The following is a 72,089-nucleotide window of genomic DNA, read 5'->3' as shown; positions in this document are numbered from 1 at the left end:
GAAAAAAACACAAAAAGAATTGTCCTAAAGCCAAATTGGATATAATTCCACACCAAACATAAAAAAGAGGGTGGACAAAAGTATTGGCACTGTTCGAAAAATCATGTGATGCTTCTCTAATTTGTGTAATTAACAGCACCTGTAACTTACCTGTGGCACCTAACAGGTGTTGGCAATAAGTAAATCACACTTGCAGCCAGTTGACATGGATTAAAGTTGACTCAACCTCTGTCCTGTGTCCTTGTGTGTACCACATTGAGCATGGAGAAAAGAAAGAAGACCAAAGAACTGAGGACTTGAGAAACCAAATTGTGAGGAAGCATGAGCAATCTCAAGGCTACAAGTCCATCTCCAAAGACCTGAATGTTCCTGTGTCTACCGTGCGCAGTGTCATCAAGAAGTTTAAAGCTAACCTCCCTAGATGTGGACGGAAAAGAAAAATTGACAAGAGATTTCAACACAAGATTGTGCAGATGTTGGATAAAGAACCTCGACTAACATCCAAACAAGTTCAAGCTGCCCTGCAGTCCGAGGGTACAACAGTGTCAACCCGTACTATCCATCGGCATCTGAATGAAAAGGGACTGTATGGTAGGACACCCAGGAAGACCCCACTTCTTACCCCGAGACATAAAAAAGCCAGGCTGGAGTTTGCCAAAACGTACCTGAAAAAGCCTAAAATGTTTTGGAAGAATGTTCTCTGGTCAGATGAGACAAAAGTAGAGCTTTTTGGGCAAAACCATCAACATAGAGTTTACAGGAGAAAAAAAGAGGCATTCAAAGAAAAGAACATGGTCCCTACAGTCAAACATGGCGGAGGTTCCCTGATGTTTTGGGGTTGCTTTGCTCCCTCTGGCACTGGACTGCTTGACCGTGTGCATGGCATTATGAAGTCTAAAGACTACCAACAAATTTTGCAGCATAATGTAGGGCCCAGTGTGAGAAAGATGGGTCTCCGTCAGAGGTCATGGGTCTTCCTGCTGGACAATGACCCAAAACACACTTCAAAAAGCACTAGAAAATGGTTTGAGAGAAAGCACTGGAGACTTCTAAGGTGGCCAGCAATGAGTCCAGACCAGAATCCCATAGAACACCTGTGGAGAGATCTAAAAATGGCAGTTTGGAGAAGGCACCCTTCAAATATCAGGGACCTGGAGCAGTTCGCCAAAGAAGAATGGTCTAAAATTCCAGCAGAGCATTTTAAGAAACTCAATGATGGTTACCGGAAGCGGTTGGTCTCAGTTATTTTGGCTAAAGGTTGTGCAACCAAGTATTAGGCTGAGGGTGCCAATACTTTTGTCTGGCCCATTTTTGAAGTTTTGTGTGAAATGATCAATGTTTTGCTTTTTGCTTCATTCTCTTTTGTGTTTTTTTTCAAATTAAATGAAGATAATAATACCAAAGAATTTGTGTTTGCAATCATTTTCAGGAAGAAACTGAGTATTATCTGACAGAATTGCAGGGGTGTCAATACTTTTGGCCACAACTGTATATCAATAGGGAATTAATAGGGGAGTGAGGTACAGTCCTCGTTGAGTGGGGGGCCAACCTCCACAGTCAGGCAGAAATAAATCAGGCCTAGTGCAGGGATATAGGTTTTTGGTCTCTCTTTAATATTGGTATTTTACCCTTTTTTGCACTGGGTAGGTGTGTTTTTTAAATATTTATAATAAAAGCTTGTTCTTAAAGGGAATTTATGTACACTGCTATTCCTGACTACCATACCTGCGGGTGCTGCCTCAAGTGGTTGTAATACTACTAGGCAAACCCAGGTCAGTCCATAACATTGGCAGTAGTGTTGAGCATTCCGATACCGCAAGTATCGGGTATCGGCCGATACTTGCTGTATCGGAATTCCGATACCGACTTCCGATATTTTTTCAATATCGGAATTCGGCATCGGAATCGGAAGTTCAAAGTTGATTGACAGCCTGACGTCATCATGATGCGCGGTGTGTGCGCATCATGATGCGCCGTCATTTCGGGCCTTCCGGGGGTCTCTACCGGCCTGCCGGGGGGCTGTGTGGACTGCCCGGGGTCTGTGCCGGCCTGCCGGTGGTCTGTGCACCCTGTGGGGGTCTGTACCGGCCTGCCGGGGGGCTGTGCCGGCCTGCCGGTGGTCTGTGCACCCTGTGGGGGTCTGTACCGGCCTGCCGGTGGTCTGTGCACCCTGTGGGGGTCTGTACCGGCCTGCCGGGGGGCTGTGCCGGCCTGCCGGGGGGCTGTGCTGATGTCCGGGGGTCTGTGCAAGCATCGTCCGATGGGACTACAAGTCCCATCTGGCGATGCCTGCTACCATGACAGTGATTGACACATTAGCCAATGATGGGACAGTAGTAGTCCCATCATCCGGCTAATGTGTTAAATGTTAAAAAAAAAAAAATACTACATACATACTACATGCATGCTACATACATACTACATGCATGCTACATACATACTGCATGCTACATACATACTACATGCATGCTACATACATACTACATGCTACATACATACTACATATATACTACATGCATGCTACATACATACTACATGCTACATACATACTACATGCTACATACATACTACATGCTACATACATACTACATATATACTACATACATGCTACATACATACTGCATGCTACATACATACTACATACATACTACATACATACTACATGCATGCTACATACATACTACATGCATGCTACATACATACTACATACATACTACATGCATGCTACATGCATGCTACATGCATGCTACATGCATGCTACATACATACTACATGCTACATACATACCACATACATGCTACATACATACTACATATACTACATGCATGCTACATACATACTACATACATACTACATGCTACATACATACCACATATATACTACATACATACAATACATTCATACAATACATACATAGACATACAGTACATATAACATAGAGTAACATACTTACCAATACTTGTCACATTGTTCCCCGAAGCCATTGTCTTTTCCGGAATAAATATTAACATAACAAACCACAAAAATACTCACCCACGATCCGAAGCAGTCCACGAGTGTGTCCCACGACGATCTTGGGTAGAGAACTGCAGCATCAGATGATGCTGCCGTTCTCTACGGGCTGCAGGAATCCAATGACGGAAGGTAGGTATCCTTCCGCACTGTATTCCTCCGCCACTTAAAAAAAAAAAAGTCCCTAGTCTCACTTTATGCCATTGCTGCGTGGGAAATTCCCACACAGCAATGGCATAAAGTGAGACTAGGGACTTTTTTTTTTTTTTTTAAGTGGCGGAGGAATACAGTGCGGAAGGATACCTACCTTCCGTCATTGGATTCCTGCAGCCCGTAGAGAACTGCAGCATCAGCTGATGCTGCAGTTCTCTACCCAAGATCGTCGTGGGACACACTCGTGGACTGCTTCGGATCGTGGGTGAGTATTTTTGTGGTTTGTTATGTTAATATTTATTCCGGAAAAGACAATGGCTTCGGGGAACAATGTGACAAGTATTGGTAAGTATGTTACTCTGTTATATGTACTGTATGTCTATGTATGTATTGTATGAATGTATTGTATGTAGTATGTATGTAGTATATATGTGGTATGTATGTAGCATGTAGTATATATGTAGTATATATGTAGTATGTATGTAGCATGTATGTAGTATGTATGTGGTATGTATGTAGCATGTAGTATGTATGTAGCATGCATGTAGTATGTAGCATGCATGTAGTATGTATGTAGTATGTATGTAGTATGTATGTAGCATGCATGTAGCATGCATGTAGTATGTATGTAGCATGCATGTAGCATGTATGTAGTATGTATGTAGTATGTATGTAGCATGCAGTATGTATGTAGCATGCATGTAGCATGCAGTATGTATGTAGCATGTATGTAGCATGTATGTAGTATGTATGTAGTATATATGTAGTATGTATGTAGCATGTAGTATGTATGTAGCATGCATGTAGTATATATGTAGTATGTATGTAGCATGTAGTATGTATGTAGCATGTAGTATGTATGTAGTATGTATGTTGCATGTAGTATGTATGTAGCATGCATGTAGTATGTATGTAGTATTTTTTTTTTTTTTTTTTAACATTTAACACATTAGCCGGATGATGGGACTACTACTGTCCCATCATTGGCTAATGTGTCAATCACTGTCATGGTAGCAGGCATCGCCCGATGGGACTTGTAGTCCCATCGGACGATGCCTGCACAGACCCCCGAAGCCTGCACAGACCACCGGCAGGCCGGCACAGCCCCCCGGCAGGCTGGCACAGCCCCCCGGAGCCTGCACAGACCACCGGCAGGCCGGCACAGCCCCCCGGCAGGCCGGCACAGCCCACCGGAGCCTGCACAGACCACCGGCAGGCCGGCACAGCCCCCCGGCAGGCCGGCACAGACCACCGGAGCCTGCACAGACCCCCTGGCAGGCCGGCACAGCCCCCCGAAAGGCCCGTACAGACCCCAGAGAGGCTGTACAAGGCAAAAACAGGGTTTTTCTTATTCCGATACCGGAAGTCCCATAGACTTGAATGGGACTTCCGGTATCGGAATCGGCGATACCGATACTTTTTTTAAAGATCGGCCGATCCATTCCGATCCGATACTTTGAAGTATCGGACGGTATCGCTCAACTCTAATTGGCAGACATAGATTTTTTCAGGGAATGGGTGATGTTGTCTGCGAAATGCTGGTTTAGCACAGGCACAGCTTTCTTAGAGAAGTAATGGCAACTGGGCAACTACTACTGTGGGACTGTGATGGTCATGAACTTTTGGAAATCGTCTGTATCCACCAGGGGGAAAGGTTGCATTTACATGGCAAAAAAGATTGAAGATGGTGGAGTTCAAGCTCTTAGCTTTGGTATGTGTAGGAGGAAACATTCTTTTACATGACCACAACTGCTGGATCGAGGGCTGGCTGCTGTGCTGACTGTTATGAATGAGTCACCGGAGGAGGAAAAAACAAAAATACAAGCTAAGTCCAGAAAACCGGAGAGGTTGGTAGCTAGCGGATTGCAGACCCCTGATTCTATTCACAACAACTAACAGTAGCCGTGGGGTGTTCCTACGGTGGTCCTAGACACCTCGTTCACAGCCAGAGAACTAAATAAACCTAAAGAAAGAAAGGAGAAATCTAAACTGCCCCAGAGCAGACCCCAAAGCAATAGACAGCCCCCAACATGTATTGACGGTGAAAACAGATGAAAACACAAACACAGACAGAAAGACAGGCTGAGCAAACGATGGGGCCTTCACTAACTAGATAGGACAGGAAAGAAAAGCAACTGTCTGCAATCACGCAAAAACCCTGCCAAAAATAATGTCCAACACGTCTGATAGAAAAGGCCCTGAAGTCACTAGACTTCAAAATCACTATATCAGCACTCAGTTATATTCTGAAAACAGATCAAAGAGATCAACTGATCAGAGACAAAAATGGAGTTCAGCCAGTCCCAACCAGGGCTGGCTGAACACAAACACTAAGTAAACCAGACAAAATCTCATGGAACAATAGCAGAGCAAAAACTTAGCTTTAGTAGACAGGACTAAACTGGAGGCCAGAGCTCAGAGCAGAGAGGATCACCAGCAACCCAGCAGGGCGTCGGCGGCCTTATATCCACTCAGAGATTCCGGATGTCCAATCACACTCCACCTGTTCAGATGACAGGTTTTTCCCATCCAAATCAATTTCACTACCTCCTTTCACCAGCAGAGGGAGTTCATCGGACATCAAAGGTGAAGGAGAAAATGAGCTCGTAACAGCTGACGGTGGAGTAGGGTGAAAAGGATAAACTGCTGAACTTTGAGGGAGGAGCAGGCGGAGATGTTATCTTGGATTGAGAAAGATGTGTTGTGCTAGGTGAAACAAAAACAGCAGGCATCTCCACTTCCGAAACAGCTGATGGGCGCTCACTCACCCCGACTGTAGAGGGTAAAGAAGTGAAGGTTCTGTGGTGAGAGTCCTATGTGAGAACACTTGCCATGGTTACGGAGAAGGAAGAAACTGCATATTTGGTTGATGGGACAGCCAGAGGTTGGCGTGGCACACTAGTCCACATTTTAGCGCAGTGTGATTCCCAGACTAAAGCATGTTGATCGTGCATGTGAAGGTTCATGCAGGTAGTAGTCAAATGATTGCAATTTTTGCCTGTACTGAGTCATTTTTGGGAAAGTTGGCAGATAACATGAATAGGGTAATCCTTTGCGGTCTCAAAAAAAAAGGCCTAGGCTAGGCAACCCTTGTCGCTCCTTTGATCTGCAGACCCTCAGTTGTGGCTGAGGATGCAGTGTTTGGATTCTGCTCAGACCCTACTTTATCCTAAAACAAATGTTGGGCATTGGTGCAGATGCTTTCCTCCTCTGGATTCTGTGAATCTTTGGAGCAGACTCTGATGCTTATGGCATAGAATGTGTGAACAGCTCTGCAGACTGGCCCATCTGTAGTTCCCCACAGTCAGAGGGCATTTAGAAAGTTGTGACGTAGGGGGGAAACAAGGGTGATTGGTGTGCCAACACTGAGGATTGTAGTGTGTGTGATATAAAGGTGGAGCAAGAGGAGAGGTCACTTGATGCAGTGCTTGCTATCCACTGGAACACATGTTCTTTCTGACACTCATCTACAAGGCATACTTTTGTGCAGCAGTCAAAGGGAGTCAAGTAGATCATCCAGCAACAGATGTTATCAGTTGTCTTTGGATAGGACGAGACAGTGTTTCTTCAGTAGAGATTTCAGTAACATCACCACTTTAACCGATGTACATGTCAAACACCAAGCCTATTCCTCCTTCCACCGCAACCTCACTTTTTCTCCACTTATGTTTTTACTCTTCCCCTCTTTCAAACAGCTGTTTCACAACCTTAGGCCCAGATCAGTCAGTCACCTGTCACTAAATGAACAACCAGTATTTCTTTTCTGAGATAGTGTGCCTGAACAATTAGTCCTGACGATTTTGATTAGCAAATGGGGACTCCTGAGTCCTGCAACACAGTATTAGCCCAAACGATTTGAGTAGGAAACGTGGACTATGGACTGCACAACACTATTAGCCCTTACAATTTTAATTGGCAAAGGATGCCTCTTGGCTGCATCCCAATATTAGCCCTATTTTCATTAGTAAATGGGGCCACCTGAGTCCTGACTGAAACACAGTATTAGCCCTAACGATTTTGAGTAGGGAATGTGGGCTCTGGCCTGCACAACACTATTAGCCCTAACTAATTTGATTAGCAAATGGAGACTCCTGGCTGAACCCCAAGATTAGGCCTAACAATTTTGATTAGCAAATGGGGCCTTCTGAGTCCTGACTGCAACATAGTATTATCCCAAACAATTTTGAGTAGGAAATGAGGACACCAGCCTGCACACTATTAGCCCTATCGATCTGGATTAGCAAAAGGGGCCTTCTGACTGATGCCCAACATTAGACCAAATGATTTTGATTAGAAAATGGGGCCTCCTGAGTCCTGACTGCAACAGTTTTAGCCCAAATGATTTTGAGTAGGAAATGTGGACTACGGCCTGCACAACACTATTAGCACAAACTAGTTAGATGCTGGAAGGTCAATTTCACACAGGACAGGATCCTATCTAACTAAATGACAAGTACACTTGCAGCAGCAGGTGCGGCCTTTCTGCGCTGTTACACAGAGAAAATGGCATCAGCAAAACAACATGTCAGGTTTTTATATGGGTATGTACATGCGACTTCGGCAGCCAATCACAGAAGCCCTTGTGTCATGATGTTGTGGATGGTTTCTGCACCCAAATTGGCTGTCGAAATGTACACACATTAAGTTCTAAAAAAAAAATTACACTGCCGCTCTTCTGAGCTATACACACCCCCTCTCCTCATAAAACACATCCCCCAGCTCATCATACAGATCCACTAACCTAGCCAAAGTCTTATGATAGCCAAAACATTAGTGGAAATGCAATCATTTACTGATCTGTGACCAAATTTTGCCGACTTTTCGGAGAACCAAATATGAATTTGAATGTGCTACGTTCGTGCCAAATTTGAGATTGGCAAATGGTTTCCATACAAATTCACTCATCTCTAGTTCCTACTAATTGTGTCTCTTTGTGTTGCAAAACCGTATTAACCCGAGCTAGGGACTATACTGTTCTTTTTTTCATGCAACTTTTACCCCGCATTTACTACAAGTCTGCAATCTGAATAATTTTGTGTCAAAGATCCATCTCTAGTAATCAAGTAACCATAAATTTTCATCTAACTCCCAAAAAGCATCCAAATGAATTAAAGGGTTGTCCATACATGGCATCCCCACTGATCAGCTGTTTCCAGTGCCAGAGGTGGCCAGATGTTATAATTTGAATAGGGGTGGACATGCAGTACCGAGCTGCAGCCACTGTACAGTTAACGGAGCTGTTCTGTGTACCTCCACAACTGATCACAAACTTCTGATCTGATTTTGATGGCCTATCCCAAGGATACTTCATCAATATAATAGTAGTGGACAAGACATCTTTTTCATAGAAGAGAGATCCACAGTCTCATTGCTCTTACCGTGAAGAGACTTTGTCTAGGCTGGTGTAAACATTTTCATTCCATAGTGGATGCAACCCTTATTGGCATCTCCTTGTATTCCAGTGGTTCCTAAGAACAGTAATGGTTATTTATTCTATAAAACTCTTCTAGCACAACAACATAACTTCTTTGAGAATTTTGTACAGTACTGTTACGGAGAGTGTGCAGTCTCCTTAGAGTTTCAAGGGTATAACACGTTATTTCCTATAGAAAATCATAGGTGTAAATTGCAAGATCAGTGAGAGTCAGACAGATGGGACCCTCAATGAATGCCAGAACAAGGGATCCCATTTCACTTGGGGTTGGTACTGTGTGGCGGCCATTGTTGCTGTTCCTGTGGTGTCATCTGGAGCCATGGGGCTTTATTTTGCAGCATTAGTGCCCACAAAGAGGTTTGCCATGACATGGCAGTGAGCTGATCATAGGTAAGAACTTGTTTAAGGTTTTGTATATTTTTACTTGGCTCCAACAGATCAATATATAAGTTTTGGATGTCCAGCTTTTTTTTTTTTTTTTTTTTTTTTTTTTACAGCTATGGCATATTGCAAACTGTCTTCTCACTTTTTTTTGGTTTCAGTATTCCTCCCATTTGCAATGTTTTTCATCTAGCAGGAGCCTGCAAGAGGGATTCAGCCTATTTTGCACTCAGATTTTAAGTCTGACATCATGTGGAAGGTGAGTTTTTTAGATACATTTACTGTTGGTGCTTTGTGGTGACCATTTTTGATATGATGCTGTGTCTGTGGGGTGCTGCTACCTGGATCTGTTGGGGCTTTGCCATGCAACCTGGGTGTTATTAGGAAACTGGGTTGCTTTCTCTGCTCGTGCAGTATCACTTCTGCTGTTGCCACTTGGTGCTGCACTTTTACGGTCAGGGATCCACTAAGAGGTTCGCCATGATGTGGCAGTGGCCTTCATACATTACGACGGAGAACCTCGGTATACAATTTTTGCTTGGCTGCAATAAAGCACTGTATAAGTTTTGGATGTGTGGTCCATTTCTTTTTTTCTACAGTTATAGCAGACGGCAAAGATGGTTTATTGCCCTCAGGGCCTTCCTCATCACTTTATACAGGGTGAATCCAAGAGAGAAAAGACCTCAGCCTTAATGAATTAACTCCTTTGCATTTGTGGAATGCATCATTGAAACAACTGAAGCTGAAATGATGGCTGAATTGCACAGGTTCATTTTTCATACATATGTGGTTGATAAATTACTTTTATATTATAGCACAATTTATTCCATAGTGCTTTACATATGAAAAAGGATATACATAACAAAAAAACAAGTACAATAATCTTGAAAAAAACAAGTCACCGACTGGTACGAGAGGAGAAAGGACCCTGTTCGTGAGGGCTCACAATCTACAAGGAATGGGGTGAGGATATAGTAGGTGAAGGGAGAGCTTGTCATGCAGCGGTATGGTGGAGTGAGGATTACCGCAGGTTGTAGGCTTTTCGGAAGAGGTAGGTCTTCAGTTTCCTTTTTTAAGGTTTTCACGGTAGGCGAGAGTCTGATATGTTGGGGTAGAGAGTTCCAAAGTAGGGGGAATACATTGGAAAAATCCTGCAAGTGATATTGAGAAGAAGAGATAAGGGGGTAGTAGAGAAGAAAACCTTGTGAGGATTGGAGGTTGTGTGCAGGTATGTACCCGGAGACTAGGTCACAGATGTATGGAGGAGATAGTTTGTGGATGGCTTTGTATGCCAAGGTTAGGGTTTTGAACTGGAGTCACTGGGCAAAGGGGAGCCAGTGAAGGGATTGATGGAGAGGAGCCCAGGGAAAAACAGGGGCATAGGTGGATTAGTCGAGTAGTGGACTTTAGGATAGATTGGAGGAGTGCGAGAGTGTTAGAGGGGGACTACAAACCAGGAGGTTGCTGTAGTCAATGGGGGAGATGAGGGCATGCACTAGTGTTTTTTTCAGATTTTTGGTTGAGGAATGTGCAGATCCGGGAGATATTTTTGAGTTGGAGTCAGCAGGAAGTGGAAAGGACTTGGATGTGTGGTTTGAAGGAATTATCAGAGCCAAGGTTTACCCCTGAGGCAGCAAGCTTGTGGGACTGGGAAGAATGGGCAGCCATTAACTTTGATATATAGGTCTGTTGGGGGGGTTGAGTGAGTCGATGAAAAGATGACTAATTCTGTTTTATTCATTTAATTTTACAATTCTAGAGAGAAGAAAGATGAAATAACAGACAGACCTTGTGGGATTCTGGTTAGTAAGTAGGTGATATTGGGTCCAGAGATGTAGATCTGTGTCAAATGCATAGAGATGATACTGAAAACCATGGGACTCTATGAGCTGTCCAAGGCCAAAGGTGTAGATGGAGAAGAGCAGGGGTCCTATAATGAACCTTGGGGACACCGACAGATAGGGGCGAGGTGAGGAGGTGGTGTGTCAGTGGGAGACACTGAATGTCCGGTCTGTTAGGTATGAGGAGATCCAAGATAGGGCCAAGTCTGTGATGCCAAGAGATGAGAGAATCTGCAGTAAGAAGGAATGGTCCACTATGTCAAAGGCAGATAACAAGCCCAGGAGGAGGACAGAGTAGTGTCGCTTGGATTTGGCAGTTGGTTGAAATGGTGCGGTCGGAAGCCATATTGCAAGTGGTTGAACAGGGAGCTGGAGAAGAGGTGGAAGGACAGTTCAGTTCAAAATGGACATGTTGTTCCAGTAGTTTTGAGACATAAGGTGTGTTATGTGGCAATAGCTAGACAGACAGGATGATTCAATGGAGGGCTTTTTGAGGATGGGTGTGATTGAGGTATGTTTGAAGCATGAAGAGAAGACACCAGTTGTTAGTGATGGGTTGAAGAGATGGGTTAAGGTGGGGATGAAGACTGTGGTGAGGTTTGGAATGAGGTGGGACAGGATTGGGTCAAGTTCTCAGGTGGTGAGATGTGATCTGAAAAGTAAAAAGGAAAAGCTGGTTTTGGAGGATGGCTGAGTAATAACGAGGGGCTGTGGAGGCTGTAGGACACAGCTTTCTCTGATGTTATCGCTCTTCTGCTTGAAGAATGAGGCAAAGTCTTCAGCTAAGAGAGGCGAGGCGGCGAGGGGGACGACGGAGAGAATTTAAAGTGTTTAATAGCTATTTAGGGTTGTCAGACAGTAAAGATATGAGAGATGAGAAGTATGTTTGTTTTGCTGCAGTGAGTGTGGACTTGAAAGTAATGTGGAACTGTTTGGATGCAATGGAGTGCTCATTGGAGTGGGATCTTTTCCATCTCCGCTCAGCATTCCTGGATGCCCGGCTCAGTTCTTCAGTCAGACTGGCGTGCTTCTTGAGTGTGAAAGCTTTGTTATCTGTGAGGGGGGGGAACGAATCAAGAGCTGCAGCTGTTGTGGTGTTATATAAAGCGGCTGCAGCATCAGCATTGTGTAAGGAACTTATGTCTGTAAGAGGAAGAAGGGATTCAGAGAGAGTGTAGGTCGTGTTTGAGATGTCTTTGAGGGCGTGCAAGTTTGTGGAGTGGGGATTATGCACCTAGAGAGAATGTGAGTACCGTATATACTCGTGTATAAGCCAAGATTTTCAGCCCCTTTTTTGGGGCTGAAAGTGTCCCCCCCCCCCCCCCCCCGGCTTATACGCGTCATATAGCCAGGGAGTAGGTGGGGGAGCGGGGGTGTCAGATAATACCGACCCCCCCCCGGCGCATCTCTGCAGCCCCCCTGCTTGTCCCACGGTACCGCTCATTAAAGTCATGAATATGCACATATTTATGACTTTAATGAACAGTACCACGTGACTGCTGAGGGAAGGAATGGAGACCGTGGGAGAACGGGGCTGCAGAGAAGCGCCAGGGGGAGGTAAGTATATGCTATATTCACCTGTCTCGCCGGTTCCAACGATGCTCGCCGCTGTCTTCCCGCCGGGTCCCTCTGGCGGTGACGTTCAGGCAGCAGAGGGCGCGATGATATAGTCAGCGCGCGCCCTCTGCTGCCTGACGTCACTGACAGAGGGACTCGGCGGGCAGACAGCGACGAGCAGCGTTGGAACCGGCGAGACAGGTGAATATCTCAGGTGCCGGGTCCTGAGCCAGCAGTGACACCTGTCCCCCATAGCGCGCCGGTGTCTCCGTCTGCTCAGCACACTGGCACCTGAGGTATGTTTTTTTTTTTTTTTTTTTTTAATACCTGCAGTAGCGGCAGCCACAATATATGGGGGCATAAACTATGGGGCATCTTATGGGGGCATATTCAATGGAGCATCTTATGGGGGCATTATATGGGGGTATATTCAATGGAGCATCTTATGGGGGCATATTCAATGGAGCATCTTATGGGGGTAGCATATGGGGGCATATTCTATGGAGCATCTTATGGGGGCATAGTCAATTGAGCATCTTATGGGGAGGCATATTCAATGGAGCATCTTATGGGGAGGCATATTCAATGGAGCATCTTATGGGGGCTGCATATATGGCACACTCAATGGAGCATCTTATGGGGGCAGCATATAGGGGCATATTCTATGGAGCATCTTATGGGGGCAGCATAATGGGCATAATCTATGGAGCATCTTTTGGGGGCAGCACATGGGCCATAATCTATGGAGCATCTTATGGGGCAGCATATGGGGCATAATCTATGGAACATCTTATGGGGCCATAACCTTTATGGAGCATATTATTCTATGGAGCCATTAACCTTTGTGCAGCATATGTGGCGTATTTTGTATGGAGCATCTTATGGGGCCATCATGAACTGTATGGAGCATTATATGGGTCTCCTGATTCAATATGGCTATTCAGAAACATTTAACCTAATGATGTCTCTATTAATTTTACTTTTATTGGTATCTATTTTTTTGGAGTCCCCTGAATCAGAATTATAGACGGAGTATAATTATCAGGTGGTGGCTGCAGGGTCCCAGGAGCAGCACAGACCCGCAGAGTCACAGGGAGGCAACGTCCAGCTCCAAGCGGCAGACAAGGGCCCTTATAGCCCAGGGAGTGACCCTCAGGACCCCACAGGGACAACAACCAGAGAGGGATCCAAGTCCCTATAGTTATAGCGCTGGCAGGGAAGGCAATATAGTAAAGAGGGGGGACACGGGGCCCAATCTTTCAGGGCACACACCGCTTGTCCCTCACAATTAGTCAGATTGTCTGCTCACCGTCCTGCTGCTCCTTCAGCGCTGCAGCGAGGGAGTCCGGCGCCGCGTCTCTCACAGGCAGAGCGCGCCTCCAAGATGGCCGCCGCCCCGTGCAGGACCCGCCGGCCGTCCAAGTCTTCACAGCAGCAGGCACCCAAGAATCTAGCCCCGCTCTCCCGCGGGAGGTCCAGTAGCGGCCCCGCGTCCAGAGGGGTCAGAAGACAAGCAAATATGTTGCCGAAGCAGGGGTCTGCTGGCCGGATACTCTCAGGATGGCAGGAGCTCCCACAAAGCACGTCCTCACTCCGTCGCTACATAGCCATGCCCCCCCGTTGGTATTTTATTTTAGAAATTTACCAGTAGCTGCTGCATTTTCCACCCTAGGCTTATACGCGAGTCAATACTTTTTCCCAGTTTTTTGTGGCAAAATTATGGGGGTCGGCTTATACACGAGTACTGTATATACAGTAGGTTGTGGTCAGAAAGACAGAGATGAGTTAAGGCCCCGTCACACACAGCAATCTCGCTAGCGAGATTGCTGATTTTGTGACACGCCAGCGAGATTGCTGTGTGACGGGGATCAGCGACCGGCCCCCCTGCCGGTTATCGCTGATCGTGCATCGGCCAGGGGCGTTTTTCGATCGCTGCGTGTGGCGAGAGACCAGAGACGCTGGTTTCTAATATAAACATCAGGTATCCAGGAGCATATGCTCCATAATACGCAGCTCCTAGATACCCAATGTTTACCTTGGAAACCAGCGTGTACACCGGTTTACAAGGCAAACAGCGGGTATCCAGGAGCTGCGGCTCCTGGTTACCTGTTTACATTAGAAACCAGCGTCGCTGGTCCTGTCTCTGTGACAGCTCACCAGCAATCAGCCTAACGATGTCCCAGCGATCCCATCATGTCGGATCGCTGGGACATCGTTATGTGTAAAGGGGGCTTTAGAGATGTTAGCTAGGGAACAGAGGCAAGTGAAGATGAGGTCCAGTGTGTTGCCATCTCCGTATGTGGCTGCAGAAGACCATTGAGCAAGGCCAAATTAGGAAGTGAGAGATAGAAATTTAGAAACAGCTGAATAGGATGCAAAGTTTTCTCCTTATGAAGTCTCCATAGGGGTCAATTATTCAGTTGCTGGACACACAATGTTAATGCACAATGACAGCCCAGCTAACCTGTCAGTTGGTTCCATTCCCAGTTTAGCCACCACACCTTCTACACACAGCCACAATGAATATTTAAAGGGGTATCCTATCCCAATATGTAGTAGGGGATAATAATATTAGTAAATAGCTCAAATTACAAAATGTATAGTTGTTTTTCCATGTCTCTTTCTCATGTGCAGGGTCATTGCAATGCCGGAAGACTCAGCCGAGACCTCATCCATCCTTTCTTCAATACTGTGCAGTCATCGTTTCAGAAAAGCACCCCCAAAGTATGATGTTTCCCCCCATCATGCTTCACGATTGGGACAGTGTGCTTAGGGTTGCACTGATCCTTCTTCCTCCGATATCCCAAAACATTCTCCCATGCCTCCTCTGGATCATCCAGATGGTCATTAGCAAACTTCAAAAATGGGCCTAGACATGTGCTAGTGTGAGCAGGGGGACCTTGTGTGCCCTGCAGGATTTTAATCCATGACAGCATAGTGTGTTACTAACAGTAATGTTTAAGACTGTGGTCCCAACTTTCTTCAGGTCATTGACCAGGGCCCCCCGTGAGTGCCACCCCCCCGCTTGTGCAGGGCACCAGTACTTGCGATAATTATCTCTCTACATTCCGCCATTGAGGCGCTTCCCAATCTCCTGACTGACATTTCAGGTCAGAGGTTTTCGATGCCGTGGACTAGTGAGCTCCCTGTGCCTGAACAGTCACAGTGCAGAGAGCCAGAAGACGCCGGCACTGAGGAGTCAGAAGCAGAGCAGTGGCCAGCGATGGGAGGTGAATATTTCATGTTTGGAGCAGTATATTGGGCCCATCATATACTGGAGCATCATGTGGGGCCCATTATATATGGATATTACAACATCAAGGTGAAATAAATCACTAATATCAATGCATAGAAGAAGTGAATATTCACCAATCACCTTTTGAGGTGTAATTGGTTAATAGACAATACACATAAAATATATAATTTTATTCAGTAACAAGATAAAATACAGGTAAAGGCCCCATCACACACAGCGAGATCGATCTTGCTGTGTGTGACACGCATCAGCGACCCCCCCCCCCTCTCCGGGTATCGCTGATTGTGCAGGAATGTCCTGGGCCATCTTTTGATTGTTGGTCTCCCGCTGGCAAGCACGCATCGCTGCGTGTGGTAGCGGGACACCAACGATCAGCGAGCTCCCAGCGCTGTAAGTAGATGCTGGTATCCAAGGTAAATATTGGTTGACTAAGCACGCGTCATTTAGTTACCCACTGTGTACCTTGGATATCTGCGTGCTCACGCTGGTATCCAAGGTACACAGCGGGTAACTAAGTGATGCGCGCTTAGTTACCCGATATTTACCTTGCATAACAGCATCCTCGCTGGTCCTGATCCCTGGTGAAATCTGCCTGTTTGACAGCTCACCAGCGATCATGTAGGAGCAATCATGTAGGGAGGCACCAGCGATCCTGACAAGGTCGTATCGTTGTCGGGATCGCTGGTGCATCGTTTAGTGTGATGAGGCCCTAAGAAATAACACATTTGGGGGGGTCCTATACAGGGAACTCACTGCAAAACGTACAAGTATTGGGTACAATGACTATACAACATTTATACTTCCACAAAGCAGCCTAATGGTCAAGCCAATAAAAAAAACAAAAAAAAAAACCACAAAGTGCAAAGAGCATATTGCTGTAGTATAATGATTTCACAAAAGGTGCAAATTAAATGGACCATTATACCCACTACTTATGTTTTGCAGTGAATTCCCTGTATAGGACACCCCATTTACCTGTATTTTAACCTATTACTGAAAAAATTATATATTTTGATGTACATTTGTGTCTATTCACCTTTTTTGAGTAGGTACAATGATATATGGAGCATTATATACTGGAGCATTAAAGCCCACCATATACTGCATGGCACCCATTCTGTATTGAGCAATATATGAGGCCCATCATATACTGTATGGAGCAATATATGGGGCTCATTATACTGTATGGAAGACTACATTGTCAGGTTTCTGAGCTATTGATATCATGTAAGGTAAAAAGTGAAATCTTTGGCATTGTACGATACCTACATTTCTCTGCCATATGTGTGCATCATGAATTGTGGTATGTGTTAAGGGGCCCACTGAGACTCTTTCGCCCACGGAAACCGGAGGCCCAGCTAGGTGCTCCAGCTGGCTCTCTGGTACAAACAGAGCAGAGCACAGAGGGAGAGACAGTCACCCCTGCCTGCCCTGAGCCTTTTCTGAGCAGAAAACTTACTTGAACTCTTACTGTAGCACCCCCTCTGATGTCTGGTATGACATTTCTATCAATCCCATTTGTTTTGATTAAACTGTAAAACACTTTTTTGCACAGTGAAAATATCCAGTGTCAAATTAATTGTGGGAGCTTAACCATAAGGTGCACAGTCCAGGACAGCTGCCACATTCCTGAAATACACAATGCAGAAAGCATAGGGTGAGGCCAGCACTCCTCCAGTATTAAAGTAAAGTGCACGTTTATGCAACAATATTTATGTCTGCATATTGGACATGGCGTACATGCTCCTACTACTAATTGAATACTATTGAAGTGCTGGCCTTGTCCCATGTTTTCTGCAGTATACCATAACAATTGTTGTAATGTATAATACTATAGACTTCTGAAATAGTATCCATAAATACATGTATATTTCATTTTTAATCTAAGGCCTCCAGTGTTTCTGCAATGCTAAATATAGCCATCAGGCTGCATTCACAAGGTGGACATATTGCAGATTTAAACCACTGCAGCACTGTGCAGATGCGGTCTCCCCAGTTTCCTTGCAAAAAACACAACACTTAATCTTGTAGGGAAGCCAATGTTTCACCTGCAAAACTGCAGGGCTATAAGGCTGTGTGCACACGCTGCGGATTTCGCTGCGTTTCCGCAGCAGTTTTGGCCGCTGCGGACACGCAGCAGTTTTAGCTGCGGTGTACAGTACCATTCATTTGAATGGGAAAAAAAAAACGCTGTGCCGACGCTGCGGAAAAAACCGCGCGGATTTGCTGCGGTTTTGAATCCGCAGAAAGAATTGCATGTCAATTCTTACTGTGGAAACCGCTGCGGGTTCCTATCTCCACCATTGTGGAGATAGTGAATCCGCAGGACCAAACCGCAGGCAAAACCGCAGATAATCCGCAGGTCTTTGGACCTGCGGATTATATGCGGTTTTTGCAAAATCCGTGCGGATTAATCCGCAGCGGATTCCGCAGAGTGTGCACGTACCCTTAAGATCATCCGCATGGTCTTGCATGTGAAACAGAAGTTTCCTTGAAAGATTAAAGGGAATCTGTCATGTAAAGAAAAACCTCACTATTAACCTGCAGCTATGGCATTAATCCAAAGGATAATAGCGTTCTGAAGCTGCCTGGCACCCGAACCGAGAGCCCAAATGGAAGGTGAAACTTAACCTATTCCTCCCGGCAGTCTCCAGCTTTCAGGCATAGAGTTGGGCCAGTGCGGCTTCAGTCACAGCTCAGTGTATAGTGAGCAGCGACTGTAACGACACACTGACAGCTGCAACTTAAGCAGTGTTTCACAATTTGGATAACCATTTAAAAAAACCTCACCAACTGACTGTAAATATAGTGTTAAATTTATTGTAAAAATACAAATATCCAAAAGATTAGCTTAGTGAACACATTCCCCTACAGCTTCACAATTATTTTTAAATGTATCTCTAAGGCTACATTCCAATGATAAGCTTTTGTTGAGTTTCTGTTTTGCAGATTTCCTGCACCCATTAAGTAAAATAGGTTACTTATTTTTTTGTTTTAAATATGCAACGTCAAAAATTCACTAAACACTCATCATGGGAATGTAGCCTAGGGGGAAAATTCATGAAGACCTCACGTTTTATTCTCTAATCTTGATCCAGGGTCCACTGAAGTATGATGCCCAGCCGTTGCAATGCAGAACTGGCTTCTTTGAAGCCAAAACGTAAAACTGGTTACAGTCCAAATGTCGGGCTGTAACTTAGATGGGAACTCAAGCAAACTGCAGACTGGTCAAGTCCGCATCCATGTTTGATGGTTCAGTTAGACAGCATTCTGTTGTTCTTTCTTGCCAATCAAGGACTTGTGAATATGAGGAATGACACCTACAAGGAAAGCAATTACATAGAGGGTTAAGAATCGCAACAGCAATGAGCTTTCTGAACTACATGTGTCACTTTATTTACTTAGCATCTCTTGACCATGTGACCCAGCCCAAAACATCTCATAGATCCCAACAATAGTGTTGGAGCAATTTTCTACATACAGTTGAAAAAAAGTTTACAATCAAAAGAACGTATCTGCACAAAAGTGGCATCATTGACAAAGTCAGCTCGGCACGCAAAAAATAAGCCCTTGGCCAACCCCAGATCATGGATAATGGAGACGCTACGGGTCTCGGAAAATTGCGCAATTTCTTTTTCTTAGGAAATTTGGAATTATTTTCACCACTTAGATAAAAGAGAACCTAGACATATTTGAGGTCTATGAACTAAATGACCTGGAGAATCATAACGGCAGGTTACTTTTAGCATTTAGTGAACCTAGCAAAAACAAGCTAAACAAAAAAAAAAAAAAAAGTGGGATTGTACTTTTTCCCCCAATTTTACTGCACTTGGATCTTTCCCCCCATTTTCGAGTACAAGACATGGTAAAACCGATGGTGTCGTTCAAAAGTACAACTCGTGTCGCAAAAAAAAAAAAACACCCCTCACATGGCCATAGCAAAAGAAAAAAAAAAAAGTTATGGCTCTGGAAAGAAGGGGAGCAAAAACCAAAATGGAAAAAGCTCCTGTCATGAAAGCGTTAAGCGAGACCACCCCACTTAAGCAGTGCGAGGCCAACTTGCACGCTGGCCATGACAGAGCTGTGACAGGCTGAGGGCAGCAGAGTCATGAGGGGAAACATGAGGGATAAGAAGGGTAGGATGTGGAGAAGTGGTCTGTGCTCCCCTCATGCTCATGGCCACTGCCTCCTCCCTTGGAGCTCCCGCCGCTCCCTCCACGCCCCCCCATGCAGTGATTTCCTGCGCCCAGCTCCTGCACTGTCCTAGTCTGCCTCCGACCATGACAGGGCTTTGACAGGCTGAGGGCAGTGGAGTCATGTGGGGACACGTGTGAGTACGTTCAGTGAAAGGACACGGAGAAGTAGTCTGCGTTCCCCTCCGCGGCTGCTACCTCCCTCAGAGCTCCAGCCGCCCGAGCACCAAATCCTCTTTCAACTGTCATCAGAAATCCCCTCTGTCAGTCCCAGCCCCTTCCAACCCACCGCCGCTCTCCATTGGCTATGTGGAGTGGGCAAAATATTTAATATATATATACCGTATTTTCCGCTTTGTAAGACGCACTTTTTTTCCCCAAAATTTGGGGGGAAAACAGGGGTGCGTCTTACAAAGCGGACATGCCTTACCTAGGCTGTGATCGGGGGCGTCCGGCGGTTGCTGGCCGCTGCTGCGGGTGTGTCCGGTGCCGCGTTGTGTGCCCGTCGATGCCCGGGGCTCTGCCAACATTGTGCGACAGGCCAGAGCCCCGGCATTTCCTCGGTTCCCTGTGTGCCGGTAAAAAGATGGCCGCCGGCGCGTGCGCAGATGAGATCTCGGGACCCAGTTCTCGAGAGATGAGATTTGAAATCTCATCTCTCGAGAGCTGGGTCCCGAGATCCCATCTGCGCACGCGCCGGCGGCTATTTTCCCTGGGTTCCCTGTGTGCGCGCGGTGGTGCCTGCAAAAAAATGGCCGCCGCACGTGCGCAGATGAGATCTCGGGACCCAGTTCTCGAGAGAGGAGATTTGAAATCTCATCTCTCGAGAGCTGGGTCCCGAGATCCCATCTGCGCACGCGCCGGCGGCCATTTTTTTTTTTTACCGGCACTTCAGCGCACGTATACAGGGAACTGAGGAAATGCTGGGGCTCTGGTCTGTCGAACAATGTCGGCAGAGCCCCGGGCATCGATGGGCACACAACGCCGCACCGGAGGCACCCGCAGCACCGGCCTCCAACCGCCGGACAAGTGGAGAAACCTGACACCAGCACAAGACTCTGCAGCAGCAACGGCACACATCGGAGCCCCCCTCATCCCTGAATGCGGCCTGCAGCATCACTCCACGCCTGCCTCCTCCAGCAGCGAGCCTGGGACCCCGCTACACCGCAGCCACCAACCCTGGTAAGCAATAAGATGCAAGGATTATAAGAGGCACCACCATTTTATTAAAAAATATTTTTTTCTTATTTTTCTCCTCAAAAATTGTGGTGCGTCTTATAATCCGGAGCGTCTTATAAAGCGAAAAATACGGTATATATATATATATATATATATATATATATATATATATATATATATATATATATATACACACACACACACCTTATACCTCGATCAGTTACGTCAGGAGGGATGGGCCCAAACACCAGCAAACTAATGTGAGATGTTTGTGGCAGGATATCCCAAATGTTTGACCCAAGTTATTCAGTTTAAGGGCAATGGTACAAAATACTAATGAAATGTATGTAAACTTTTGACTTTGCAGCAAGTAATAAAAATGCCTTAATATTTTCATGATTCAGGCATTTGGCAAATATTATGGTTATCCTAACTGACGTAAAATGGGAAAGTTTATTCTGATTTCATGTCAGATTTTGAGAAAAACCATGCATATGCGTCTTTATATAGGGTATATGTAATTTGCATTCAAACCAAGGACAACATCTGTAAGGAGTTTGTATGTGCTCTCGTGTTGTGTAAAGCGCTGTGGAATTAATGACGCTATGTAAATGAGTAAAAAAAATAAATAAGGAACCAAAACTTCAGAAATCACAACTGCCAGTCAAACAGTGCTACATAATTTTCTTTTTTTTTTTAATACATTTCCACAATAAATTAACATTTTCAGAGCTAATCCCTCATAGTAATAATCTGCTGTAGACCTGCAAGGAACCATAAAGCGTACTTACCACCACCAGCAATAGTAGCCTTAATGAGGGCATCCAGTTCTTCATCCCCTCTTATGGCGAGCTGCAAGTGACGTGGTGTAATACGCTTCACTTTGAGATCTTTTGAAGCGTTTCCTGCCAATTCAAGTACCTTAAAGTGAAGAACAAAAAAAAGTCAAAACACGCATCTGTAAGGCCGGGGTCACATTGTGTTTTGGCAGTCCGTTAGACTGACTGTTAGGCTAGTTTCACATTTGCGCTTTATAGCGCAGCGACGGCCTGCGCACGGCTCCCGCTAAGCCCCGCCACCTGCCGGCTCCCCCCTTCCAGCGCACATGGGCGCTTGCGATCTGCGCACCCTATCTTTAGCATGGATTATAGCAGGATTTTGCCATGCGCGCCGAAATGCAACATGCTGCGTTCGGCGCACCTTCAAAAGTGCGCAGCGCACGGCAAAATCCTGCTAGTGCACGATCTGCGCACCCTATGCTAAAGATAGGGTGTGCAGATCGCAAGCGCCTGTGTGCGCTAGAAGGCGGCGATGACCGGAAGGGGCAGGCTGGGAGCTGGGCTTAGCGGAGGCCGTGCGCAGGCCGTCGCTGCGCTATAAAGTGCAAATGTGAAACTAGCCTTACACCGCAGCATAACAGTCCATTAACACTGCCATTGACCCCCCCCCCCCATTATCGGGCGCATCACGACACATGCTGTAAAGCAGCATGCGTTCGCGATGTGCCGTCATTCAGTGACGGCACCTCGGACGCAGGCTGCAGCGTCTGAGGCTCCATCACCGCTAGCGCAGATGAATAATCTGCGCTAGCGGGTATAGCATAATGCAACCGCGTTATGCTATACTGTTTAACCAGCCCGTCAACGCTATGCGTTGAATGGGTTGGTTAAATGCAGTGTGAACCTAGCCTAAGACTCAACAAAATCGGCATGCTTGCAAGACAATTTTATTTATTTATTGTACTTCTGCTTACGCCACAGTTCACCCTGATGTATGAAGTAAATAGTACGTTTCCTTAGGCTGTGTGCACACGCTGCGGATTCATCCACGCGGATTTTGTAAAATCCGCAGGTGAAACCGCAGTTCAAAAGACCTGCGGTTTCACCTGCGGATTGCTCTGCGGTTTTCCATCTCCTCAAATGGAGGAGATGGCAAACCGCAGGAGAATCCGCAGAAAGAATTGACATTTCCCCGTGCATGCTTGGGTGATCTGAGTATTTGGATGTGCTCGGAGATTTAGTTTCTGTAGCCATAGCTGCACGATTTGCAGCTGCTAGACAGCCTGAATACATGTGGGCATTGCCTGTTTGTTAGGAAATCCCCACATGTATTCAGGCTGTCTAGCAGCCGCAAATCATGCAGCTACAGAAACAATCTGAGCACATCCAAATACTCGGAGATCACCCGAGCATGCTCGGGAAATTTCGAGTAACGAGTATAATCGCTGATCACATTGTAATGAGGATAAAAATTACTCTTTCTGCTGATTGTACGGGTCAGACCCCGGCAATCCAATAAGTGATGACTTGTGTTCACTTGAGAACCCCCTTAACCAAAATTAAATTTGTGTCGTGTGTACTCATGCCATCAATAACTAGTCTCAGATGCATACATCAACATTTCTACCATATTGCTCATCTGAAATAAAGATTGTGAAGTGAACTAGTCATCCTTGACCAGTTATCAGCCACTAACCAACCAGCTCAAAACAGTCATGTTTTTGTTCTATCTTCCTTAAATTAGTTTTAAAGCAAACATTTCACCCAATTAGGAATCTGTAATGAAGAGCATTTAAAGGGGTTTTCCCAAAAACAAAGTATTTTTTAATAGATCTTGGAATAATAATAATTTCCACAATTGGAGGTGTTAAAAAAATATTTCTGTGCAGAGATAATCTTGTAAATGTGCCCCTGCTATGTACCGTGCAATGGCATGGTCTGATCATACCACAGCTCCAGGGCAGGGGAGGAAGCAAGAGGAGTATTACAGACATTACAGCAGGGGATCACAGCCAATTCTTTTTGCGAGTAAAACATCTTCCTGCCTGTTTTTAAGCAATGTTTTACCTAAAACAAAGAATCAATTGTGATCCAATGTTTTCCTCTCTGTATCCTCTTTTTCATTTCTTCCCTTGCCCAGGAGCTGTGGTATGACCAGACCATGTCCCTGTATGGTCAGACACTGCCATTACACAGTACGGGCACATTTATAAGATTATCTCAGCACAGGAACATTTTTTGTAAACACATACAATTGTGTGGGCAGCACGGTGGCTCAGTGGTTTGCACTGTAGCCTTGCAGCGCTGGAGTCCTGGGTTCAAATCCCACCAAGGACAACATCTGTTGTCCGTTCTTCCCGTGGGTTTCCTCCCACATTCCAAAGACATACTGATAGGGAATTTAGATTGTGAGCCCCATCGGGGACAGTGATGATGTGTGCAAACTGTAAAGCGCTGCGGAATATGTTAGCGCTATAAAAAAGAAAAAAAAAAAAGATTATTATAATTGTGGAATTTAATATGATGCAAAGATCTACTGATTAAAATGTTTATTAAAAATTAACTTTGTTAATAGGGAAACCCCTTAAAGGACTTTCCCTCCTTTCTATTCCACTTAAGGCTTACCTCAGCAGTAAGATACTCCAGGATTGCTGCTGTGTAAACTGCAGCCGTTCCACCAACACGGCCATGATTGGTAGTTCTGTTTTTCAGAAGACGATGGATACGACCCACTGGAAACTGAAGATCACAAGTAGAATCAGATGTTCAGGCAAGACTAAGCAACTGTAGAAATCCTAAGAGTAAGTATTCCTTGAGTCATCTTGCATTTTTTTGTGTACAATATCCTGACAGACTGATATTTGGGTTCCCAACAGAAAACTTAAGATTATGTGGGATTTATTTGGATAGTATTTTGTAAAGGATTTAGCTCTTAAATAAAAAGCTAATTTTTTTGCTTAAGTCAGCTATGCAACAAATTGTGACTTTGGATTTATGCAGTTCAGCACTTTTCGGAAGTGTGACCGCGGGGCCAACATCAGATTGATACACTTGCTAAAATTAGCAACAAAAACTGATATCAATTACAGCAAAATCTATGCCACTTCAGTGATCTTCAGTTTAAGATTGGGGTATATGGCAGTTACTGTAAAGTTATCCTATACTAACAGTGAGATTTTGAAAATGGAAAGCTATACGGGATTCAAAACTTAAATGGGTATTTAAATGAGACATTTATTATATCTCCATAGGGAATGCCAAAAATATTGAACCGTTGGGAAGTGCCAGAAACTAGGATCTACCTATCTGAGAAATGAAGTCCCATAATGCTGCTTGGTCACTCTCAGAACTATAAGAAATATGTTTAACCATTGCTTACCTGCAGTCCTGCTCTTGAAGAGCGAGTAACAGAAGTCGCTTTTGCTTTGCCAGAATCTTTACCAGCTTTGCCACCAGCCTATAAAACAAAAAAAAAAATAATCCACCAGTTAATGTAAAGTTTCAGTACATTTAGTTGCAATGTTAGTGGCGTTTGATAATACAGCTATTGTTCTGCAGACTAATATGTAATTATATTCATAGGACTATTATAAGCAACTGCTGAAGGGAGGCATTGTTATAGCACAATATTAGGGTCATACATGGGGGTGACCGGCATGTGAGAAACCTGTAGGACGGGTCACTGGATGCCAGAACCGACATTTACTAAGTAAAGATCTCAAGAGGCAAGAAACCCCAGCGTGTGGTAGATCTCTAACATAGCAGATATGGAGAACACAATATGTGTGAACACCCAGCAAGAAAGGTATATTAACCCAAGTCCCCACTGTGTATGGAGGTCTGCAGACCAGAGGCTCCTTCATTATAGCTGCCAGTTCTGGTCACAGCAGCAATGTCATAAGCAACCTGGACACTATGGGACTTCTATACTGGGTGAGACTATGTGTGGTGTTATTACCTATACAGATTCCCGCACAGGGCCCGGCACAGTTCCCGCTCTCTGCTCTCCATTCCAGGAGGCCGCATGTTCTGCTCTACGTGTCTCCTTCAGAATAAATGAACGCTCGTCTCCCCCCGTGATCCCAGCAGCACAAACCCCTGCGAGCTGCCTGTGTTTGGGCAACAACCCGCCAAGAAAGCGCCACAAAGAAAGCAAAAGCCCTGAGCACATGGGGGAGGGGAGCGGGCTGGAAAGAAAGGGGCGAGCAGAGGGCTTCCTTCTCCAGCAGCTGAGGAGGGGCCCAGGGGCTCCTATTACATGGCCGGATCACACACTGAGTGCGGCCATGGCTGCTCTGCACAGGGAAGGCTGGAAAGCATCACGTACACTGCGGAAACCTACAGCAAGACTTTCCCTCAGGCGGGAAACATGGCGAGAAATGACGCGGGGAAGACACAAGGCTGCGCGCTCCCACCCAGGCCTGCAGGAGGCCGCACACTCACCATGACTGGAGCTCACACGATCCACAAAGCCTCGTGCGCTCACTGCCACCATTTATAGGGAGTTCCACACATTCAGGAACTGGAGCTCAGAGGCGACCAATGGCGGGCGGCCTCATTGTTTGGAGGCGGAGAGGAATGGGGCGGGGGGAGCAGGAGAAAGAGGCCCGGGAAACCGAATGGCCCCGCAGCATTGATTCCTGAGGAGCCGCCACCGCCGTGTACTGAGGCACAAAGGCCGGCACGTTTTCATCCGTGTTTCACATGGCCAGAACTATGTACCCAGTATAGTCTTTTGGGGCTGTTCACATGGATGTTTTTTTATGGACCACATGTTTGCAAAAGAAAGAACAAGACAAGGAGTCAGTAACAGATGAAAATCGCACATTCAAATCTATGAGTCCATGAAAAGCTTGGCGGGCACACTGATGTGTCACCTAATCTGCCAACAGCCATCTCCCATGGCCCCATACACCATAAAGTGCTCAGCCCAACTCTCTCGGGTTTCCTATGAGGGAGCCGAAAAGCAGAGTACACTGGCTGCAGCTTATCATTATCAGAGCGAAAAGATCAGCCTTCCGATGTGCCCGATCCTTCCCCCCCATACCCATTAGAGCCCATACTCGCCATACACATTAGACTGTCCGCTGATCTCAGTGGGGTCTGTAGCCTTTAGTATTGAACTCATAGATGATACTTGTTTTCTCCCTCTGCAGAGCAATAATTGCCAAACGATTGCATTGAAAATCAAATTCCACATAGATGCTGTTAATATTCGCTATTACTCCTTCCACCTCTGCCACTAGCTCTACAACCTTTCAAAGATATTGTTTTACAACACCATAGATATAGTTTTCCCCTAGTTTCCAGGATCCAATCACGTTTGGGAGCTTTTTGGCAAGAGCCAATCATATTTGGGAGCATCCCATTTGGAAGGTGTGGGAAAACGGATCCGTCAGAAAACGGACCCAACGGATGGCAAAAATGGATGCAAGGGGATGGTACGGATCCGGTTTTTGACGGATCCATACACAAATCCGTATAGCGGATCCGTCAAAAAACTGATCCGTACCATCCGCTTGCATCCGTTTTGACACATTTTTAGCGGATTCACCATTTTCAAAATTTGGCGGATTTTGACTGATGTGGAAAAACTGATGTGTGAAACAGGCCTTAGCTGTTCCAGCTTTAATATGTTCCTAAATATAGCATAGTATAGTGATACACTTTGTCTCTTTTTGGATGTTATATTAAATGCGTTTAAGATTTTTTCATGTTTTGCTTTACAGCCAAATCTCAATATAATAGCACGTGAGGAATGTTACGTTTATGGAAAGCAACATGAATTAAGTATATAATTTACAGATATGAACATGTCAGTGTTTCTGCCATGGTTTTATTTATCGTTTCATAATATATCAGTGTTTGGATCCTATTCATTTAAATTAACATTAGGTGAAATGCAATTATGGGCCTGATTCATCAAACCTGACACTGTTCATGCTGGTCTTGATGAGGAGGTGTGCTCAAGTCAGATGCTCCTTATTCATCTTTTTTATGCCAATATTCTGGTAAAAAAAACCAAACTATGAAAAATTGCAACTTTTTGCAGCTTTTTATGCCAGAACACCGGCATAAAAGATTTGATCAATCGGGCCCGATATCTTAAAGTTTTGCCCATATCATGGGGATTTACCGGTAAGCCTACTTTAACCCCTTCCTGACATCCGACGTACTATCCCGTCCACGGTACCCGGGCCCGTATGACCGTGGACGGGATAGTACGTCTACCGCGATCAGCGGCGCCCACGTGGTGAGCGCCGCTGATCGCGGCCGGGTGTCAGCTGATTATCACAGCTGACACCCGGCACAATGTGTCAGGGGCGGTCACGGACCGCCCCCGACACGTTAACCCCTTGCACACGGCGATTAAACACGATCGCGGTGTACCGGGTGTTAAAGGGAAGCATCGGCAGGGAGGGGGCTCCCTCCGTGCTTCCCTGAGCCCTCCACGGCAGCGCAATGTGCAGCGCTGCTGTGGGGGGCTCCTTTCCTCCAGGCCCCCGAATCGAAGATGGCGACGGGGGCCTGAGGAAGCTGGCTTCCTCAGTGCCTGCAAAGTGCAGGCATGAGGAAGTCTTCTTCAATGCCTGTGACAGATTGCTGATCTGTCACAGTGATCTGTGATGTGACAGATCAGCGATCTGTCACAGGACAGTGATGTCCCACCTGGGACTATTTAATAAAGTAAAAAAAAAATAAAAAAAGTGTAAAAATAATTAAAAAAAAAAAAATCGCCAAATATATTAGAAAAAAAAAAAATATTCCCCCAATAAATCCATTTTTTGGAAATAATAAAAAAAAACAATAAAAGTACACATATTAGGTATCGCCGCGTCCGTAACGACCCGCCCTATAAAACTGTCCCATTAGTTAACCCCTTTAGCGAACCCCTTAAAAAATAAAAATAAAAAACGAAGCAAAAAATAATGATTTATTATCATACCGCCAAACAAAAAGTGTAATAACGCGCGATCAAAAAGACGCATGTAAATATCCATGGTACCGCTGAAAACGTCATCTTGTCCCGCAAAAAACGAGCCGCCACACAGCATCATCAGCGAAAAAATAAAAAAGTTATAGCTCGCTGAATAAAGCGATGCAAAAATAATTATTTTTTATATAAAATAGTTTTCATTGCATAAAACCGACAAAAACATAAAAAAACGACCTAAATGAGGTATCGCTGTAACCGTACTGACGTGAAGAATAAAACCTCTTTATCAATTTTACCGCACGCGGAACGGTGTAAACGCACCCCCCCAAAAGAAATTCATGAAACGCTGGTTTTTGTTCATTCTGCGTCCCAAAAATCAGAATAAAAAGCGATCAAAAAATTCCACGTGCCCGAAAATGGTACCAATAAAAACGTCAACTCGTCCCGCAAAAAATAAGACCTCACATGACTCGGTGGGTCAAAATACGGAAAAATTATAGCTCTCAATATGTGGTGATGCAAAAACTATTTTTACAATAAAAAGCGTCTTTTAGCGTGCGACAGCCGCCAAACATAAAAACCGCCATAAATAGTAAATCAAACCCCCCGTTATCACCCCCTTAGTTAGGGAAAAATAATAAAATAAAAAAAATGTATTTATTTCCATTTTTCCATTAGGGTTAGGGCTAGGGGTGTGTTGGGGTAGGGTTAGGGCTAGGGTTAGGGCTAGGGTTAGGGCTAGGGGCGTATTGGGGTTCGGGTTGGAGTTAGAATTGGGGGTTTCCACTGTTTGGGCACATCAGGGGCTCTCCAAATGCAACATGGCGTCTGATCTCAATTCCAGCCAATTCTGAGTTGAAAAAGTCAAATGGTGCTCCTTCCCTTCCAAGCTCTGCTATGCGCCCAAACAGTGTTTTACCCCCACATGTAGGGTATCAGCCTACTCAGGACAAATTGCAAAACAAGTTTTGGGGTCCAATTTCTCCTGTTACCCTTAGGAAAATAAAAAATTGGGGGCAAAAATATTATTTTTGTGGAAAAAAATGATTTTTTTATTTTCACATCCGAGTGTTATAAACTTCTGTGAAGCACTTGGGGGTTCAAAGTGCTCACCACACATCTAGATAAGTTCCGTGGGGGTCTAGTGTCCAAAATGGGGTCACTTGTGGGGAGTTTCAATAGTTTAGGTACATCAGGGGCTCTCCAAACGCACATGACACCCGCAGACCATTCCATCAATGTCTGCATTCCAAAACGTCACTACTTCCCTTCCGAGCCCTGACGTGTGTCCATACAGTAGTTTTATCTCACATATGTGGTGTCAGCGTACTCAGGACAAATTGGACAACAACTTTTGGGGTTCAATTTCTCCTGTTACCCTTGGGAAAATAAAAAAATTGGGGACTAATTGATCATGTTTGTGGAAAAAATACGATTTTTTTATTTTCATGCCCTGGCATTATAAACTTCTGTGAAGCCCTTTGGGGTTCAAAGTGCTCACCACACATCTAGATAAGTTCCTTGGGGGGTCTAGTTTACAAAATGGTGTCATTTGTGGGGGGTTTCCACTGTTTAGGTACATTAGGGGCTCTCCAAAGGCAACATGACACCCACAGACCATTCCATCAAAGTCTGCATTCCAAAACGTCACTACTTCCCTTCCGAGCCCTGACGTGTGCCCATACAGTAGTTTTATCCCACATATGTGGTGTCAGCGTACTCAGGACAAATTGGACAACAACTTTTGGGGTTCAATTTCTCCTGTTACCCTTGGGAAAATAAAAAAATTGGGGACTAATTGATCATGTTTGTGGAAAAAATACGATTTTTTTATTTTCATGCCCTGGCATTATAAACTTCTGTGAAGCCCTTTGGGGTTCAAAGTGCTCACCACACATCTAGATAAGTTCCTTGGGGGGTCTAGTTTACAAAATGGTGTCATTTGTGGGGGGTTTCCACTGTTTAGGTACATTAGGGGCTCTCCAAAGGCAACATGACACCCGCAGACCATTCCATCAAAGTCTGCATTCCAAAACGTCACTACTTCCCTTCCGAGCCCTGACGTGTGCCCATACAGTAGTTTTCTCCCACGTATGGGGTATCAGCATACTCAGGACAAATTGGACAACAACTTTTGGGGTCCAATTTCTCCTGGTACCCTTGGGAAAATAAAAAAATGGTGACTAAAAGATCATGTTTGTGGAAAAAATACGAATTTTTTATTTTCACGCCCGGGCGTTGTAAACTTCTGTGAAGCACTGGGGGGGTCAAAGTGCTCACCACACATCTAGATAAGTTCCTTAGGGGGTCTAGTTTCCAAAATGGTGTCATTTGTGGGGGGGGTTTCACTGTTTTGGTACATCAGAAGTTTTCCAAACGCGACATGGTGTCCGATCTCAATTCCAGCCAAAAACGTCAAATGGCGCTGCTTCCCTTCCGAGCTCTGCCATGCGCCCAAATAGTGGTTTACCCCCACATGTGGGGTATCAGCGTACTCAGGACAAATTGCACAATAACTTTTAGGGTCCTGTTACCCTTGGAAAAATAAGAATTGAGGGTGAAAAGATCATTTTTGTGGAAAAAATATGATTTTTTAATTGTATGGCTTTATGTTATAAACTTCTGTGAAGCCCATGGGGGTTCAAAGTTCTCACCACACATCTAGATAAGTTCCTTAGGGGGTCTAGTTTCCAAAATGGTGTCATTTGTGGGGGGTTTCCACTGTTTTGGTACATCAGGGGTTTTCCAAACGCGACATGGTGTCCGATCTCAATTCCAGCCAAAAACGTCAAATGGCGCTGCTTCCCTTCCGAGCTCTGCCATGCGCCCAAATAGTGGTTTACCCCCACATGTGGGGTATCAGCGTACTCAGGACAAATTGCACAATAACTTTTAGGGTCCTGTTACCCTTGGGAAAATAAAAATTGGGGTGAAAAGATCATTTTTGTGGAAAAAATATGATTTTTTAATTGTACCGCTGTACGTTATAAACTTCTGTAAAGCCCTTGTGGGTTCAAAGTTCTCACCACATATCTAGATAAGTTCCTTGGGGGGTCTAGTTTCCAAAATGGGGTCACTTGTAGGGGGTTTCCACTGTTTAGGTACATCAGGGACTCTCCAAACGTGACATGGCGTCCAATCTGAATTCCAGCCAATTTTGCATTGAAAAAGTCAAACGGCGCTCCTTCCATTCTGAGCTCTGCCATGCGCCGAAACAGTCGTTCCCCCCCACATATCAGGTATCTGCGTACTCAGGACAAATTGCACAATAACTTTTGCAGTTCAATTTCTCCTGTTACCCTTGGTAAAATGAAAAAAAATTGAACCTGAAGTATTTTTTTTTATGAAAAAAAGTTAGATGTTCATTTTTTTTAAAATATTCAAAAAAATTCCTGTGACGCACCTAAAGGGTTAATAAACTTCTTGAATGTGGTTTTGAGCACCTTAAGGGGTGCAGTTTTTAGAATGGTGTCACTTTTGGGTATTTTCTATCATATAGACCCCTCAAAGTGGCTTCAAATGTGATGTGGTCCTAAAAATAAAATTGTGTTGTAAAAATGAGAAATCGCTGGTCAACTTTTAACCCTTATAACTTCCTAACAAAAAAAAATTTTGGTTCCAAAATTGTGCTGATGTAAAGTAAACATGTGGGAAATGTTAGTTATCAAGTTTTTTGTGTGCCGTATCTCTGTGATTTAAGGGCAAAAAAATTCAAAGTTGGAAAATTGCGAAATTTTCAAAATTTTCGCCAAATTTCTGTTTTTCTCACAAATAAACGCAAGTTATTTGAATGAAATTTTACCACTAACATGAAGTACAATATGTCACGAGAAAACTGTCAGAATCACCGGGATCCATGGAAGCATTCCAGAGTTATGACCTCATAAAGGTACAGTGGTCAGAATTGTAAAAATTGGCCCGGTCATGAACGTGCAAACCACCCTTGGGGGTGAAGGGGTTAATTCCCAAGTGGGAATTTACTTAGGCATGTTTCCCAAATAGGCAAAATATCACCAATCTACAGAATAGGTCATAATCTTAATTCATTAATCCCGGGCATTTGATCCTGAGAATGGGGATCTAAAAAGCTCCATTAGAGAGTTTCTAGTATCTCCTGTAGTCCAATAGTAAATTAAGCATTAAAGAGTGCTGTTATCGGGATCTGTAGGACCAGTGATCACAAGTTATCATCTATCCCGTGATGGTTGGTCAGTTGGGAACAACCCTTTAGGATAGGCTTAATATCAATCTAGCAAGAGCGAGATACAAGGGGGCCTTTTAATAAATGTGATACTTATCCAGCTTTCTGTGTGTAGAAGAGTCAAATCTACTCCAGCATATGGGCTGACAAAGATTACCAATATAATCTACACCATTTCTAGGCATAATTTATACTAAAATGTCTTCAAAAGGTTGACAGTAAGAAGAAAATGTTGTCATTTATTGCACAAAAATATGTGGACTTTTTCAACCGGTTATCTGGTAAAATACTAGATTACTATTAATTATTAATAAATATTAATAAATCTTCACCATAATTTAGCAGTGCCTTTCCACATGCAATTAGCACTGTATCACACTAGTGTTTTCCCCCTACATGCATTGCTCTCTAATATAGCTGTGTATGGATACATTTTTTGTCTTGTCTACAATAACTTAAATTATATAGATATGTATAGATTATCGATTACATTCACATTCCAGATGTATGTAGGCACAGTTTCAGGACTTTACATATTACACAGAAAACGCCTTGAATCTGGAATGAAAACAGTCACAAAGACTGTGGCGTATTCAACAGGTAAAATCACAACAGGAGGCGAGAAAACAGATCTATTGAAATGCAATAGAGCTACACAGAGGATGAACTGCATAGACTGAGTTTTTCACCAAAATTTAGAGTCACCCAATAATGTCATGTAAATTGATATACCTCAGCTAGTATAAAATGTGCATATCTCATTCAGATAACAATGTTTGCCGCTGCTAAACGCCCACATTCCAGACTGATTAAAAATAGTCTATTCCTTTAACATTGCACTAAGGGCAGCACGGTGGCTCAGTGGTTAGCACTGTTGCTTTGCAGCACTGGCATCCTGGGTCCAAATCCCACCAAGGACAATATCTGCAAGGACTTTCTATGTTCTCCCCTTATGTCTTAAATAAAATATCCAGAGTTTCACTACTTTATGTCCAGAGCTGAGCTGGTAGTGACATTGCAGAAAGTCACCCTTTATAGCATTAGCAAAATCACAAAAAAAATAGGATCTTGGTCATCATAATACATAATATATCCACTTTGGGCTAATATGCAGCAAGGGGCAACGACCCTCAAGATGCAGGACTCAGTCTTTTGTTAGGAAAACATTTCTTTGCTACAAATATGGCAATCACAATAATTAATAATTCTGTGCCTCAAGAATCCATCTCCATGAATCTAGTAACCATAAATCATGACATTGCTACCCTTAAGAAAAAAATCTATATCCCTTTTACATTCTAAATAAAGTAACTATGACATCTTAAGATTACATACATCAGATTACTTAAAAGGTACCTGTCTTGCTGAAAATGGTATCTGATGTACAGGCAGAATGCTATAAAGCAGGAGAAGATGATCAGAGCGATATGTATTTTTGTAAGGAAAAGTTCAGTAAACCTTGTATTTTATTCATTGAAATCCCTGGAGTTTGTTTGCATGTACGTCCAGTGGTCAGTCTTATTCAGTGATTGACATTGTTCATTGAAAGACTATGCATGCGGGAATAGTTGTCAGTCAGTGAGTAGGATCGTCCACTGGACTCATAGGCCTACAAACACCAGGGATTTCAACAAATAAATTACATTTTATACTGAATCTATACTATACTATATCCAAGAAATCTATATATCATTCTGATCATGTTGTTCTCTATACCATACTGTTCCACTCCTGGTACAAAAATTTAAGCAGTTCTTTGTTTGATGGCTTGTAACTATCCATCTTCTTCTTGATTACATTCCAGAGGTGTTCAATGAGCGTCATGTTGCCTCCATCCTTAAAATTTCTAAGACGGCAGTCCATTACAACAAGGTCAAGCAGCAGACATTGGGCACAACAAAGCTACAGACCGGCAGAGGGTGAAAACGACTCTCCACTGACTGGGATTACCGTCATCTTATTCGAATGTCACTCAGCAACCGCAGGATGGCATCAAGTGACCTACAAAAGGAATGGCAAGTGGCAACTGGGGTGAAGTGCACGGCAAGAACAGTTCGTTACAGGCTCCAACAGGTAGGGCTCAAGTCATGTAAAGGTAGAAAAAAGCCTATCATCGATGAGAAGCAAAGGAGAGCCAGGCTGAAATTTGCCAAAGACCATAAGGATTGAACCATAGAGGACTGGAGTAAGGTAATCTTCTCTGATCAGTGTAATTTTCAGCTTTGCCCAACACCTGGTTGTCTAGTGGTTAGAATGAGACCTGGAGAGGCGTACAAGCCACAGTGTCTTGCACCCACTGAAAAATTTGGTGGAGGATCGGTGATGATCTGGGGATGCTTCAGCAAGGCTGGAATTGGGCAGGTTAATCTTTGCGAAGGACGTATGAATCAAGCCGCATACAAGGTTATCCTGGAAAAACAGTTGATTCCTTCTGCTCAGGCAATGTTCCCCAACTCTGAGGACTGGTGTTTCCAGTAGGACAATGCGCCATGCCACACAGCTAGGTCAATCACCACATCAAATCCATGTCATGGTCAGCCCAATCTCCAGACCTGAACCCCAATGAAAACCTCTGGAATGTAATCAAGGGGAAGATGGATAGTCACAAGCCATCAAACAAAGAAGAACTGCTTAGATTTTTGTACCAGGAGTGGCATAAGGTCGCCCAAAAGCAGTGTGAAAGATTGGTGGAAAGCATGCCAAGACGCATGAAATCTGTGGTTAAAAATCATGGTTACATTCCACAAAATATTGATTTATGAACTCTTCCTGAGTTAAAACCTTAGTATTGCTGTTTGTAAATGATTATGATCTTGTTTTCTTAGCATTATTTGAGGTCTGCAAGCACTGCATTTTTTTGTTATTTTGACCATTTCTCATTTTCTGAAAAAAAATACAAAATGTATTGTTTGGAAATTCGAAGACATGTTATCAGTTGTTTTATAGAATAAAAGAGCAATTTACATGTTACTGAAAAATATACCTATAAAGAGGAAAATCAGACAAACTGAAAATTTAGCAGTGGTCTCTTAATTTTTGCCAGAGTTATATTCTATATAGGGGGCTACATTATATTCATTAGGAGGCTGCATTATATTGTATAGAGGGGGCTGCATTATATTCTATGAGGCGGGCTACATTATATTCTATGAGGGGAGCAGCATTATATTTTATGAGGGGGGCTGCATTATATTCTATAGGGGTTACATTATATTCTATGAGGGGGGTTACATTATTTTCTATGAGGGGGCTGCATTATATTCTATGGGAGAGCTGCATTATACTATGTGTGTGCTGCATTATATTCTATTGGAGGGCTGTATTAAACTAATTGGGGGCTGCATTATATTCTATGAGGGGGCTACATTATACTATTTGAGTGAAGCTGCTTTATACTATGTGGGAGGCTGCATTATACTATATGGGGGCTGCATTGTACGCTCAAGGCGGCTACATTATATTCTATGGGGTGGCTGCATTATACTCTATTGAGGACTATGGGCAGTGCATTATACTATATGAAGAACTATGGGGTGCATTATACTATGGGGGAGTGCATTGTACAACATGGAGGCCTATGGGGGTGCATTATACTATATGGAGGACTATGAGGAGTGTATTATACTATATGGAGAACTATTGGGAATGCAGTATACTATATGAAGAACTATGAGAAGTGTATTATACATATATACATATATGTATTATCTAATAACCATAAACATCTCTTTGGTACTTTTCACTCCCTGCTCAACCCAAGAGTGCAGGCCCCAACCACAGAGCTTCGAGCTGACGATCTGGCCAATCACTTCAAAGAAAAAAATTTACCATATCCGACAGGAAATTATCTCACAATCACCTCATACCATGCACTGTCCTCCCTCCCCCACTGCATCTAGCTCACTCTCTGATTTTGAACCAGTCACAGAAGACGAAAGCAGGCTCCTTGCATCGTCTCGCGCAACCACTTGCACCAGTGACCTATTTCCATCACATCTCCTCCAGTCCCTTTCCCCTGCTATCACCACTCACCTAACTAAAATATTTAACCTCTCTCTCTTCTGGTATGTTTTCCTCCTCATTTAAGCATGCCATCATACATCCACTACTTAAAAAACCATCCCTCGACCAAAACTATGCCGCTAACTATAGACCTGTCTCTAATCTTCCCTTCATCTCTAAACTCCTGGAACGCCTGGTCCACTCCCGTCTGATCCACTATCTCTCTGATAACTCTTCTCAACCCTCTCCAATCCGGTTTCCGCTCTCTACACTCTACTGAAACTGCCCTCACTAAAGTCTCTAATGATCTACTAACAGCTAAATCTAATGGTCACTACTCCATGCTAATTCTCTTGGCTCTCTCTGCAGCATTCGACACTGTGGATCATCAGCTCCTCCTCACTATGCTCCGCTCCACTGGCATCAAAGACACCATTCTCTCCTGATTTTCCTCCTATCTCTCTGACTGCTCCTTTACTGTATCTTTTGCTGGTTCCTCCTACTCTCATCTTCCCCTTACTGTTGGGGTTCCTCAAGGATCAGTCCTAGGCCCCCTTCTCTTCTCTTAGTATACTGCCCCTATTGGTCAAACAATCAGTAGATCTGGTTTCCAGTACCGTCTCTATGCTGATGATAACCAATTATACACTACTTCTCCTGATATCACACCTGCCTTGTTAAAATACACCAGCGATTGTCTAAATGCTGTGTCTAACATCATGTCCTCACTATATCTGAAACTGAACCTGTCAAAGACTGTACTCCTTGTGTTTCCTCCCTCTACTAATGTACCTATACCCGACATTGCCATTTCTGTGTGTGGTTCCACTATTACTCCCCAGCAACAAGCCCGCTGTCTTGGGGTCATACTTGACTCCGAACTTTCATTTGCCCCCCACATCCGATCACTGGCTCGCTCTTGTTATCTGCACCTCAAAAACATTTCTAGAATTCGACCTTTTCTTACTTTTGATTCCGCAAAAACTCTTACTGTTTCTCTTATTCATTCTCGTCTGGACTATTGTAACTCTTCTAATCGGTCTCCCTCTTACCAAACTCTAGCCCCTCCAATCTGTCTTGAATGCTGCAGCCAGATCATTTTCCTCGTCAATCGTTACAACGATGCCTCTACCTTGTGCCAGTCATTACACTGGCTACCCATCTACTCCAGAATCCAGTGCAAACTTATTACCCTCACCCACAAAGCTCTCCATGGATCAGCACCACCCTACATCTCTTCCCTCGTTTCAGTCTACCACCCTACCCGTGCCCTCCGTTCTGCTGATGACCTGAGGTTATCATTCTCAATAATCAGAACCTCCCACTCCCGTCTCCAAGACTATACGCGTGCTGCTCCAATTCTTTGGCATGCACTTCCCAGGTCAATACGATTAGTCCCCAATCCCTACAATTTTAAGTGTGCCCTGAAAACGCATTTATTCAGACTGGTCTATTGCCTCAACACATTAACCTAACTATTCCTGTGTGGCACAGTCAAAAGTTTTACCATAACCAGTTTCCCCGCATCATGTTCCCACATGCCTTATGCACCTACTAGCCCTCTGAGTCTGTACTGTTACACACTTAACATTTTGGCTGGTCCAAACAATCAGGGCAATTGTTACCACCCATGTCTACCTTTTTTCCTCATAGATTGTAAGCTTGCCAGCAGGACCCTCATTCCTCTTGGTGTCTGTTATGATCTATGTGACTATTGTTATGCTGTAATGTCTACTGTCTGTACAAGTCCCCTCTGAAATGTAAAGTGCTGCGGAATATGTCGGCGCTATAGAAATAAAATGTATTATTATTATACTACTTGGAGGACTGAGGAGTGTATTTTAATATATGGAGGACTATGATGTGCATTATACCCTAGGGAGGAATATGGGGGGTACATTATACTATGGGGTTGCATTATACTATATGGAGGACTATGGGGAATGTATTTTACTCTATGAAGGACTGCAAGGCATGTATTATACTAAATGGAGGACCACGGGGAATGTATTATACTATACGGAGGACTATGGGGAGTATATCATACTATATGGAGAACTATTGGAGAGTGTATTATACTATATTGAGTACTATGGGATGCGCATTATACTATATGGAGGGCTGTCGTGCACAATATATGTGGAGCACTATGGGGTGTGTATTATACTATGTGGAGGACTATGAAGCGCATTATACTAAACAAGTAAAATGCTGCCTATTCATCAAGTGATTGGATTGGTTATGACAATACAAAAATCATCGTTCTCAGCAGCACATTTCACGGAGAAAATTGCAGATACTGTGGGTACAGAAAGTATTCAGACCCCTTTACATTTTTCACCCTTTGTTTCATTGCAGCCATTTGGTAAATTCAAAATAGTTAATTTTTGTTCTCATTTACGTACACTCTGCACCCCATCTTGCTCGAAAAAAACAGAAATGTAGAAATTTTTGCAAATTTATTAAAAAAGAAAAACTGTAATATCACATGCTGCCTCTCTTTTTCTGAATTTAAATCTATGTATCTTGGGGAGGGCGCATCCGGGGGACACACTTCATGTGCACCAGGTAGGAACTGCTACCTTGGATCTAATCCTTATAAACAGGGAGGAAATGGTTGAGGAGGTAAAAGTGGCTGGGACCCTAGGAGGTAGCGACCATACTATTTTAGAATTTTGGATAACTAGAGGAGGAAGACCTGTGAAGACTCAGACGTCAAGGTTAGATTTCAGAAAGGCAGATTTTAAGGGATTCAGAAAGAGAATTGGAGGGATCCAATTGCTGGACATCCTTAAAGACAAAAATGTCCATGAAGGATGGGAAATCTTTAAAAATGAAATTCTCAAAGCACAATTGTTAACAATTCCGAAAAGAGGGAAGAATAGGAAGCATTTAAGGAAGCCAGGATGGATGAACACAGAACTTAAGCACATGCTAAAAAGGAAGAAAAAAATGTTTATAAATGGAAAGAGGGAGGCATATCTAAAGAAGAATATAATGCTGTCTGCAGAACCTGCAGGGCACAAATCAGATTATCTAAAGCTGACAATGAATTGAGGCTTGCAAGAAATGTCAAAAGCAATAATAAAGGATTTTGGGGATATGTCAAAAGTAAAAGAAAAGTCAAAGATGCTATAGGATTTTTACAGGATGGAAATGATGAAATGGTAAGACAGGATGTTGAGAAGGCTGAACTTTTAAATTCCTATTTTGCATCTGTTTTCTCTCAGAAAGGAAATGTAACATCAACTGTTCTTCACTGTCCTATTAAGGGAACAGAAGAATCCAGGATATCTATAAACAGAAAGATAGTGAGGAAACACTTAACTAACCTAAATGAAGTCAAGTCTCCAGGTCTAGATGAATTACACCCCCAGAGTACTGAAGGAGATAGCAGAAGAAATTTTTGAACCCCTCTCCATAATCTTTGAAAATTCTTGGAGAACAGGAGAAGTGCCAGAAGACTGGAGAAGAGCAAATGTTCCTATCTTCAAAAAGGGGAAGAAGGTGGACCCAGGCAACTATAGGCCGGTGAGTCTGACTTCTATACCAGGAAAGATCTTTGAACAAATTATTAAACAACATGTATGCCAGTACCTGGATAAGAATGAAGTGATTAAACAGAGTCAGCATGGGTTTGTAACTAATAAGTCATGTCAGACTAACTTAATTTCCTTCTATGACGGAATCACTGATTGGGTGGATCAAGGAAATGCTGTAGATATAGTATATCTTGACTTCAGCAAAGCATTTGACAAAGTATCTCATACAATCCTTATTGAAAAAATGACTAAGTATGGAATGGACAAGGCAACTGTTAGGTGGATTCATAACTGGCTTAGTGATCGGACTCAAAGAGTGGTCGTAAATGGCTGCACATCCAGTTGGAAGAATGTCTCAAGTGGGGTACCACAGGGCTCTGTCCTGGGCCCTGTATTGTTCAACATCTTTATCAACGATTTAGATGAAGGAATTGAGGGTAAACTGATTAAATTTGCTGATGACACAAAGCTAGGAGGGAAAGCTAATACTAGAGAAGAGAGAGAGAGGATTCAAAAAGATATAAATAAACTGGAGAAGTGGGCAGCAACTAACAGAATGGTTTTTAACAGGGAAAAATGCAAAGTACTACATCTGGGCAATAAAAATGAAAAAAGCATATACAGAATGGGAGGAATAGGGCTAAGCAACAGCACATGTGAAAAAGACTTGGGTATACTAATAGATCACAGACTGAATATGAGTCAACAGTGTGATGCAGCAGCAAAAAAGGCAAATGCAATTCTAGGATGTATTAACAGAAGCATACAGTCTAGATCACGTGAAGTCATTATTTCCCTCTACTCCTATTTGGTCAGACCTCATCTGGAATATTGTGTCCGGTTTTGGGCACCACATTTTAAAAAAAGACATCAACAAACTGGAGCAAGTTCAGAAAAGAGCAACCAGAATGGTGACCGGTCTGCAAACCCTGTCTTATGAGGAAAGGTTGCAGGATTTGGGATTGTTTAGTTTGCAAAAGAGAAGACTGAGATGAGACTTAATAGCTGTCTACAAATATCTAAAGGGCTGTCACATTGTAGAAGGATCAACTTTATTCTCATTTGCACAAGGAAAGACTAGAAGCAATGGGATGAAACTGAATGGGAGGAGACACAGATTAGAAATTAGAAAAAACTTATTGACAGTTAGAGTGATCAATGAGTGGAACAAGCTGCCACGAGAAGTGGTGAGTTCTCCTTCAATGGAAGTCTTCAAACAGAGGCTGGACAGACATCTGACTGGGATGATTTAGCGAATCCTGCTTTGAGCAGGGGGTTGTACTAGATGGCCCAGGAGGTCCCTTCCAACTCTACGATTCTATGATCTATGAGAGGATTTACTTACTACCTATTCATCATCTATATACTGCATTAGAAATCAAAAAGCAAAAAACACAAATATCCTGAAATAAAAAGTAAAAAATAAACTGCAAATAATGCATAAAGGTAATAATAGTAACATAGTTTTGAAGGCTGAAGGAAGACCTTATGTCCATCTAGTTCAGCCTGTTTTTAGTGCAGCTGTTCTGCATTGTTGATCCTGGGGAAGGCAAAAAACCCACAGAGTAGAAGCCAATTTTCTCCATAGGGAAAAAAATTCCTTCCCCTAAGCTGGGTCAACCATCTACCTATAATATTATGTTATTCGTAACCTTCTATACTGTTACTCGCAAGAAAAGCATCCATTCCTTTCTTAAATTCATTCAGTGAGTTGGCCATCACCACTTCCTCAGGAAGAGGTTTTCCCAGCTCAGAAAGAGGGCGGTCACACCCATATATGCACAGAATGCACAATAAAATGAATAAAAAATTGGAGTCTGAACTGAGTGCATATTAACACATGACCATTAACCAGAGAAAACAAAAAGCCAAAAACACAAATATCTTGAAATAAAAAGTAAAAAATAAACTGCAAATAATGCATAAAGGTAATAATAATAATAATAATAATAATAAAATTAATAATAAGAGTATTTAGTAAACATAATTTTGATCAAAATAATGTACAAGCCATCCCGCCACCTTACGGCAACCCTTGTGGGACAGTCCCTACTCTTGTATTTAAAACCTTTTCACTTGCCAAGTGACATGAATGTGAACAAGGATCGAGCGACTGAATCACTAGTAAAATCTTAGGCCAGACAGGATGGTTTTCCCAGCTCAGAAAGAGGGCGGTCACACCCATATATGCACAGAATGCACAATGAAATGAACCACACACTGTGGTGAGGGGGCTCACTGTACCCCGTTTTGTCTGAAGATGTGTGTGGTTGTGAATCTGCAGAACCTGTGATGAGGTCATGAACATGTGATTAGCCATGTGGTAGGTAACTGGGAGTGGTTACAGGCTATCTAAGGAAGGTGTGTTGCACATGTGAGAGTGTGTTGGAGTCTGTCAGCCCAGACAGAGCTCCCATGCTCCAGGCTCGGACATCGCATAGCCTGGGGAAGCTGTGCCGGCAACTCTGAGCCAAAAGGAGCGGACGGTCTTGAAAACCGTGTGATACTGACCGGGGTCAGAGAAATGTGTACAGGATACCTCTGCGGTAAGAGTGATCCGGGAACCTGCGTGGCCAACAGGTAACGGTCTTGAAAACCATGTGATACTGACCGAGGTCAGAAAGAGACTGTGTGTGAATGGATATTTATCGGATACCTCTGAGGATAAGAGGCATCCGAGAACCTGTGTGGCCGATCCAACAGGTAACGGTCTTGACAACCGTGTGTTATACTGACCGGGGTCAGTGAGAAATATTGTTCAGGAAAAGACTGTATTTTGTTCCATGTTTACAGATACCTCTGAGGACAAGAGGGATCCGGGAACCTGTGTGGCCGACACCATCAGGTAACGAACAGGCTTCTGTGTTATACTGACCGGGGTCAGTGTGAAACTGTATTCATTTCCTAAAGCTGAATGTTTAACACTAGAACTACCGGAGGGGTCATTTTGACCCTTTTGCTATTTCTTTTTCCTATCATTTCTAACATTTTAACAAATGAGTTCTGACTTTTTGTGACTTTTATTTATTCATGGCAGTGTATATTTTAGGACACAAAAATGAATTGTAACTTTTTCATGGGCCGGATTTTACATTTCATACCTTTAAGTACTGAAGGTGTCAATAAGACCCCATACATAAAATAGTAGCAGGCAAGTCACCTAATATTACAGAGTACAGAAAATCACAGTGCTTCTCCCTAGTTGTAGAGTATAATTGTATCTTTGCATATCAGGGATGATTCAGCGTTATGTTTTGTCTAAACTTGTCTGAACATGTTTGATCCATGTCTCTTGTAGCGATTTCTGTATGCACTTCAGTAGCAAACATTACAGTTGAAGCTACAACTCTGCATGTTTGTACAGTGTCGTTTTATTACTTCTGCAATCTTACAAGTCCCTTTTTGCGACGTATATTTGAAGCATGAGTAAGCAGAGGGGTCTGACAAGTGATGAAATTTTGAAATGTCTTCAGAATTTATCTGAAAATGAGTCAGAAGAAGTGGCCCATCATCCGCAATGTCTGAACCACAAACAAAAGGACAAGAAATCCGCAAGCGTCGAAAATGTGGAGTTGGAAGATGCAACGAAAACAAAACAACTAAAACTTGCACAAGTTGTAACAAAACAGTTTGTGGAAAATGCACTGGGAAAGTGGAAGAAAGTACTGTTTGTGTTAACTGTTGGACACCACATGCTATGACCATGTAAAAGGAAAATGCGTGTTGTACTTGAACTTAACACTGTTCCTACTAAGTTAAAAAAATGTTCTTTAATTTGTTGGCAACAAAAAAGTTATTTTTACTCCAGAGTCAGTACTTTTGAATGGGGGTCAAAATGACCCCTAATGGTAGTTATAGGTATTATGAAACATGCGGTAGTTCTAGTGTTAACAGACAGTGCAAAGGGCTGCTGGAACTGTCTTGGTAATAAACTGAATGGCTTCATTGTAACCATGAGCGTGCCAGTGTTTACCTCAAAGATCTACAAAGTGAGTAATCCCTGTCCACTCACATGGTGGAACGTTACAGTACCTATCATCTATCTATCTACCCATATCTAATATCTGTCTATGTATCATTCTATGTATCACGTGGTCAAAATTGTTGGTACCCCTTGTTTAGGCTACTTTCACAGTTGCGTTTTTTTGTGCTGTGCACCGTGCACACGCACCTAAAAAACGCATCATGCGTTTTTTTGCACTGACATGCGCATTACCATGTGCACGTCAGCGCACCCATAGACTTTAATGGGTGGTTGGGTGAAAAAAAAAACGCATTGCGTGCGCATGCGTCTTTTTTTGGGCAAGTCGGACGCTCAAAAAATGCAACAGAGTGCATTTTGTGCGCCCGAGCGCACACTACAAAAAAAAAGCGCATGCGTATACAAACGTGTACAAACGCATGTGTATGCCCACCCAAGTAAAGAATAGGAAAAAAACACATGCGTTTTTTTCGCAAGAAACAGCACAAAAAACCGCAAGTGTGAAACCAGCCTTAGGCTATGTTCCCACGGTGCGTGTTAAAACGCACACCAAAAACCGGACTGCTTCCCAGAAATTGCGCGGTTTTTTCAGCGCGATTTCACCGAGATTTTACCACAATTATGATCGCGATTTTGCCGCGATTTTCGTGTGCGATATTCAAGCACTTTCCAAGCGATTTGAAGCATCGCTTGGAAAGTGATTTACAGGTCAGTCACACTCGTCAAACATAGTGTTTGACGAGTGTGACCAGGTTTTTACTATTGAGGCTGCCTATGCGGCATCAATAGTAAAAGATAGTGTTAAAATGCTAAAAAAAATAAAAAATCGGGGTATATTTACCTTCCGGCGTCCCGCGCTGCTATCCCGGGCCTCAGCGTTCCCAGTAATGCCTTGCGAGACCTGTGATGACGTAGTCTCGCGTTACTATTGCGATCTCGCGAGACTACGTCATCACAGGACCGTGCCACAAGGCATTACTGGGAACGCTTAGGCCGGGAATGCAGCGCGGGACACCGGAAGGTAAATATACCCCGATTTTTTATTCTATTTTTACAGGGGTATGGTACCCAGGGTCTGGAGGACAGTCTCCTCTCCTCCACACCGTGGGTACCAACCGCACATGAGACGCTTAACTTCCCGCATGGTGGGCATAGCCACATGCGGGAAGTAAGCGATTCTCATGCATTCCTAAGGGTGCGGAATCACGGCAATTCTTTGCGATTCCGCACAAAAGAATGAGCATGCTGCGATTTTTTTCCGCGATGCGATTCCGCCGTGGAAAAAAGCGCAGCGTTAGCACAGCATGTGCGGAATGCCATAGGAATGCATGGGGGGCGTTCTGTACACGATTTTTAAACGTTTTCGCGCCGAAAATCGAGGCAAAAACGCTTAAAAATCGCATCGTGAGCACACAGCCTTAATGACAGAAAAACCCAAAATGGTCACAGAAATAACCTGAATCTGACAAAAATAATAATAAATCAAAAATCTATGAAAATGAACAAATGAAAGTCAGACATTGCTTTTTAACCATGCTTCCACAGAATTAAAAAAAAAAAAAAAAAACTAGCCCTGTACAGTAATGATGGTACCCCTGAAAATAATGTGACAAAAGGGACATGTTAAATTACGGTGTTTCCACTAATTAGCATCACAGGTGTCTACAGTTTTGGAATCAGTGAGTGGGCCTGTATAGAGTGTATACTATCTATATATATATCATTGCCTTAATTTGTCCTTCATCCACTTCAGTCTGGATGTCCTCGAATCCAAAAATTCACCGCGCCGACCGGAAGTACACCGACCGCCATATTGGAATACCCAAGTCATGAGTATTCCAATACGGCACCCGGTGGTGGTACCAGACCCTTCCGCAGTACCACCAGCGGGACAACGCCGGACCCCAACCAGGACCCGCCGCCGCCTGCACACCCACCTCCGTGTAGTCACAGCCGGCAGGAAAGACCGCGGCTTGTGCTGGAGATGGGGTGCGGGCGCCTTCTCGTGGCGCCGCACCCTATCTCCAGCACAGGCCGCAAACCACCGTCTTTCTTACCAGCTGTGACTGCACGGAGGTGGGTAGCATCGGGCCCACCTCCAGTACACCTATAAAAGGTGAACACTGCCACTTGTTTGTTGCTTGAGAAAGGCTCACAATCCTGAGCTGAAACGTTGCCATTTTGGATAATTAAATAGCCTCATTTTTTTCACCCAGAACTGGTGTGCTGCCTTTGTTTTTGTGTGTATATGGAGGTTTGGTCATTGCCTTAGAGGCACGGCACCCAGGAACGCTATCTGCCTGTGCTGCTTTTTCTTTTCTTTATCTATCTCATATCTATTTATTATCTATGTAGCTATCTATCACATATCTACAGTATCACAAATCTATGTATCATTCTCTCTCATATCTATCTAGAAGAAAAAATGGAACAGCATCATATAGATGAATTCAGGGTGCAAGGCCCTCCAAACAAATATCCATTTGTATAAATAAATTAAAAAGAAGGCAACACTCCAATAAGTGATGAAAAAAGTGGACTTTATTAGCCCATATGGTGTGGCAACGTTTCGGCTGTGACCAGCCTTTCTCAAACTTCAGACAAAAAATCTCGGGTAAATCACCACCGGTATACCATCAGAAAAAAGAGGTTGGATCTTCCAGTTTCAAAGCATTTTAAGGCCATGACATCATCTCAGGTCCTCCTGAACACAGTAATGAGCTGTGTAGAGAGTAATGAGGACAGTATACAATGTGAGCTAATTGTGAAGGACCTGAGATAAGATTGTTCATTTTGTAAGGAAAATGTCTGCAAAGAACATTCTTCCAAAAAAATAACTTGTCAAAATTGTTTGAAAGACTAATATAAAGTAATAGAAAAGAAACATAATAGAAATGTAGCTGCAGCTGGTTTGGTATAGATTTCTATGCGTTTTTTCATATGTTTGTATGAAATTTGTAAAAAAAAATTTTTGGGGTGTTTTCGGTGAAAAATTATAATTAAAATTTTGTTTACTAATCATATTTTATTTAGCAGTTTTAAAATAAACTTGTAAAAGTTATATAAGTGTGTTTTTCCATATGATTTGCATGGGGGCCCTAAAAGGCCCCCCAATACGTTAATATGAAGATTTCTGATGTCACGCATACTAGGGACAAACGTCTCTCCTGGGCCATGAGCCTACAATTCAAATGGGTAAGTAGAACTGAATAAAGTCACCTGCTGGTTTTAGGAGGAGTGAAGAGTCAGGTGGGAGGCAGTCACACCTCCAATGGTAAAATCTGTATCTTGGCTTATACATAGTGGCGCTGCGTTTTCTTTTTCTATATAATGCAGCTATCGCAGCTTGCACCTGTTCACACAGGAGGTGCTGGTAAGTTTTTTCTATCTAGAAGGAAAAAATGAAACAGCACCGTATAAATGAATTCAGGGTGCAAGGCCCTCCAAACAAATATCCATTTGTATAAAAAAGAAAAAAGGAGGCGGCACTCCAATAACTGATGAAACCCAGTGGGCTTTATTAGCCCATATGGTGTGGAATTGTTTTGGCTGTGACCAGCTTTTCTCAAGCAGTGAATAGGTATAAGCATCAAATATACATAGTACATCACATCATCATCATCAATTGATGCAATCATTCGTGAAATTTTACATATAAAATACAAGTGCATAATCACACCTTAGCCACACATTCATATTAGTATATGTGCACATTATTCCAACATGAACCTTATTACAATTCAATTAGTCCATCAGGGCCGGTGCATAAGGTGCAATGGTTTATGACTAATATCATGTGTTTTGGATAGAGATACTGACTCACCCACTTGCGGTTTAATCATTCTACAGAATACATACATGTGCCACACATGGCTTCAGGAAGTGCACTACTGCACATGTCCGTGATGTCACAATCATCTAGCCAATCCCTGTGTCCAGAGCGGCCAAAGGAATTTGAGCATGCTCAGTAGGCACACTATGCGTGAAGCCGCCATCTTTCTTCAGGGAACACATTCCCACATGTTTATTTCAGCAACCCTCCAGCATTTACTAGGCTAAATAAGCAAAAAAAGGAGCTATAGAAATGGGGTAGTCTCTCCCATTAGTTTGAAGCCGTGTACTTAGGCCTGGGGTGTTTTAAGACATGTTTGTATATCCACATGCAACTCCAATAGCCACAACTAGGGCCCAGCAAAACATCACCCCTAGTGGAGAAGCTTTCTTGGCACTACTAAATGCACATTCGTTTTTCCAAAGCAAGTGTACAATAGAGAATGGGACTGTAAGGATGATGGGTAGGGTCACATCTAGGGTGGGGGCTATGGAAGTCCATGACCATATGGGCTAATAAAGTCCACTGTTTTTCATCATTTATTGGAGTGCTGCCTACTTTTTTTCTATCTATCTATCTATCTATCTATCTATCTATCTATCTATGGATAATATGTGATTTCTTTCATGCTCCCCTTCCCTCTGATTGCTTTTCAGTACTAAATGTTTACAGATCTGTTTTATGGTACTGCCACCTGAATGTGTTACCATTGTATAGGAAAAACTGTATATATTGCTTTGCATTCCTGTTTTATAATATTGCCTACATGTTATGTGTTCATTGTATATGTACAGTCAGGGAAAGGTAGGGTATCCTCCTAGGGACATTAGAGGAGGGCACTCAGTATATAGTTTCTCCTTTAGACCAGGTAGTTGTAGTTAAGTTGCGGGCCATTAGATGGGGGTACACTAGTGGGGCCTGATAGGAGGTTCTTAGAGGGTTAATTGTAGGAGGGGCTGCTGAGAGTTAAGGTTAGTGATGAAGAGTGGTTTAGGCAGACGGGGCCATGGCGCCCGAGTGTCCACATGGGCTATAGGCCCGGATAGCTTGGCAGTCACGTAACGTTAAGTCGTTATAGCCCACGTTACCCACGGCCACTGCGGGTCTTAGCAGTGGGACAGAACAGGAAAAGGAAGATATGGTGTCTTACTGCCTGGGCCAATGCTTTTAGGGCAGAAGTTGGCTGAACTAAAGAGATGAAAGGAGTTGGAGCTTCTACGAGATCGGTACAGACAGGCCGGATGCTTCACCAGGGGTCACCAAACATAGTGATTGATGAATTCATGTCTGGGGCGAAACAGGTTGAAGGAAATGTCATTATAGTGAGATCACAGAGCTTGGTGACCCAGTCCAAAGGAGCGCAAAAAAAGGGGGATGAGAATATTAGCAATTCTTATTTTTATTAGATAGTCCACAACGCGTTTCGACAGACAAGTTCTGTCTTCCTCAGGTGGCAATTGTTATCCCCCTTGTTTTGCGCTCCTTTGGACCAGGTCACCAAGCTCTGCAACCCTTTTTTTTTCCTCTTCTGAGGCACTCGGCTGGAGCTGCATCTCATACCCTAATTCTCGCATGGCTGGCGCTCCTAACTGACTGTCTTCTACTTTTCTTGGATTATAGTGAGGTCAGGCCTGGAAGGAACTGGGAAGCAGTCTAGTACATTCTGGTCCGGTCGTGTACTGCACAGAAGTGACAACATGCAAGGGAAAGATCAGGAAGCAAGCAAATGTTATAATGTACCAACTGTGGATGTAACGTGTGAAATCCTAAGTAAAGAAAGTGTTAAAGTTGACTCGGACTGTGTCTCCATTGATGGGGGCCACCTAGAAGAGGGACCGTTATGGCCTGGGAAGTGCCCCGGTGAAGATGATTCTGTAGATGCAGGTATGACGAGGAGTATAGTATTGTTTCTTGTAGGGGACGGACTGGACACAGCTGCCACCGGAATACAGGTCACGACTACAGTCCTGTCCCTTCCTTACACTTGGTGCAGTCGGCAGGATGTCAACACTGTGCAGCGAGGGAATGCTGCCAGTGATGAGCTTGAGAAGAATGAAGTTTGGCAGGATGCGGTTGCCTTGCCATGTGGAAAATCTGTTGGAAAAGATGATGAAAATGTATGTGCGACTGCTGTACCCCTGGGAGATTATCAGACGAAGGAGTCAGAAGTTGCTGTTGATGAAGAAACACAGAATTTGTCTACCACTAATCTTTTGACAACACCGGACTTGACTACTACATTGAATCAGAGAAGAATAAGTAAACAATGAGAACCGCGTCCTTCGTGGACGTTGCCATCATTCTTTGGCGCCAAACCATGCCTGTCAATAAGGCTGGGTCTGCCCCTGGTGGGAGCGAATGAAAAGAAGGAGACCTCGCCCCTTGCAACTGAACAGTGATGGAGGGAAGAGGCGGCTTGAGGCGGTTCCACTCGGAGACGGGACCCTGAAGAAAAATCCGGAAGACGCTGTGCAGCGCTATCTTGTACCCATGAACCGGCCATGATGCAGCACTCGTGTGTGCGTAGCTGCCAAGGCGTGGGCCGTGTTGAGTGGAGGTTGTGGCAGGAGAGAGTGCGAGTCCAGCCTCCAGCAGTCAGCGAGGAGCCAGTGGAGGCTCCCACCTGTCCGACCTTAGAATTATCTCGACCCCGGAGTGTTCACCTGGTGGAGACACCATCCTTCCGGAGACAGGATACTGGTGGTGCAGAACCCAAGGAGCAGTCTCGGGCCCGAGGAACGAGCGCACAGGCACCTCCTCTGTTAATTCAGTGAGGACTGGAGCCGAAAGTTGCTCAAGAAGCACCGCGACCGGAAGTGGCATCTGAACCGGTACGCCAGTCGAACACCACATGAGCAAGTGTTCCCGCGGGAGGAAACAGTGTCTTGGAAGCTGCATCTGCTTTACACCAGCAAAACGGGTGAGTGCATCCTTTTCGTATACCCCGGAGGGGAGGTCCTTCCCGCATAGTTCCATTCCTGAAGCCATAGTCCGTCTCCGCGTTCCAATGGAAGAACCAACTCCTTCACCCCAGCCGTCAGAGGTACAGCCGGTCTCCTATTTGGACGCAGCTCTGGGAGCTACCCATACTCAACCGGCCGCAGAGGGCCCTTTCCACACGCCTGTGTGGAAGGGGTGACCCTCGATAAGAAACAACAGGAGCAGGTAGTTTGGAGAGAGCTACGACAGCCGGGTGGTGGCACTCTGGCGGGACTGCGCACCAGAGGTCGACAGGTGTTTACTGATACCGACCGGGGCTACGGTTTTAATAGAGAAGATGGGACAGACGCCAAAGTCTATGTGAATGTGACATCCGTAAAATTTGGGAGGCTGTTGAGCATGGGAAACCGGGTCTCCTTCTTTAAGGAAAAACATGTAAATCAACAGCCGCGGAGACACCATCACATGTTTCTCAACGCAAGCAATGACTAGCCAGGTCTTTCACCGGGAAGGAACAACCACGGGAAGGGCAGTCTTTCCTACTCCACACTGATGAGGGGCAATACCCCGAAACAGCTGTCTGTGGATGGAGACCATGTTTTGGCATAGGTGGTTTCCTTCATTGGAGACTGCCCTTCCTGCCTGTGGTTGTTCCTTCCCGGTGAAAGACCTGGCTAGTCATTGCTTGCGTTGAGAAACATGTGATGGTGTCTCCACGGCTGTTGATTTACATGTTTTTGCATATTTCCCATAAGGGATGGGGGCATTGCTCTAGAATCACTGCGTTGAGAAACATGTGATGGTGTCTCTGCAGTGTTGGATGTTGATCTCCATGAGGTCACTCATCCTCATTTTTGCAGTCTTTTTACTAGGCATTGCTCCTACTAGCCAGTTTCCTACTCCACACTGATGAGGGGCAATACCCCGAAACAGCTGTCTGTGGATGGATACCATGTTTTGGCATAGGTGGTTTCCTTCATTGGAGACTGCCCTTCCAGTGGTTGTTCCTTCCCGGTGAAAGACCTGGCTAGTCATTGCTTGCGTTGAGAAACATGTGATGGTGTCTAAGCGGCTGTTGATTTACATGTTTTTGCATATTTCCCATAAGGGATGGGGGCATTGCTCTAGAATCACTGCGTTGAGAAACATGTGATGGTGTTTCCGCAGTGTTGGATGTTGATCTCCATGAGGTCACTCATCCTCATTTTCGCAGTCTTTTTACTAGGCATTGCTCCTACTAGCCAGTTTCCTACTCCACACTGATGAGGGGCAATACCCCGAAACAGCTGTCTGTGGATGGATACCATGTTTTGGCATAGGTCGTTTCCTTCATTGGAGACTGCCCTTCCCGTGGTTGTTCCTTCCCGGTGAAAGACCTGGCTAGTCATTGCTTGCGTTGAGAAACATGTGATGGTGTCTCCGCGGCTGTTGATTTACATGTTTTTGCATATTTCCCATAAGGGATGGGGGCATTGCTCTAGAATCACTGCGTTGAGAAACATGTGATGGTGTCTCCGCAGTGTTGGATGTTGACCTCCATGAGGTCACTCATCCTCATTTTCGCAGTCCTTCTTTAAGGAAGACTGTCCACCCGGGTATTACGTGGTAGCAGTTACCCATTATGACGAGGACGACATTGGCCTCTTCCTTCAGTCAGTGCAGTCCCCATCACCAGCTGACAACTGGAGATCTGACGGTGCTGTTGTGGCATCCCCCGCATCCAATGCGGCTGCAGAGATGACACCTGACGACGTGACACACGGTGCGTGCCGTTGAGCTTTGTAAAAAATAAGAGTAATAAGTTCGGGAAAAGAAGTGCACGTTGCACCATGTTTACTATGGGACTATTCTGCGTCCCCATAGGGCAGGGAAGCCCAGTGATGCTCTGCAGAAATAAAGAGCTACACGGCTGTTGCGTCCTTTAGCAATGTTGAAAATGAAGCGTTGTTTGTGGATTTTTTTGCGTGATTTATCCCGGACTGGAGGACTGCAAGCTAGGCGTTATACTTGGAGGCTGAAGACTCTTTTTTGGTTGCGATTGTTGCGCCCATTCTGCTGGAAATAGGAGAAATTGTCTTTTTTATGGCTACTTTCAGACTTGCGTTAAGCTCCACCCCTGCCACGCCCTCTCTGGTCAGCTCCTCCTATGGGCGCATGACGCTGCATGCGACCTGCGTCCCCTATATTTAGCGTTGGGTACGCAAGCCGTGTGCTGGTATGCTTTTGCGGGCACATGCACCCTTATACACAGTAATAATAATAATAATAATCTTTATTTATATAGTGCCAACATATTTCGCAGCGCTTTACAGTTTAACAGTTTCAAAACACAAGTCATAAGTAACAACGTTAACAATACAATAATTAAAGTAAAATAAGACGACCCTGCTCGTGAGAACTTACAATCTACAATAGTACACAGTACCAGATGACGAGACACATACAGTCTTAATACTTGACATTTAGCCGGGATGTAATTAAAGGGATAGGGGCACGCATCAGTCCTTGTAACCCCTTACATGTTCTGGCCCCTACACGAGAGGAACACTTTCACCATAGTGTTACAGATGTTGGAGGAGATGCATGGGGACCCCACGGATATCGTTGAATTGCGGATGAGCTTGTTTAGCCGTGACCAAAGGGAGGGGAAGTCTGCGACCCAATACATGAACACGCTACAGGAGATCAATGCCGCGATGATGTGGGTGTGGGGCTCCCTGATGTAATTTTGAGGGAACAACTAGTGGCAGGCCTCAGGGATGCGCTCCTTAAACCAGCCCTGCGGGAGCGCTTGCGAGTCAATGTGTGTTTGTCTCTTCTAGAAGTTGGGCCAGAAGCAAGTGTGTGCGAGCAAGAGCAGGGGAAGGCAGGCTCGGCAGGGAAGGTCCGGAGCAGTGAGATATCTACTTTGCCCGCAGCTGAACCAGAATGGGTGAGAGAAATCCGTAAGGAAATTCAGGACATGCAGGAAGAGTGTTCCGACTTAAGAAGGAAACCCCTAGTGATCCTGAACCCCTCTGGAGGCAGAATCGACCCAGAGCCCCGTCAGGAAAAGGGACAATCTTGCGCAGAAAGATAGCCTATTGGTTTTAGGTGTAGAAACACTAGACATATTGATCGAAGGTGCGCACGGCGGGGGAGACCACTCGCCCTTCGGCCATTAAACTAGTAAGCTTTGTGGCTGGGGGACGCTACCCGGAGCCTGAGCAGCCAAGAAGGAGAGAAAGAAGTCCCGCAAGTTTAATTTCCCTGTGCCCCCTTGTATGGGCTGAAATGGATGGCCGAGCCATCCGTTTCTTAGTTGATACCGGTTCCCAAGTGACTACCATGCCAGAAACTTATTACAGACGTCACTTTTCTGGGGCAATGTGGCTTGAATGGGTCCCAGTGATCAAGCTGAGAGCAGCCAACCAATTACCCATCCCAGTCGCAGGGGTTTCTGGATGCAAATTACCGTGTGGCAAAGATGTGGGTAGAAAAGGAGTAGTGAGACACTGGCAATGGCCCTACAGTGATGCTAGGAATGAATGTGCTGAAGGAACTTGGGACCGTCCTAGTTAATGAGTCATCAGATGCTTTTGTCAATTGATGGAACCCCTGCACCCCCCAAGGAAAGGTGTTCAAGCAACTGTTTCGGGTAGCCCAGGCTCAAGAAACGTCGAGAGAAGGAAAAGTCCTGGGGAAGGTGGTCGTTATGGCCGCTGCCAAGCTCGTTTTACAACCTGGCCAGACTGTGCTCACGCTGTCTGTGCGTGCCTGTACACACCTCGAAGGAGTGGAAGTCCAAATAGAGCACACCCTACTAGATCAACTGCCTTCAGGACTCCTCATTGCTTGGATATTAACCGCTGTCCACAACGGTAATGTAGTGGTGTGGTGTGTTAACCAAGGGGAGGATGATCTCACGCTATCACCCAAGAGTGAAGTGGCCCAAGTACTGGGTATGCTGGAAGAACCGACACCACCAGAGGCTGATCAGGTGAAACAAGGAGATAACTGGACTGTATCCTTCACCATGTCCTCAGAGTCTTCAGTATGATGAGAGAAGGAAGCCAGATCCTGCAACAGATGCGGGCTGAACTGATGGGACTCTTGAGGCAGCAGGTGCAATAAGTGGAAGCTATGCTGGGGCGGTACCAAGATGTGTTTGCCCGTCTTGACGATGATTTCGGGTGCACCACAGCCATAACTCACGAGATCCCCACAGGAAATGCCACACCGGTTCGGGAGCGCTATCGACAGATCCTGCTGCAAATGTACCATGAGTTGAAAGAAATGTTGGCACACATGCTACAGCGTGGGGTCATACGGGAGAGTCAGAGCCCGTGGCCAGCTCCTATCGTTCTAGTTCGGAAAAAGCACGGAACCCTGCCTTTTTGTGTTGACTACTGGCGACTAAATGCCTGTACAGTTCGGGACTCTTATCCCCCATCAAGAATTGAGGAGTTCTTGTCTGTCCCGGAAAAAGCTAAGGACTTCTCGTCATTAGATCGGGCCAGTGGATATTGGCAAGTGCCCATGGCTGAGCAAGACCGACCAAAGACAGCGTTCATGTTAGCAAGGTGCTCACCCGGTCCTCTGCTGCTGGCACTGCCCGGTCCTCCACTGCTGGTTTTTTGTCTGCCTGCCTTCCCATTGCTGCTGCTGGTCCCGTTCGGCCCCGCTTTTCGCCTCATCGCTCCAGCATCCTGACGCTCAGCTGCTCGGGCATTGCAGCGCATCCCCCTGCACGGTCAGCCTCACGCACGGCAGCTTCGCGCATGCGCCTTAGGCCCCAACTGCGCGAACTCATGGGATTTTCTGCAGCTGCGGTGACCTGACCTGGTAGCACTGCTTGTCCAATGGAAGGCTTGCAGCAGGTATATCAGGCAGCCCTCCCTTAGGCGAGGCGCCTGTTTATTGTGTATTTTCTCTGTACCTTTACTTAGGCCCTCTCTTGCGTATTTTTTCCCTTGTACTTCAGCCATTCTTGTGGTCACAAGACTTTGTCCCTCTGTGTCTCCTACAGCTCCGGCCTCCTCCGTTCCCTCCTGTCGGCCCCTGTTCCTGTTCCGTTGCTGAGTGTCCTCCTCCACCGGATCCTGGTCTTACAGCTCCTGATCCTCTCCACCTTCCCCTGTTCGCCGTTTCTGTCCTATCTCCCTATCCTCCTAGTTTCGTCTGTCTAGTGTATGTTTGTTCGCTATTCCTTCGAGGCGCCCTCTGGCTCCGGCTGTCGTGGTATTTGAGGTCCCTGGGCCTGCCCCAAAAGATCCCTGTATAGGGGTTGGTTCTACCTGGTTCGCTCACTCAGGGGAGGTTCGGTACCACGACCCAGAGGGTCCACTCTTGGAAGCTTGCCTCTATTGACATTACAGTTCATACTGCCTATGGGGTTGTTCGAATTCAACCGGATGCCCTTCGGTCTTACCAACGCGCCTGGAAACTTTCAGCGGCTGATGGAACAGTGTTTGGGAGACCTGAACTTTGAAGTTACCCTCATTTATCTGGATGACATCATTGTCTATGCAGCCACTTTTGAGGAACATCTCCGGTGTCTGGAGCAGATGTTGAGTTGGCTACAAAAGCATGGCCTGAAAGTGAAACCTCAGAAGTGCCACCTTTTCCGCAAGCAAATTGAATACCTCGGACATGTTGTATCTGCTGAGGGAGTAAGACCTACACGTGAGAAGATAGCGGCAGTACAGGATTGTCCCACTCCGAAAACAGTGGAGGACGTGCAGGCTTTTCTGGGGCTTACGGGGTACTATTGACGGTTTGTTAAAGTAGAATGGGACCATCCAGTGGGGGAATAGTGGGGGAATAGTCAGGAAGAAGCTGTTCGAGCCCTGAAGATGGCTCTGACTGAAGCACCCATACTGCCCTTGGCAGACTTCCCTCAACCTTTCATCCTTCACACCGATGGAAGTTTCCAGGTATTAGGGTCTGTATTGTCCCAGGTACAGTACAGAAAGGAACGAATGATTGCCTACACGGGCCGATCTCTCCATGACTCAGAACGAAACCAAGCCAACCATAATTCCTATAAGCTGGAATTACTGGCTTTAGTGTAGGCGATGACCGAGAAGTCGGGATCCGAAGTCTTGGTACGCATTGACAACAATCCTCTAGCCCACCTAGAAAATGCAAAACTTGGGGCCTTGGAGCAAAGATGGGTGGCCCGTATGGCAAAATATCGATACAAAATCGCATACAGAAAAGGAGCTAAGAATACACATGTCAACACCCTGTTCAGAGTGACTCACGAGCGACATGTCCGGGACTGAGATGAAGAGTTGGAGGCAGAAGAGATACCTGGGTTCAAGAACCTCGCCAGGGCATTGGCGATGATGCGGGAGCAGGTCAAAGAGGCGTCGGGAAAACACCTGTTGGGACGACCTTGAGATGTCTGGGTGTGGCTTCATCAGGAAAACAGGGAACTTGCTCAGTTGAGACAATGGGTGGTCCTAAAACAACTCCCCAGCCAGAGTGAGTGAGATGCCCTGTCCTCAGGGATACTGCAGATCCTCTGACAAAGGGAGTGGCTTCAAATGGAAGATGGTTTGCTGTATTGGGGTGTGCAGATGGTTCGAGAATTGCACGTCACCTGGCAAGTGGTGCTTCCTGAAAAAGTGATCAATGAGGTGGCCATGGAAGCTCATGTAAGAGGGGCTCCTTTTGGTCTGGAGATGTTTCAGTGGTTTCAGAAGCTGGTCTATCATCCCAGGTTGAAGACTGCAGTGGAAGAGGCCTGCCGACAATGACGAAGCTGTGAATTGGCTAAACCTCCAGAACAGGGAGCTCCTACGCAGACCATTGTGACCTTCGCTCCCTTGGAACTGCTAATGATCAACTACTTGACTGTGGGTCCTGCTCAACTTGGATATGAACATTGTCTTGTGATGACCGATTATTTCACTAAGTTTGGTGTGGTGACTCCAGCCCAGAATCAGACGGCTGAGTCATCTGCACAGGCCGTCTATCGAGATTTCATCCAGGTGTATGGATGCCCGAAAAGGATCCATTCTGATCAAGGCGCCTGCATTCAAGGTCAAGTGATGGAGTAGCTTCACTACCTGTATCGGATTGAAAAGTTCAGGACGACACCTTACCATCCGCAGGGGAATGATCCTGTGATCGTTCCAACCGGACATTGATTCAGATCTTGAGAATGTTGGAGACAGAAAATTCCATTGGCCTGAGTATGTAGCTGAGTTGGTCTGGGTGTACAACAACCGAGTGCACAGTACAACCGGATACACTCCATGTACCCTGATGTTCAGCTGAAAAGGACCAGAGATTACCAAGCTGGAGTTGGACCCAGAGGAGGATTACCCACAGACGGGGGTGTCCACCTGGGTCTGGAACATCGACATCGCTTACAGATTCTTCATCGACTAGTATAGACCAGGTTTCAGGAACTTGAGCACCATGAGACGACGCCCTTGCGAGGGACAGCTCTCAAGGCTGGGAACTGAGTATTGGTCAGAGACAAGCGACCTCAAAGCAATTTAGAGCATTGATGGGAACAAACTCCATACCGGGTGAAACGCCGAATTGGAACTGATGTACCCGTCTATGAAGTCCATCCTGAGGGAGAAGAAGGGGCCCCTACCCGAGTAGTCCACCGAAGCATGCTATGGCCTTGCCTGTCACGAGATCCCAAAAGAGAAGGAAGAGTGACAAGTATTCCCGAAGTGTCCACTCCAGTAACCTTCGATTCTAATGAAGAACCTGCCTTACCCTCTGATCTGAATGGTCCGTTACCCACTGGCACAGGGGAAGTGCGAGAACCTGAAACTCCCAATATGGCTGCTCCACAGAATCGGGATGTGTCCCCGTCCTCAACTGCCCAATCTGACTGGACTACCCAACCTGACTTACGCCGCATATAATGAATGACAGCTGGAATACCTCCCAACCTTTATGAACAAGAGCAATTTATTTGGCAGCGGATCATTCGAGAGATGGCCTGTTGTAAGAACTCTCGCCCGTGGAATGGCGAGCTAAAGGAGAGGGCGAGTATACGGGGAAAGACCAGGCCGTGGGTACCTGTGCCGAGACGGGTCCTGAACCATTGAGGCTGCCTCCCTTGTTGCCTGGGGGAAGGAATGAGGAACCGAACCAACCTCATGAGCTGGGTAGAAGGGGCAGCTTAAAATGCAAAGTGCGGGCAGCCGCGGGCAGTTTGTCATGAACCAGCAGCAGCGTGCAGCCAGGTGAACAGCGTGCTCCGTCCTCTGAGTACCAACGCCGCAACGGGCTGAGTTGGTTGGTCCCCATCGCCTCCAGCGGGACCTCTGCGGAGAGAAGTCCTGTGCGCTCAGTAGCTGCCAGAGACAGAAGTGCCATGTGTTCAGTGACTGTGAGTACCGCCCACGTGCAGAGGAGAGAGGGCCAAGTACAGGACAGACTCTAGCGGCCTTCCCTGCCACTTGGTTCTCGCCCGTTTACTTTGGACTCTGAGAGTGCTGCGGCCTTGTTTGTTTCGGCAGCACGTGCTTATGGACAAAGGGGCTCAGCGGAAGGTACCAGAGACCGACCGCTGCCGCCAGAAGATGGACCATCGTTTAGGACCCCATCTGAGTACATCACCTGGCCACTGCCAGTTCTACAGCTCCCCCTGTGGGATCATCTGCTGCAGAGGAGCATTCAGGATGGTAAGTTCCATCATTGGACTGCTATTGCTTTACATTTGTTATCCCTATTATCCCTCCTTTATCCATTAACCTCCCTGGGAGGAGTGAATACCTTGTTCTATTAAATTGTTACATCTTGTTAACCCTTGCTCTACCTCCTGTCACTGCATCCCGCAACCTGCTTACATGCACATATGAAAAGAAGCTGGGAATATCCATCCAGAGCAGTACGCATGACTGAGGAGCAGATGGGCAGTGCGCAAGCGCAGGATTTCCGAGGCTGTTGCTGTGACGTCAAAACAGTCACAGCAATCAATCACAATGCAGTGAGTGTGAATAATTTTGAACAGGACCATAAGTAAACGTGACTGAAGAGGTAAAAAGTGCCACCCCTATGACTGAAATGACAGGTATGTGATGCAATCTATTAATGATATAAAGTGTTTTTACACATACAAGTACTTCTCACTAAATTAGAATATTATCAAAAAGATAATTTATTTACGTTCTTTAATACAAAAAGTGAAACCCATATAGAGTCATTACAAACAGAGTGATGAATTTCAAGTGTTTATTTCTGTTAATGTTGATGATTATGGTTTATGGCCAAAGAAAACCCAAGAGTCATTATTTCAGTAAATTAGAATTAACAAATAACACCTGCAAAGCTTCGCACCTCACAACCTGTGCACTCGACCCCATCCCATCCCACCTCCTCCCCAACCTCACCACCACACTTATACCTGTAGAAACCTTTGGTTTGATCACACTAATTTATGACGGCTGTGTTTTACCCCCATTCCCCTTTTTTGTGTGCTGGTTACTTATCCCATTCCTAACCCACCTCTTCAACCTATCACTAACGTCCGGTACCTCCCCTTCTGCTTTCAAACATGCCACAATCACGCCTATCCTTAAAAAGCCAGCTCTCGACCCAACCGCTATGCCTAGCTACCGCCCAATATCGCTGCTCCCATTCACTTCCAAATTCCTGGAGCAGCACATCCACGCAGAACTTTCCTCTCACCTATCATCTAACTTGCTCTTTGACAATCTACAATCTGGTTTCGACCCCCATCACTCCACTGAGACAGCCCTGACCAAAATTACTAACGACCTACTTACAGCCAAATCAAACGGACAATACTCTATACTCCTGCTTCTAGACCTGTCCTCTGCATTCGACACAGTTGACCACTGCCTCCTATTACAGATCCTCTCTTCCTTTTGCATCAAAGACCTCGCCCTATCCTGGATCTCCTCATACCTTTCCAACTGCACATTCAGTGTCTCCCACTCCCACACTATCTTCTCATCCCACGCTCTCTCTGTTGGAGTCCCCCAAGGCTCTGTTTTAGGACCCTTACTCTTCTCAATCTATACACTTGGTCTGGGGCAACTCATAGTCCCACGGATTCCAGTACCACCTTTATGCTGATGACACTCAGATCTACCTCTCTGGCCCAGACGTCACCTCTCTGCTGTCCAGAATCCCAGAGTGTCTATCATCCATATCCTCCTTCTTCTCCTCTCGCATCCTCAAGCTCAATGTGGACAAATCTGAACTCATCATCTTCCTTACCCATCCTACCTATAACAATTAATGACATCATGCTTTCCCCAGTACTGGAAGTCCGCTGCCTCGGAGTAACTTTTGACTGCCCTGTCCTTCAAACCGCACATCCAAGATCTTTCGACCTCCTGTCGCCTCCACCTCAAAAATATTTCCAGAATCCGTCCTTTCCTCATCCCTCAATCTACTAAAATGCTTGTACATGCCCTCATTATCTCCCGCCTCGACTACTGCAACATCCTTTTATGTGGTCTCTCTGCTAACACCCTTGCACCTCTCCAGTCCATTCTTAACTCTGCTGCCCGATTAATACATCTTTCTCCTCGCTACTCCTCTGCTTCTCCCTTCTGCAAATCGCTTCACTGGCTCCCATTCCCTCAGCGTATCCAGTTCAAATTGCTAATACTGACCTACAAGGCCATCTATAACCTGTCTCCCACATATGTCTCTGAACTAATCTCCCGTTACCTTCCCTCACGTAATCTCCGGTCCTCCCAAGACCTCCTTCTCTCCTCCACACTTATTCGCTCCTCACCCAACCGCCTTCAAGACTTCTTTCGAATAGCCCCTATCTTCTGGAATTCTTTGCCCCAACATGTCTATCAACCACATTTGGATCCTTCAGACAGAACCTGAAAACCCACCTCTTCAAGGAAGCCTACAGCCTGCAATGACCCCACTACCTCCTCACCACTACTAGAGATATCACCTCAACCAACACCGGAACTGCTGCAACCCACCAACCTACTGTCTCCTTCCCCACCATCCAGTAGCATGTAAGCCCAAAAGGGCAGGGTCCTCTCTCCTCTGTATCAGTCTGTCATTGTTAGTTTGTTTACTGTGATATCTGTAATTTGTATGTAACCCCTTCTCATGTACAGCACCATGAAATCAATGGTGCTATATAAATAAATAATAATAATAATAACTTACAGCTAACCCTACCACAATTAGACATGATAGGCCAGTTTGCGTAAAATGAACAGTTCATCAGCTCATCGGGGTAGAAGATATATTGAAGCAGGGGGCGGTGCACGGAGGGATAAGGCTGGCTTCTGAGCTGAAGCCATGGAAGAAATAATGGAAAAATCCAGTAACCTCAAAAAAAATATATTATATATAAAATATCACATTCATTTGGCTATGGCTAAAAACAAATAAAAAATAGTGATGAGCGAGCACTAAAATGTTCGGGTGCTTGTTGCTCGGGTAGAGCAAATTGGAATACTCAGATGCTCGACCCGTGCGACGAGGCAAATGTAAGTCTATGGGAAAACCGAGTATTTTTACCGCGACCCTCCCGGGGGTCCTTTTAGGGTCTAAAAACGTCTGAAAATTATTTAAACAGTGTACAGATGCCATGGGAACATCATGGGGAATGCCCCTGGAAGCATTCCTGACTCGCAGGTCACAGATGTGAACAGGCCCGAATTGCTAATCTGCCGAGCCTGGCAGATTCCCGGTGGCCCGGTGGCTCTGAACTACAAAATGGGCCGCCGGCCCCTTAAAACATGTGACTAGGCTCTGTTGGTGCACGCGTTGATAAGGGCCGCAGCGGCCCACATCAGTGTGTGAGCGCGGCCGCGGCCCTCGTCAGTGCAGGTAAGCAGGGGAGTGCGTGCACACAGGGCCTTGTCAGAAAAGGCCGCCTCGGGGCACACAGGATGCTTCTCTGCTCTATCTGTCTCACACTGGCGTGCTGTCCTCCATGGGCGTTGCTAACGTGAAAGCTCCAGGGGTTCTTGCCCTGAACATTTTTCCCAGAGCCCCGGATGCCGCTGATTGGCCAGTGCTCCTGTCCTCCTGTGCGGCTCTGAGGGAGAGAGCCAGCAGCAATCAAGATGGTCAGCATAAGGTCAGCATAGGTGGGTGCTTCCAGAGAGAGATAAGCTCCTGTCAGCACTGTGACAGCTTCTCCTGCTCTCATCTGCTATCCCGGTAGAGACTGGAGAGTAGAGACGGGGCATGTGCCGAACAGTGCTGCTGTGAGCAGGAGAAGCTGAAGAGCTGCACGTGGACACCAGCCTCCCCTGCACCACAGAGGAGAGTGTGTGTGAGGCTGTGTGATACATGTGTGACCTGTGTGATATGTGTGAGTGTGAGCTGTGTCATACGCGTGAGCTGTGTGATACGTGTGACTGTGAGCTGTGTGTGTGAGCTACTTGTGTGTGTGAGCCATTTGATACATGCGTGTGTGAGAGCTGTGTGATACATGCGTGTGTGAGCGTGAGCTGTGTAATACATGCGTGTTTGAGATGTGTGATACATGCGATTGTGAGCGTGAGCTGTGTGATACATGCCTGTGTGTGAGCTGTGTGATACGTGTGAGCTACGTGTGTGTGTGAGCTGTGTATATGAGCTATGTGCGTGTGTGAGCATGAGCTACTTGTGTGTGAGAGCTGTGTAATACATGCGTGTTTGAGATGTGTGATACATGCGATTGTGAGCGTGAGCTGTGTGATACATGCCTGTGTGTGAGCTGTGTGATACGTGTGAGCTACGTGTGTGTGTGAGCTGTGTATGAGCTATGTGCGTGTGTGAGCATGAGCTACTTGTGTGTGATACATGTGTATGTGTGTGTGAGCGTGAGCTACTTGTGTGTGTGAGCTGTGTGATACATGTGTGTGAGCATGAGCTGTGTGTGTTAGCGTGAGCTGTGTGATCGTGAGCTGTGTGTGTGAGCATGAGCTGTGTGAAACATGCGTGTATGAGCTGTGTGATGTGTGAGCGTGAGCTGTGTGTATGAGCTACTTGTGTGTGAGCTGTGTGATACATGCGTGTATGAGCTGTGTGATGTGTGTGTGAGCGTGAGCTGTGTGTATGAGCTACTTGTGTGTGTGAGCTGTGTGATACATGCGTGTCAGCTGTGTGATACGTGTGTGTGTGAGATATGTGTGTGATACCTGTGTGTATGATATACATGTGTGAGTGTGAGCTACTTGTGTGTGAGCGTGAGCTGTGTGATACGTTTGAGCGTGAGCTGTGTGTGTGAGCTGGGTGATACGTGTGAGCTGTGTGTGTGAGCTACTTGTGTGTGTGAGCCGTGTGATACATGCGTGTGTGATATGTGTGAGCTGTGTGTGTGTGAGAGCTGTGTGATACATGCGTGTGTGAGCGTGAGCTGTGTGTGAGTGTGAGGAGTGAGATACATGCGTGTTTGAGCTGTGTGATACATGCGAATGTGAGTGTGAGCTGTGTGTGAGCTACTTGTGTGTGTGAGCTGTGTGATACATGCATGTGTGTGCTATGTGATACGTGTGTGAGATACGTGTGTGTGAACTGTGTATATGAGCTATGTGTGTGTGAGCATGAGCTACTTGTGTGTGTGAGCTACTTATGTGTGTGAGCTGTGATACATGCGTGTGTGTGAGCTGTGTGTGAGCGTGAGCTGTGTGTGAGCTACTTGTGTGTGTGAGCGTGAGCTGTGTGTGTGTGAGATGTGTGTGAGCGTGAGCTGTGTGATACATGCGTGTGTGAGCTGTGTGATACGTGTGTGTGTGAAATACGTGTGAGCTGTGTGATACCTGTGTGTATGATATACGTGTGTGTGAGCTGTGAGTGTGAGCTGTGTCTGAGTGTGAGTTACTTGTGTGTGAGCTGTGTGATACGTGCGTGTGTGTGAGCGTGAGCTGTTTGTGAGCGTGAGCTACTTGTGTGTGAGCTGTGTGATACGTGTGTGAACGTGAGCTGTGTGTGTGAGCTGTGTGTGTGTGAGCTGGAGCTGTGTGATACATGCATGTGTGAGCGTGAGCTGTGTGTGAGAGCGTGTGCTACGTGTGTGAGCTACTTGTGTGTGTGAGCTGTGTGATACATGTGTGTGTGTGTGAACGTGAACTGTGTGTGTGAGCATGAGCTGTGTGTGTGAGCTGTGTGATACATGCGTGTGTGAGCGTGAGTTGTGTATGTGAGCTAGTTGAGTGTGTGAGATACGCGTGAGCTGTGTGATTCGTTTGTGTGGGATACACGTGTGTGTGTGTGTGAGCGTGAGCTGTGTGTGTGAGCATGGGCTGTGTGTGAGAGCGTGAGCTGTGTGTGAGAGCGTGAGCTACTTGTGTGTGTGTAAGCTGTGTGATACATGCATGTGTGATATGTGTGAGCTGTGTGTGTGAGCGTGAGCTGTGTGTGTGAGCGTGAGCTGTGTGTGTTAGCATGAGCTGTGTGTGTGAGCATGAGCTGTGTGTAAGCGTGAGCTGTGTGTGTGAGCTACTTGTGTGTGTGTGAGCTGTGTGATACATGTGTGTGAGCGTGCTCTGTGTGAGTGTGATACATGCGTGTGTGATACGTGTGAGCTGTGTGTGTGAGCTACTTGTGTGTGTGTGAGCTGTGTTTTACGTGTGATACGCGTGTGTGAGCTACTTGTGTGTGAGCTGTGTGATACGTGTGTGAGCTACTTGTGTGTATGAGCTACTTGTGTGAGCTGTGTGATACGTGTGTGTGAGCTACTTGTGTGTGTGAGCTGTGTGATACATGCGTGTGTGATACGTGTGAGCTGTGTGTGAGCGTGAGCTGTGTGTGAGCTACTTGTATGAGCTGTGTGATACATGTGTGTGTGAGATACGTGTGTGTGTGACACGTGTGTGTGAGCTGTGTGTGTGAGCTACTTGTTTGAGCTGTGTAATACATGTGTTTTCAGACACGTGTGTGTGTGTGTGTGAGCGTGAACTGTGTGTGTGCGTGAGCTGTGTGTGAGCTAAAGCAAAAGCTGGCACAACCTGCCAGTGTTCCAAGATTTGGGTGAGGACATTCATTGTATGTGAGCTGGTGATTTTTTTTTTGTGCCAGGGCTGCTTTTTGGTCTCAGTCTGGCCCTGGATGTGAACAATGTTGTCAGAGTCTTATGCCATTTTTACAGGCGCACCAAAAAAACATACAAAAACGAAACCAAAATGGATTTTCCTGGGAAATATGTTAAGGAACATCCTTTCCAGGGTAATGACTTTTATATAAGAGAAAATAATTAACCCAAAACAAAAAGGTTCCTCCACCACTTGGGCTATATTCACATGTAGCGTTTTTGATGAGTTTTTCAGCTTTAGCATTGCTTTCAACAAAGACAAATGCATTCACTGGGAAATGTCATTTTAACAGTTTACAACCTTCTTTGGCCGTGTGGTGTGTGATACATCATCAGACACATCCTGTTTCATTTATGAAGTTGAGACTCTGAAAGTCACAGTCTATTTTTAGAGAACCAGCCATCAGCCCTCACTATTCTTAGAGAGCCATCAGCCAGCTATGCTTTGTTGTTCCCATTATTAAACATTGGGTCTCTTATACTGTTATTGCATATGCAGTGAGTGGCAAGGCTGCCCAAAATTTGGACGCACCCCAACAACCCATTGAACAAACGTCATGGATGACCACATGCAACCATAGTTCCCAGTATTCATTTGGTACTCCCATACTGTTTGCTTATACATTCAATGCAAGGCCTGCCCTGCACCAAAGTTACATGCACCCCAATAAGCCTTTGAAGTCACGTACTGGATGGCCACATGAAAACCAAGTTCACATTAACCATTGATCACTGGAGCTGCTGCAACCCCCCAACCTACTGTCTCCTTCCCCACCATCCTGTAGAATGTAAGCCCGAAAGGGCAGGGTCCTCTCTCCCCTCTATATCAGTCTGTGATTGTTAGTTTGTTTACTGTAAGTGATATCTCTAGTTTGTATGTAGCCCCTTCTCATGTACAGCACCATGGAATCAATGGCACTATATAAATAAATATTAATAATAATAATTATTCATTTAGTACTTCCATACTGTTTGTTTATCCATTGAATTCAAGGCCTGTCGTGCACTAAAGTTATACGGACCCCAATAAGCCTTTGAAGTAACGTACTGGATGGCCACATGCAGCCATAGTTCCCCGTATTCATTTGGTACTCCCATACTGTTTGCTTATCCATTGAATTCAAGGCCTGCCATGCACCAAAGTTACACGCACCCCAATAAGCCTTTGAAGCCCCGTACTGGATGGCCACAGGAAAACCCACTTCACATTATTCAATTGGTACTCCCATTCTGTTTACTTATGCATTGAATGCAAGGCCTGCCCTGCAGCAAAGTTACATGCACCACAATAAGCCTTTGAACCAAGGTACTGGATGGCCACATGAAAACCCACTTCACATTATTAATTTGGTACTCCCGTTCTGTTTAATTATGCATTGAATGCAAGGCCTGCCCTGCACCAAAGTTACATGCACCACAATAAGCCTTTGAACCGAGGTACTGGATGGCCACATGAAAACAAAGTTCTCAGTACTCATTTGGTACTCCCATAGTTTGCTTATGCATTGATAGCAAAGGCCTGCCCTGCATCAAAGTTACATGCACCACAATAAGCTTTTGAACCCAGGTACTGGATGGCCACAGGCAAACCAAGTTCACATTATTCATTTGATACTCCCATACTGTTTGCTTATGCATTGAATGCAAGGCCTGCCCTGCCCCAAAGTTACAAGCACCCCAATAAGCCTTTGAACACACGTACTGGATGGCCATATGAAACTAATGTTCCAATTATTCTGATTTTAAAGTCAATTAAAGTTTGCCCATGAAGTGAATACAAGATCTGCCTAAAATTTGCACACACTCCAATCCCCGAAGGAAGAAATGTGGAGGATAGTCTCCGAAAAATGTTTTCCCAGTTTAAAGGAGCAGGTCTCCTGTGCTTATAATGCTCTAAGTGTATGGGCTGAAAAACATTTTCCCCTGAGGGGTACACATCAACCTACTGTTTAAATATTTTTTTTATGGCCATCATAAATACCCTTGCAAAAACTATAGTGGCTGTTGCATCACGGAGCACGATTACCCTGGTGATCTAGTGGTGGTGTCAGAAGAGACGTGGAGGATGGCCTACAAAAGCTGTTTTCCCAATTTACAGGAGCGGGTCTCCTATACTTGTAATGCCCATACACTAAGTGTATAGGCTGAAAAACATATTCCCCTGGGGGGGGACAACTCAACACAGAGTGTAAACATTTTTGGAATGGGCATCATAAACACCCTTGCAAAAATTTCTTGTGGCTGTTGCATCACGGACCACGGTCACGATGGTGATCTAGTCGTGGTGGATGATGAGGAGAAGGAGGATAACAGCAAATAGCCAAAATCAGGAAGCGTATACCCATGTGTAGGTGTGAAGAGATTCATGGGAATATATACCTCACAAAAAAGACACTGGATTTGAGGTTAGGTTTCACTGTTATCATGCGGTGTTGTACAGAAGTCTGCCCCAATCCAGCCCTTGCTCATTTTTTTAAGTGTCAGCATTTTCCGTTGACAGGCGGATGCGCTTATCAGTTATAAGTCCACCAGCGGCATTAAAAACACGCTGACAAAACGCTAGTGGCAGGACAGGCCAGGACGTCCAAGGCATAGAGAGCCAGTTCATGCCACTTGTCCAACATTGAGACCCAATAATTAAAAGGCACAGAGGAATCCTGGAGGACGTTGGTATGGTCAGCAAGGTACTCCCTCAGTATTTTCCCAAACTTTGCACTTCTTGTGACAGTACCCTGCGCCTCATGGCCACTGCAATGGGAGGGTCTGCGAAAACTCTCCCAGAACATTGCCAGTGTTCCCCTGCCTCTGCTAGATTGGAGTTGTGTCTCTCTCGCCTGTACTCCTTGGTTGTCCAACGAACTGTGACCTCTGCCACCATTGTTTTCAGATGGGAATTTAGTAATAATTCCGCAACAAGGGCCTTCTGGTACTGCACCATTTTAGTACACCTGTTTGCCTCTGGAAGAAGAGATTGAAAGCTCTCCTTGTAGAGTGGGTCTAGAAGTAATGACTGTCAGCCAAAATTTTTACAATACGAGGGTCATGGGAAAGGCAACGCAACATAAAGTCAGACTGCTAACAGGCAAGACTTGCTTGTCCTCACCAAGAGGACGACAAACTATGCTCTCCTCCTCCTCCCTGTCCTCAGGCCATCCATGCTGAACAGACGGTATGACAGTTGTGCTTGTAGTACCGTCTATAGAGCATGAAAGTAGCTCCTGTTCTTCCTCCTCCTCTTCCTCATTGTCAACCAATCCATGTTGGGATGACATGAGGCTAGGCTGTGTGAAATCACCCTGTATGCTTCCTTGCTCCATCTCATTGTGCTCAGCCTGCAATGCCACCTCTTTGATTGTGAGCAGAAAGTTTTTCAGAAGACAGAGAAGCGGGATGGTGACGTTAGTTATGGTGTCATCGCCACTCACCATCTTGGTGGACTCCTCAAAGTTTTGTAGGATGGTACATATGTCTGAAATCCATGTTCTGTTCACTCCTGAGGTCTTATGTGTGGAGTCTGAACTGAATACCGATGGCCTTGTTGATGCTGGTAGTAAACAACTGCTCTCTTCTGCTCACAAATCCTTTCCAATATGTGCAGTGTTGATTTCCAACGCGTGGGGACATCACATACCAGTCGGTGAGCAGGAAGCTGCAAACGCTGCTGAAGCATGGCAAGGGTGGCAGAAGCTGGTGCTGACTTTCTAAAACAGGCACGCAGGCGGCGTACTTTGACAAGCAGATCCAGCAGCTCCGGTTAGGTTTTGAGAAACCGTTGAACAACAAGGTTAAGCACATGGGCCAGGCATGGTACGTGTGTGAGCTCGCCTTGACTTAGAGCCGCCACCAGCTTCCGGCCATTGTCACACACCACCATGCCTGGCTGTAGGTTCAGTGGTGTCAGCCACACATCTTTCTGCTCTTTCAGAGCTGCCCACAACTCTTCAGCAGTTTGTCACCTAAGCATATTAGCTTCAGTACATCCTGTTGACACTAGGCTGAAGCAGTGCTGCAGTGCTTCCAGCTTGTGACTGATGTGGTAATTTCAGAGATGGAGGCTGAAAAGGAGTAGGAGGTGCAGGAGATGTAGACTGCGGGGGCAACCCTGATTGACGTAGGGCCCGTAATCCTCGGCGTCGGGAGGCCGTGTTCCATCCCAAGGTCCATCTGAGTCCCGGCTTCAACTGTTAACCCAGTGTGCCGTCAGCAAGATGTAGCGTCCCTGCCCACAAGCACACTCTATGAAATATAAATATATATGTGTCTCAATGACATGTATTCTATGTGTCTATATCTATTCTTTCGTTTGTGTTTTAACCTGTCATTGGGTTCCATTATATGTCCATTTTGCAAGCCGGAGAGAAAATCTCATCATATGGATGTCACACGAATGCTTAGATGCGAGAAAATTGCATCCTCACATTCCAATCGGATGACATACGGGTCACTGTTCATGAAACATTTGTGCGATTCCGGTCCGTTAAAAACAGACCGATTTTTTTATAGCTTGTGTGTGACTCCAGCCTAAGGCGCATGCTAAAATCTGGAATCCATGTCCAAATTCCAAGACGTTCACCTCCACTAACCAAAACGCTCAACAAAAGTCAGCTCCAATATGCTCAAAACCATATAAATAATCCACAGAAGTTTTGGGAATATGTTGTGTGATCCATTGAGTATTATGTGGTTTGTGGTACATTTTTGTGTTATATACAGTCATGGCCAAAAGTATTGACACCCCTGCAATTCTGTCAGATAATATTCAGTTTCTTCCTGAAAATGATTGCAAACACAAATTCTTTGGTATTATTATCTTCATTTAATTTGTCTTAAATGAAAAAAAGCAAAAGAGAATGAAGCAAAAAGCAAAACATTGATCATTTCACACAAAACTCCAAAAATGGGCCAGACAAAAGTATTGGCACCCTCAGCCTAATACTTGGTTGCACAACCTTTAGCCAAAATAACTGCGACCAACCGCTTCCGGTAACCATCAATGAGTTTCTTACAATGCTCTGCTGGAATTTTAGACCATTCTTCTTTGGCAAACTACTCCAGGTCCCTGATATTTGAAGGGTGCCTTCTCCAAACTGCCATTTTTAGATCTCTCCACAGGTGTTCTATGGGATTCAGGTCTGGACTCATTGCTGGCCACCTTAGAAGTCTCCAGTGCTTTCTCTCAAACCATTTTCTAGTGCTTTTTGAAGTGTGTTTTGGGTTACTGTCCTGCTGGAAGACCCATGACCTCTGAGGTAGACCCAGCTTTCTCACACTGGGCCCTAAATTATGCTGCAAAATTTGTTGGTAGTCTTCTGACTTCATAATGCCATGCACACGGTCAAGCAGTCCAGTGCCAGAGGCAGCAAAGCAACCCCAAAACATCAGTGAACCTCCGCCATGTTTGACTGTAGGGACCATGTACTTTTCTTTGAAAGCCTCTTTTTTCTCCTGTAAACTCTATGTTGATGCTTTTGCCCTAAAAGCTCTACTTTTGTCTCATCTGACCAAAGAACATTCTTCCAAAATGTTTTAGGCTTTTTCAGGTAAGTTTTGGCAAACTCCAGCCTGGCTTTTTTACTTCTCGGGGTAAGAAGTGGAGTCTTCCTGGGTCTCCTACCCTACAGTCCCTTTTCATTCAGATGCCGACGGATAGTACGGGTTGACACCGTTGTACCCTCGGACTGCAGAGCAGCTTGAACTTGTTTGGATGTTAGTGGAGGTTCTTTATCCAACATCCGCACAATCTTGCGTTGAAATCTCTTGTCAATTTTTCTTTTCCGGCCACATCTAGGGAGGTTAGCCACAGTGCCATGGGCTTTAAACTTCTTGATGACACTGCGCACGGTAGACACAGGAACATTCAGGTCTTTGGAGATGGATTTGCA

General features: G+C 45.1%; 1 protein-coding gene across 2 annotated transcripts; it reads right to left on the bottom strand.

Moving 5' to 3' along the window:
- Positions 1-18,428: 18,428 nt before the first annotated feature.
- Positions 18,429-48,399, bottom strand: LOC141100726 (histone H2A.Z-like). Of its 2 annotated transcripts, none has more exons than XM_073589393.1 (5): positions 48,308-48,399; positions 25,165-25,242; positions 24,411-24,524; positions 21,798-21,927; positions 18,429-18,954 (listed from the first exon to the last, which is right to left on the bottom strand). In XM_073589393.1, the coding sequence occupies exons 1-5, from the start codon at positions 48,365-48,367 to the stop codon at positions 18,893-18,895; spliced, it is 444 nt and encodes a 147-aa protein (XP_073445494.1). In that variant the 5' UTR covers positions 48,368-48,399; the 3' UTR covers positions 18,429-18,892. The 2 variants fall into 2 exon arrangements, with proteins under 2 accessions (XP_073445494.1, XP_073445504.1); XM_073589403.1 differs by lacking the exon at positions 48,308-48,399 and adding an exon at positions 26,229-26,383.
- Positions 48,400-72,089: the final 23,690 nt, after the last annotated feature.

Source organism: Dendrobates tinctorius, unplaced genomic scaffold (genome assembly GCF_039654945.1).
Source record: "Dendrobates tinctorius isolate UK_male_01 unplaced genomic scaffold, ASM3965494v1 ptg000011l, whole genome shotgun sequence".
In the NCBI taxonomy this organism is placed as follows: Eukaryota; Metazoa; Chordata; class Amphibia; order Anura; family Dendrobatidae; genus Dendrobates; species Dendrobates tinctorius.
The sequence above is the reverse complement of the archived record's forward strand: the minus strand, read 5'-3'. Positions and strand labels throughout refer to the sequence as shown.

Coding starts and splice junctions, on each gene's coding strand:
- LOC141100726 (XM_073589393.1), bottom strand. CDS start 48,367: ATGATTGTGACATCACGGACATGTGCAGTAGTGCACTTCCTGAAGCCA. Junction 25,243..48,307: donor TGAAGCCATGTGTGGCACAT/GTATGTATTCTG, acceptor TTTGTTTTATAG/GCTGGTGGCAAAGCTGGTAA. Junction 21,928..24,410: donor TGGAGTATCTTACTGCTGAG/GTAAGCCTTAAG, acceptor CTTCACTTTAAG/GTACTTGAATTGGCAGGAAA.